We start from the raw sequence: 72089 nt of genomic DNA on the forward strand, positions 1-72089 counted from the left end.
AGGGCTGCTCTGTCTGCCCTGTATGTCTGTGGGCCTGTCCGGCAAGATTTACTGAAGGATGGGCTCGCTGCCAATTGCTTTCAACTTCCAATATGCCGTTCCTATGAATTAAAATTCATAAAAATACCTCATGCTTTTAGTTCCCTACCAGGTTTTATCAACATCTCTTCAGGCTGTTAACCTTCAAGAGTCTCGCTCAAGGTGCATTAGGTTGTAACAAAATCCTGTATACGAAAAGCAAGTGACAGTGCAACTTGTCCTCTCTCAATAGGAACGAAGAAGGAAAGAGACTCCTGTAATTCTGCGAGAGAAGTGGTATTAGTGATAGGTAATTCCTGTTTCAGAATGAAGAGAGTCACAAAATAATATGGTACAACAGGAATCTAATGCAGAAAACGTTGGTAGATTAAATGTTTAGATTAAATGCACTGTGACTGTGAAACAAAGGGGAATTTAACACACATAAAAGTGCTCCAATCTTAGGCTCCAGAGATGAGGATGAAAATCAAGGAGGAACGGAAGAAGGCAGAGAACCAGGAAAGGGAGATTAGAATATGGAGACAGAAGGATAAGTAATTCAGGGAAGAATACCAGGAAATTTTAAGGGAAAAACTGTCAAAGGACGAATGAAAAACGGGAGAAGAGTAATTTGGACGATAGGAAAGTGCTATGGTAGAAGCTACAGTAGCAGTATGGAGAAGATCAAGTGGCAGAAAACGGTGGTAGGAGACACCATGGTGGAATGAAAGAGTCAAGGAGATAGTGGGAGAGAAGAATGAAGCCTTCAGACAGTAGTTCTGAGAAAGTATCGATTTAGCAAGAGAGGAGTACAAGAAATAGAGGAAAGAGTCAAATAAGGTAGCGGCTCAAGGGAGAAGGAAGTGGATTGAATAATGGACAAAGGTGAAGAGGGAAGACAGCATAGGAAGCAAGAAAGTGCTACATTATTGGTAAAAAGTAAGAAGGGAGATTGAGAGGGGATGCAACTAGGTTGGATGAAATGGAAAAGAGTTTAGTAAAAAGGAAACACTGAAGGTAGAGTAGGAGAAGTACTTCGAGTACTAGTTAAATCCTGAAGAATTTGGGGAGGAGAATAATAAAGGAGGTATAAGTTAACTTAAGCGGAGAAAAGACCTAACATGGAAACAGATGCCATTGGCACTGGATAAGATGAAAGGCACAAAGTATGGACTAAGTAAGTATAGAAAAGGTGAAGGCAGCAGGGGAGGCTGGGAAACAATGGCTGTATCGTGTAAGGAGGGTAGCGTGGAATAATAAGATACAAGAATTTGTGAGCCGCCAGTAGTTGTCTCTGTATTCACGAAAGGTAGTAGGAAGGATTGTAGGAACTACAGGGGAGTCACACTGGTGATACGTTGTCTCACGATATACGAAAAGATCCTGAAGAACGTAGTTTGAATAAGGGTGGTCGACAAACTGAGAGATAAATTGCATAGCTGTAGACCTGGGAGGTCAACTGCAGACCTCATATTTGCAGTGAGGCAGCTCCAGGGGCACCATTATGAATTTGGGGAAGACTTTGCCATGGGCTTTTTATATATAGAAAAGACATTTCATAGCGCCTGTAGAAGAAAGGTCTGGGAAGCACTAGATATGAAGGAGTGGTAAAAGAGACAACAAGCAGGATGAAAGGAAAAGCTGTTTCCAGCAAACAAGTGGTGTGAAACATGGAAATGCATTGTCACCTCTCCTCTTCATTGTTGTGTTGGATGAGATCATAACCAAGGTAGCATCAACAACTGGAGAAGACGACATGAAAACAATTGAAGATCAGTGGAAACAGGGAGAAGGAGGTCAGGAAGAGCTGGATGTTTAGAAAGAAACTATGAGACAGTATGGAATGAAATTTAATGCAAGCAGATGTGAAATCGTCGTTACAATTAGAAAGAAAAGTAGACCAACCAGTGGTATAAGGATTGGAGGAGAACGACTGAAAAATCTGCAAAGTGTCAAGTGCTAGAGAAGTGTAATAGAGGATAGTACTCGTAGTAGAAACGAGAAAGACATCAGTGAAAGTAGCAGACAAACAGAAGCATTCTTGCGATGGTTAGAAATCTGATATGGGACAAAGACCTTCCACAAAAAAGCAAAGAAGTAATATGAAGACATTACTACATCGCATTATAGACCTGTGCATCTGATACATGTATAATAATGAAAAGAGATGTAAGCAAATTACAGACACATAAAATGAAGTTCCTCAGAAGTAGGATAGGAGTAACAAGGAAAGATAGGATGAGGAATAGAAGAGTAAGAGAAATAGTGGAAGAGGACCCCTTGCAGAGCGGGATAGAAACATCAAGACTAAGATGGCATGGAAACTTAACGAGAACAGTAAACGAGAGGATACCCAAGGAGATGCAGGAAATGCATGAAATACGAAGGAAACGACCAAGAGGAAGACCAAGCAATGGATGGCTGGACAGCATGGAGGAGTATGTTAAAAAAAAAGAGACTACAACTGGACCAGAGTGAATACAGATAGATGGTGGATAAATAGAACTAAATGGCGAAGCTGATGTTCCAAACAATCCCCGCCTGAGGCTGGAAACTATTGAAGGTGACTATGATGAAGATTATGAAGATGATGGTCTCTTTACGCGTCTTAACCTTTCTGTTTCCATATCAGCGATAAATTATGAATCATCCATATCAGTTATTAATAATAATGATGACTACCGCACAATCCTTCCTGAAAGAGGCAGCCATGCTTCTTCGTGTTCTTCATTTATTTTTCCTTCAGTATTTCACCAAATTTTCTAATCTGATTACACAATATTGTCGAAGGGAGCTGTATTGACACGGTGATCCAGCGAAATTGGGATCATTCGGCGAAAATAATGGATCTTCAAATGACTGTGAAGAAGAGATAAAATTCCGTTCACAGCTTCATCAGTTTACCGTAGACATATTACGATTCATTATTGGAAATTAACTGAGATATTATTTTACTTTATTCGGGCTGAGTCCGAAACAGTTATGCTCCTCTACTTGTAACGTCGCAGAAGTTGCGTGTTGACGTTATTAGATGGAGTTTGGTCTCTTCTTCGATCTAAGTTTGTACTGTTTATCGTACCAGCTTTGCACCCCAGGCGAAGTCTGCGTAACCGCAAATATTTACTACCATGTAGGCTTTCCGAGATTACCAAAGTTCGAACTACTTTCATTAATGCGGTACTTGAGGTAATAAGTCATGACGTGCATCGCAGTAACTAAATTCCGGTGCTGCGTGAAGGAAGCTAAGAGACCGGTGACGAATTAACAGTTGTGAAACGCAAATTTCTCTGTACAAAAAAAGTCCAGATTCCAAACTATGTTATAAGAGTCAACATTTAACTCTAGAGAAATCAATGACATGATGACATTCAAGAAAAGTATTTAGCAGACATAAAGTAGTTTGTTGAGCACGTAAACATAAGACTAGAAGTTTGGAAAAGGAATTCCTGTCTCAGAATGTTGCAAATTCAGTAAAAGTTCTCTTTTTCGAGCTTAAAAACCTCACAGTTCACGATAGAGTGTTACATCTGATTTATAGCAAGAAAAAGAAAACGGTGTATGGATACTCATTATTGTTGGAACCAAATGTAATTCTGAACTCTATGCACAGAAGAATGAACACAGAACTTTGATGCACGGATGGTGTCAATACATTGTAATGAATTAATCGAAACATTAACTGTAACATAAGAATATTTTCCTCTCTCAAAGACTTCAGTTACCCTACGTCATTCTTTTTGTGCTAGGAAAAACATGTATATCTGCTTTTCGTAACAATTTTGGTAAGAATTTGTTGTTCTCAATAAGGGGAGAATGTGAAGGATATCTTAGAGAAAATTGCCGTTTTAAGCAAACAAATAGTATTTCGAGTCAGTGTAACGAAATTACTTCCAAGAAATGGATGTATTAGCAATGAGTGAAACTGTATCATTGATCTATACATTGAATTAAGCGGGGCCTGTAAATCGTTACTGCGGGCTCAAAATGAGCAAAGGACAGGCAGTCTCTCGGATGGATTGCAACTACTCTCTAACGGAGCCCTGGCATCTCAACAGATTACAGCGTGTGACACTACCATTCACACTTTTCACTAATTCGAGCACTTCGTCCTTGGTCTTACTGTTCCCTCTTGAAGTCGATCCCTATTATTCCCAAAATTCCAAAGCTCTTGCACGATATTACAGTGTCGAACTCTTTTTACAGGTCGACAAATTCTATGAGAGTGTCTGCTAGACCTCTGTTAGCACTTACTAATTGTTCACATGAAGGCTGGGGTGCAGCAACGAGGTTAGGGTCCACAGGAATCATATTACACAGAGCAATGTTCATATGTTCTTGTTGTAGACATGTAGCTTTGTGTGAGTGAGTATAGCCTGTGATTAATGAGGTCAAGACAGAGTGCGTTCTTGGTTGGCAATTTCGCCACTATCACTTATATTATTATTACAAAATTTCATTATTATCTGATTATTCCCTCTACCCATACGGAAATTAACTGTAGGTGTGGTAGGGGCAGGTGTGAGGGGGGGGGGGGGGCAGGGGGAGAACAAGTCACTCTCTCACCTACATTCGTATTCAAGGCTTTCTTTAATTTTGTTATTCCACTCCAGGCATCATTGTGTGTGAGACGCTAGGTTATCAACATTAGCAGACGTTGACGGGAACATGTAAATTGTTAATGTGTGCTCTTTATGGTAGCTCTCCTTTAGTATTTTATGGAGTTGAGAACTAGCAGGTGGTTTGGTTATTTAACAAATGTCTTGCGTTGGACATTCGGGACTTGGAAGCCACATGCAGCTGCCAGGGAGAGAAACATGTCAAATCATTTATCAGAGAAAGAATGCAGGTATGAAAATTTCTCGAACCCGTTTTCAGACAATGCTTTCAGCCAAAGAAGTGAAAAACAGCCTTCCTGGATGTACCTGTTCGGAATATCTGTCCGCATCAGGGACAAGGGAATAGGGAAGAAAGTAGGTCACCTGGTCAAGGCATATTGACAGTGTCATAAATGTCCATGGTGAGTACAGCCGACTTTCATAAAGAATCCACGAGTTTCCTTGTTTTCCTTTGACCAGATGCTACGGACAGACCCATCAGGTCGAATCGATCCTGTACCAGCCGAGTTTTTGGGAAGCCTTAAGACCTCAGAAGAATTTCAGGATGAAGTGCAATATTTATGGGAGCTCTGAAATGTATGTTGCATATTGGGATACAAAAGCACTTCTGTAGTTTAGTCAGGGCCCAGGACCCAATTTTGGTTGGGATTCGTCAGGAGGTTGAGCAGATAAACAAGAGTCTTGTGACTGACACAAAAACTGTATGCGTTTAGTTGTGTCAAGTTTATCGAATTTTGATGGAAGGGTGATGAGGGGAGAAACGCTCTTCTGATTCAGACATCGGTGTGGACAGCAGATTCCGATCATGACTCCTGTTATGAGTGGGCTGCACCTGGGACACTCATCCTGAGTGTGACCTCGCTCTGGCACTGGTCCTGACTGGTGAGTCTGCATCCAGTGGTCTAGTGGCTACTGTTGCTGCCCCGGGAACATGGGGCCCCAATTCGGTTCCCGACCAGACCGATGATTGTCCCTGCCTGGGGACCAGGCAGGTTAACTGCGAGATTGGAAAGTGAAAAAATTGGGAATTTGTACAGGCCCTGATAACCGCGTCATTGAGCGCCCAACAAACTAAAGTCATCATCATCATCATCATCTTGATTTGGGAATATGTGTTAAAGTCTTAGCTGATCTGACAGTTTAAACCCTCAATAATTCTGACAACTCGCTGTAGTGAGGGAATCTTATTCGTGTCAAGTCTGTCGCCTTTATGTTTTATTTACTAATGCGAATTGTAGTAGAAATGAGTCAAACTGATAATCTCCTCACGTCAATTGTTGTAGAAGTGAGTCAAATAGGTCTACGGTATTACCAGTGAATGGAAGTGTAATACCCTGGTATGATCCAGTATTACATGGATGCGTTAGAGAGTAACTGTGATCCATCTGACAGATCTATGCGGCGACTCTGTATAATTCGTGCCCACGATAACGAATTACAGGCGGCACACATCGATACTCTGTTGACGTTTGTGGGACAATCGATACCTGCGAAAGCGCTACGCACTGAGAAAAGGATACAATGTTGCTGTTCGAGCTTCTTACGGCAAACAGGATCACATTGTTGCCACTCTATCTTTGTTGCACCAACATCGTGTAACTTTGTGTGGAATAAATAGATCAAAGTCAACTCGCCGTTATGTGAATCGAGATTGTGTTGTATATGTTTTGAGCCACCTGAAATATATTACACAGACAAACCTTAGTCTTTGGCAAACAAACGCCGCCCAGTGGTGTGCTAATTATTTGTTTCTTTTATTTATGTTGCCAACAGTTCATGATTCATTTGTCACCTCGCTTAACTTGTGTTGTTTATCCTATTTTATGATTAATAAACTCTTTCCATTTTTATCACAGATTAAAACCACGTTGGTATATTAATCACCCATCACAAACTCAGTAAAATAGTGACAGGGTCACAATTTTATTAATTTTTCGTAGCATTGAGTTTTTATTTAAGATCCTGAAAAAAGTGATGACCTACAATGCAGGCGAGCAACAGTGACCACTGTCAGATGGCCAGGCAGACAAGTGAAAGGCTTACGAGTTCAAGTGATTATTGCCAGGGAGTAAACTTGCAGTCACCTGTAGTCTTTCAAATCAAATTGTAAGACCAGTGCAGTTTTGCAACGCTGCTTGGGATAACCAAGAGAGCGTTCCTGTTGTCATACGATATCGCACCCTACACCATATCTCCAAGTATAAGTCCAGTATGTCTACCACGCAGACAGATGGGATGCAGCCCCAACTGGCCGCGTTCTAACCAACACTCGGCCATCACTGGCACCGACGCAGAAACAAATCAGGAAACATCTCCACGCTCCCTTCCAATGAGATCTCGCTTTACACCTCAGAAGTCGCCAAAGGCAATAGTTCGGGGTCAATCGAAGCACGTAACAGAGCGTCTGTGTTGGAGCTCTCCTTGAAGTACCCGAATTTTAACTGTTACTTCTCTCACTTTGGCGGCAGCTACTGCTCATATGGCTGCTGTAAATGTAGTACCATCCGCCAGAGCCATACGCGGAACACGATGGTATTCCTTGTCCGTATGGTATTCTTGACTAACCTTGACTGACAACGTTCAATCGCAAAGGTAACTAACGCTCACGACCGTTACAGAGTATATTTAATGCAAAAGTGATCTGCATCCTCCTGCTGGCGCTACTAGCATGAAATTTAAACAGACAGCATCTTTGAGGTATGAAAGACAACTTCGCACTTTCGTGTAAGTCGCACAATTCCACCTTGGTGTTGCTGTCTTTCTCCGACAGTTTATTATTTGTTTATTATATACTCTTCTTCTTCTCTGGAGGCTTGTGCTGGATGAATTGGTAAATAACCATACTTTCTATTAATACCAAGCTGTATTTTTCACCCAGGAAATAGTATTCCTGCAAACATGCTTTTTCGGTAAGGAAAGTAGACAGGACTACTCTGATCTGAGAGGAAAACCTGTAGGTACTTTTCCATATATTTTCTCCAAAGAGAGAATATATCGAGGAACGCATTCTCGTATACCTTTATTTATGTCTCTGTTTTTTCACTGAAGCAATCAAACTGTGACAAAGGAACATTCAATTAAAATATTCATGAAAAGTGTACAAAAAAACTTATCTTTACTTGTTCCCTATTTACACTACCAACGTCAAAGCTTTTATTGTTACAGACGCTGGATCACTTCATGTAACGGATTAATAGCGTGAACAATAAGAATACACTAAATTTAAGGCCACTTCGCGTCGTGTGCAGCCAGGTCAAGATCATTTTATGAAAAATGCGATGAGTTTTCATGTATGAACGGCCCAACACTCGCAAATCTCTTGCAGAAATGGCATATCCAAATGTCCCCTACGATTTCAAAATGGCGTGCTATCAATTCCCCTAAAATTTATGACTACTGCTTAGCGATCACAGCTGAAATCAAACTCCGCGCCTGCGAAAACTATTTTGCACGCCTGGCTCATTTCTCTTTTCCGAAAGGCGATGTAAATGTCAAACGATCTTCCGAGTTTTTCGAATAAAAGCTGATGACCTGAATACTACCTCAAAGGTAGTTATCAGTTATTACCAACTTGTAGTGCTACCTAATTTCTATTTTAATTTGGAGACGTATTAGTTTAGTTGACCTCCTTTCACATTTAACCTTTTTACAGTACTTTCTTGCATTTCACAGTTATCAGTCCATTAACTTCTTGCTATTGGCAGCGAGATAGTAATATTAATCATTTGTAACAGTCCTTCTGGAACATAAACCGCTCATGTTTCTTCTCATGCCATTTCACCTTACGACAACACCTCATGTGTAAGTAATTATGAGAAAGAATATCATCCTGCTCTTGCTACGTGTTCCACGTAAACGTTCTGTACAGCATCAGTTCTTTCCATTCTATGATTCTGTTGATCTTTCTTACAAGAAGGTTATAAAGATTCATCAAGTAATTGTTTTGATGTAAATGTAAACGTAGATTTCCGCAGCCGTTGTCACTGTCAATAAAATTCTTCTGGGTTTTTATAGATGACAATGCTGCCTCAAAACCAGAAGAATTTTATTGACTCAGTTGTCTTAAGATCGCTACGGGATGTAAATTTTGAGATGATGATTGCTACAAATCGGCAGAAAGAACTTTCTTCTGTTAAAACATGACGAATTAATAGTCACTTTACTTATATTAGTATGTTGACTCATTACATTATAACTTCTTTACAGTAAGTATAAAAATCCAAGGACGAATAGGAATAAATGAAACTGTATTGTTTAAATGAATAAGACCATACAATGTAGGCTTTCACGGCGAGTATTGTCTTCACTCAAAGCTTCCGGGCTGATAGGCTGTGGCCGATATACAAAATTTACCACAACCTGTTTCCAGTACAATAATGACTTTTATGAAGAGGTGGAAGGAGTGGCTATGGGCAGTCCTCTTAGTCCTGTGGTGCCAACTTGTTTATGGAGACTTTTGAACAAAGGGCATTGAAGACTGCCAGTAAGAGACCAGCCAGATGGTATAGCTATGTCGATGACACGTTCGTAGTATGGACACCCGTAGCAGAGCAAATGGATGCCTTCCTGGTACATCATAACAGCATTAACCAGAAAAACCAATTTAGTTAGGAGATGCAGAGTAATGGGCAACTGAATTTTCTGAATGTATCTATGATTAAACGATGGGACGGAACGTTGGGCCATGACGTGTATAGCAAGGCCACACATACTGATCGTTATCTGCATAGTGATTCAAACCACGACCATAGACAAAAAAGAAGTGTAATAAAAACCTCGGTACACAGAAATTTGTGAACATTTTTATCTAAAAGATGAGATTGAACATCTAGAGTCGCCTTTCGTGGAGAGTGGCTATTCTATCAAGGAGATATATCGAGAACTTTGCTCTAGGCAGTAAATCAGAAGCAACGACAACAACAGCAGCTCAGCGGCAAGATTTTTCTTCTGTTCACCAGTAAGGTCACAGATCGCATTGCGAAAATGTTAAGCAGATATGGGGTGGAAACTATTTTCAGACCCACCACGAAAATAAAAGAATATTTAAGATCGGAAAAAGATGAACGACATTCTTCTGCAACACCTGGGATTAAAAAAATGCCTTATAGTTGTAGACAGGTTTATATCGGTACCACAAAGAGAAGTGTTGATACCCATCTTGTTGAACGTAAGAGGAATTGCCGCCTGGGTCACACGGATAAATCGGTCGTAGCAGAGCATATTGACTAGGAAGGTAAACGAGAAACAAAATGCAGCGAGACGAGAGTCATAGCTAAAACCTCTCATTATTATTAGTGCATGTATAGGGAGACTATCGAGATTGATAAACACCGTAATAATTTTCACAGGTGGGAAGAAGGTGTTAACCTGGATAAAATTTGGATGTCAGCGTTGCACCGGAAGAGTGACCGTCCATTACTTTCAATCGAAAATTTGGGGTTTACCAAAGCCAGTCTTACAGCCGACGCCACGTGATGGACAGAGGCACCCTCTCTACTGCCTATATAATCAGCGCTCCCTCGAATTCTCTTTGCAGTTCGGCTGCTTTACCTCGGAGGATGTCTCTCGCAGTCGGAGACGAAACGTCAAGGTAGAGTATTATACATCGACCACGGCCTATGAGCCAGGAAGTTTTAAGTAAATAAGTAAGGTTCAACCACCTGTGTCTAATTAGTTGGTTCTCGAATAATCTAGATTTTCGTATTTTACATGACTTGGTGTTGCTAGGTAGCAAAGAGATCACAGTATTTGTCACTAAATTTCCTGGACAAGAAATGTGATTGTTGTATTTACAAGAAAAGTAGTAGTTGTTGGTGCACAATGGAAGTTGAGCAAAGTAAGTAATAAGTAAAAAGGACCACGATTTTTTCCAACAGCGGAAAACTAGCAGATGTACTGTGACGTGCATAAATTTATAAAGATCTTGGTATTACTTAAGCAATGCTCGTTCCTATACGACCTTTGCTATCGCTACTGTATGGTGTACAGTGTACTTGGAATCCCCATTACGGCCGGCCTCAGTGGCCGAGCTGCGCTAGGCGCTTCAGTCTGGAACCGCGCGACTGCTACGGTCGCAGGTCCGAATCCTGCCTCGGGCATGATCGTGTGTGATGTCCTTAGTTTAGTCAGGTTTAAGTAGTTCTAAGTTCTAGGGGACTGATGAGCTCATATGTTAAGTCCCATAGTGCTCAGAGTCATTTTATGAATCCCCACTACATCTCAATATTACGGCGTTCCAGATTGTATCCATACGTCGAACATTTACTAAATTGGAACACATGCAGTGTACTTGGTGATATACTCACATAAATCTCATTTCAGTGTGGAAAGTGGTTTGAACACAACCTACAAGGGGCATACGACGAACACCTTTTGTGTCCCGTAGGTAATGTATCGTAACATGTACATTGGATGTTCAGTCCGGTTAGGACGGTTATCGTGACAACACATATGCATATCTTCATCGAAAGCAAGATCACAACTGTAATTCACCGAGATAAGGAACATGCTACAACGATGGAAATGGAAAGTGTAATATCATGAACACCTTTCCATGCCTGTGGAATACATTCATTAATATTTGGCCACCGTGCGAGCTTATTTTCAGCTCTGGAAAGTGTTTCTGATATACAGATATATCAGATATTCCAAATGCTTGTATAAGACTGCCTGTACGAATGTTCTCTTGTATAGCTCACTAACATCGAATTTTATTCCCAAAGTAAGAGAATCAGTCATCCACTGCGTACAGCTATATAATATGAGACTGCACATTTTAGGAAGTCGTTGCACACAATGGCTACCCACAATGCCTTTTAAATATATATTCTCTAGTATACAGCCTGAGACGTTTAGCTACGATGACAAATTATCCCTTTATAACGGGTACAATTTCCTGTTCCAGTAAGTAATTATGCATTATAACGTCAGTAAGCTTACGAAGCTTATTCGTAAGCGACATGATAGACTTCTGTCTCCATTTATAATTAGTTTCAATATCTCTCAACGTTAAATACTTATTATGAACTTACCATCAAAAGGGGTTCATATAGTACACTAAAATCGGATATCGTAACTTATATAATTACTTATTTACCCTTTTGCATGAACTGAACTATCGTCACTATCGATCTTTTGTGTAACAATTATCTGCCCGTTCATAAAATATAAGATATATTATCTGTACTTATTTAAAATTACCACAGACGATAATTACTTTTCCTTGCTATTTTCTTCCCATTACTGCTCAACATTATTTTTGTACTTATTTTCTTTCTATAGAAAAAATTACAATCTGCTCAATATTTTTCTTTCATACTAATCTGAATATGGACTATATAAGAAATATTGTCGTTGAGGGTAACACAGAACTTATACCTGTGAAATATTCTTTATTGAATTTGTTCTCTGTAGAAATTTCTAATATCTTACCTTTCATAAACTTTTTACGTAGTAACTTCGAAGAAAAAGTAAAAGAATTTCACTTCCTCTGTATATATATATATATATATATATATATATATATATATATATATATATATATATATATATATATATATATATATATTGACACTCTTATGGACTTATACCTATTACAAATACGGGCTTGGAATTCATTCAGTCTTGGTGAAATAATTATTTTTCTTTTAACGAAGGAAGTTTTTCACCAACATTCTAATGAATCTATTCTAATCCGACCTACAAATAACTCTGAAAAAAACTGCCACAGACACTTTTATCCCATGATCTAAATATGGAAACAAAAATCTTCAAGTTCAGACGTTGACACCTAACTATAGCATTATTTCAGCATGGCATTACAGTATACATTGTACACTCGAAACAATTTTCCCCATGGCGAGTAATAGTACAGAATATAATTTACACAAATGATTCGTTTTGGCAAATAAACAATTTGGAATTGGAATAAAAAGTCTTGTCACTTTACGTCAAACAACACCATGAAAAAAACATCAAATTTCAGAGTTTACTACTAGTGCCTTATGCGTGATGTTCACAATTGAGTTGTACCCACGAACCAAATCCACACAAAGACAGAAGCTACTCCCACTCATGACACACTTCTGTACTGGCCCGTTAGTGAAATAAGCAGGTTTCAAACCGAAACTTATACCACTTCCATAAAACCAAAAGATCATTTAACAGAAATTGATTTGTTAACATCCAGCCATCAGCTGATTATTCTTCAAGGATTCAGCTCCAAAGTTGGTCTCGTATTACTCAAGGCTTCAAATTCCAACCAACTTCGAAGTGTAGTTGAATAATATCTCAACCTGAATGAAAAATGCTCCTGTCGTTGCACAAAGAAGCTAATATCTCCCGGCCAGAGTTAGAGATGTAAAAGAAGGGAACTAGCTTTTCGACTTATTTGGCAGCTTCAAAGACATTTAAATCAAAACATCTCGATATATATATGAGCTTCTTAGTTCTTAGTATTAGTACTCATGCTACGCACTATAATACGTCTTATTAAACGAAGAAACATGATACATGTTGTTATGTCGTATAACAGGAAACATGTCATCATGTCACCCACTATGACGTTTGTCATTTCGTGCAGTAGAGAACAACGTGTTCTTAAAATTTTAGAACCCAGGTATCCTCAGACTCTGACACTTCCTATTATTGGTAGACCCCACTCTCGAGTACTGTCTACCTTAGAAGCATCCCACTCTCTAGAAGCACATAAATTTGTGCCTGTTTGTTTTCAAACCCCTCGTCATAGATGTAACACTGGATGGGTTCGTGGAGGAAATGTTGCCTCGAGGAAAAAATCCCCATCTTCCCACGCAGACATCTAAAAACAGAAATGTTTTTGCGTTCTCCCAGGAACAAATCCAACCCGCAGAAATCTTATCCACCCAGAAAACCCTTTTTAACTATTACATGTATGCTCTTCAGCCATATGATACATTGGTTACTATGTCAGGAGAATCTTCTGGTTTTTGGGCGCAGGATCAGGTACTTTAGCCCATAAACTGCAAGACACAGGTGTGGCAGTACCTTGTAGCTAAGAGAGCTCACTGCGTGGGGGAAGTAAAGTTAGGATGTAAGAAAGATGCATATGTCAAGACCTTCGTTTTAAACATCATTGTAGCTGTCAGATAAGTCGAAATGCTAGTTACCTTCTTTTACCCTCCTAGCTCTGCCCAGGACATATTCGCCTTGTTTTACGTTAGAAGCATTTTTCATTCTGGTTCCCAACTTTTAGTCTACCAGAAAAGTGACACTAGACGCCCATTGCTTGGCAAGCGATGATGATATTTGTTACTCTGGCAACGACTGATCATTGTCTCTCTAACCACGTTGCTTACATCGTAGCAAGGGATAAAGCTTTCGAAGAACAACAGGACTACCTTTTTGAACTGATGTGCAATAGTCTGAAACTTAGGAGCATCAAACGCAAAACACACAAAAGATGTGTCATTTGGCATGTATGATCACAATGATCACATTTTTGAAAGCGAATTTTCACTTTTATTGTAAGAACGCCTTCTTTATTCATCTGATTCACTTTAATCCGTTTCAGCGCATTCATTTCACGCAAGAACTAAATTTACATACTACGTCCATCACGATTTTAAATCATCGTACTTCGACAATGGAGAAAGATGAGTGGATAAAAAAAAATCTTTTTCACTTTATCACTTTATCTACATCAGAGCAAAGCTGGGACCGATTCGTACAAGCTTAAATTATAGAAGTGGTGCGCTTCGGAAACCATCCAGAAAAAACGCATTTTTTGCATATTTTGCACGTACAATCCGAACAGTGTGCATGAAAATGTCATTATCTGAGCATTAATTTTAGCCCAATTACAATCTTTTGAAATAGGAATTAATCGATTCTCCATGTCTGCTTGTGCGCCAGCTCCGGTTTGTCGTTCTAACATTAGTTACCATACTTTGACATAGCTACATCAAGACAAATTGTTCAAGGGGCTACACAAACTGCCGCTGGTCCGGCCTGAAAGAAAAACTTTTCATCCTAAGTTCCTAGCCCAAATATGAACCGAGCACTAGCACCCCAAAACTGCAATTCTCCCAATGGCCTTTTCAGATATGTTTCTTACAATGCTTCAAAATTTTAGCCCAATCAGTCTTTTGAACCACGGTATTCACATGCAGTCAATCACTCGATCTGATTTACCCAATCTTGTAATGTCAAACTGACTGTGTGCAGAAATGAGAGAAGCCCGCGAACAGACAACTTCCCTTTATTCTGGGCAAAACGAGACTGTCATTACAGCCACGTTAAAATTTTTGTTAATCATTAATATTACCAAACCACTGTTTAACAGTGCACATAATGTGCTCCTTGACAGTCTCGAAAGCGAATGATTTTTGGTGTTTCACTAGCCTTCTAGGTGCTCCCAATATTCTGTAACATTCAGTCGCTCTAAGTTTGTATACCCTCCAACTCTTTTTTGAAATAGGCTTAGAAATCGTAAACGTAGCAGGCACATCTGTTGACGTCCTCCTATATCTAGTGGTACTTTCATTCCACCAAACTATACCAGACATGACTTGTATCGTGTGAATTCACTTGTGCCCAGAGTTAAAGCAAAACACCAATATTTCCACGCCCCGTTATTCAGTCAGGAATTAATCATGCAAACTGTCAACAGATGTCCGTACGATCGTGTTCTGCACGGAAGACGGCATTCCGGTCTGCTGACAACCATACCAGCGATAAGGTCAGGGCACCCATCAAGCTGGGTAGTGTTTGCCGGGTAGCTCCACATCCACAATCGGTGTGTACACACACACGGTGCAGTACAGCACAGAGAAGATGCTTGCCGAACTCTGTGCAGTGGAGGGGCGTGGAAAGAATGGAAACAGGATAGTCGCAAACCGACGTGGCCCGATAGCTTAATGTGAATTGTTCTGTTGTTTCTCGGATGTGGACACTTTGTGGAGACGTGAACTGTATCTCAAAGGCTGGCGCAAGGGTGACCGCGTGTGACATCAGAAAGGGGAGCGCGACGGTATCGGCTTAGTACTACATGGGAACTGGCATTTGACCTCGCAACGTCCACTGCACGTGTTGTATCGAGGTAAACGGTGTACAGAAGGCTTCGGCGGTGTATCTGAGTGCCTCTGACGCGTCCTCACATGCCACCTGGATGATCCAACATTGGGCCTTTCTTCTTTTCACAGATGAATCCCAATTTGGTCTGGAGAGTAATTCTCGTCGGATTCGCATCTGGAGGGAACGTGGAACACAATTTCTGGATTCAAAATTTCAGAAAAGTGACCGATATCGAAGAGAGTCGCTAACGGTGTGGGCTCGAATTATGTTGAGCACACGCACAGCTCTTCATGAAATTGTACAAGTGTTTCAGCAAGGTTTAACTGCTCTCAGGTATCGTGAGGAGATTTTGAGACCACGTGTGCGGTCGTTAGGAGGTGCAGTTGGCCCAGAATTCGTATTGATGGACAATAATTCTCGACCTTGGAAACAGAAGATACTGCACGCATGATGTGGCCTGCCCGCTCTCCCGATTTGAATTGCATAGACAATTTCTGGGATGCACTAGGGAGACGGCTTGAAACACGTCCGCATCCACCAACCACTCCTGAAGACTTGTGAGTAGTTCTGTAGGGGAAGAATGGGCCTTATCGCCTCAACTTGGGATGATATTATTCACAGAATGTCCCGTAGTTGCCATCCCTACATTGCTGCCAGTGGTGGGCAAACCCCATACTGAGCACAGCAACCAGTGACGGAATGTATGTGCAGATCTTTTGTGTTACTAAAAACGAAGAGAAATTTTATCTGCCGTTATGCACGTTGCAGTTGTTTACGTTCTGTATTCCTTACATTGCTTTTACGTGCTCTCATCGCTTTTTACAGTTGAGTGTCAAAATAAAAGCAACCTTGTAAAGTTTCCGTTTGTTGCTTTAATTTTGGACACCAGTGTAGCTCGAGCCGGAACGAAGTAATAGAACGGAGCAGTCAGCTCCGTTTCTCAGCATAATACAGTATGGTATGATTGGTATGGGATCTTGGATCAAGGTCCAGCTAAAATGCCAAGTTCAAAGTATGACGATATTATTTTCGAAAACGCTGAGGTTGCCATTGAACAAGTAATTTTAGTGTAGAAAAGGGTAGGACATACAATAGTAAAAAATCTTTCCTTAATACTGATGTTGACTTTAGCACCGCACTGCTTAACTAGTCATGGCCATGTTAAGTGAAACATTCCCATCTCTCGATCTTTGCTCTCAGTCACCGAGCTTGTGGGAGGAAGACTGCAAGCTAATGTGCTATTTACCGTTGTTGATATTAACAGTCGGAGATGAAAGAAACGACAAGTGACAGAATAAATCAAGTACCAATTGCGTATTGAACCGGAAAGTTTAGGATTTCTTCATCGACGCCACCAAATGAGCAACATAGCCAAGGCTTGTGAGGTACCTGTAACTCGCACGTCACAATTACGGGCTCCAATAAAAGCGCACTTCTGAACACTTTTGAGTGAACAATGAGTAAAGTTAGTCACTCTCGTTGGAGCTTTTGTAACACTCCAGCCGGCAACAGCAGGTACTCTGATGGTGCATTTCCGGGTATTCTGACAAGTTGCTGCTTCCGTTCTACGCACAATATTTCGACGACCGATCCAGCCGTCTTCTCCTGACGCTGAGATTTTTGCTGTTATGTGCACGCGCTGCCTGGACTACAGAACACCAAAATATCAGGAGCACCAGGCGTGTGCTACGACACGGAAACAGAGAACGACAGTGGCGCTTCAAGTGGCGTGGCAGAGTAGTTGAATGGGAGAAATATGGTGCGCTATTCCGTATTGTTGCTTTCCGAAATACTGGTACTGGATGATAATATTTTTCCATTTATGCTTTATGGGTGGGTCTTGTAGTCCACCAGTACAATGTATTTATTTGTGAAATCCAATACTGCATCTCCGACCATTTTACTTTTATCAAGTGAAAATTTGTTCCTGAATAAGACATTCTTATACCTCTTGCACTTTTTGAGTTCCAAAACACGTATGTTGCTCATAATCTGCTTCTTTTTTGCTGTCATCCTTAACACTGAGTGGTATAAGAGATTCCATATCTGCTTTCCTTTCATGTGGTATAGAAACATGTTTCTTCACATGGTTTTATCTGGACTCATGTCTGTTACTGCTTAAGAACCCGTGTGTGAACTGCTATATTTAAGTACGTAGTGCTTGTATTCCAAGATACTTCTGTTATCATCCGCTTTTCATTTTCTCGCATCTAACAGAACCTAGTGAAATTTTCGTTGGCTTCTGCTACAATGTGCTTTTTGCAGTACCTGTTAAAATTGTGAAAAGATTTGCCTAACTGCTATCGCATTTTCAGCATTTGCAAGAAAGAACGCTTTAGTGAAATGGTTCGGAGCACTTTGGGACTTAACTTCTGAGGTCATCAGTCCCCTAGAGCGTAGAACTACTTGAACCTAACTAACCTAAGGACATCACACATATCCATGCCCGTGGCAGGATTCGAACCTGAGACCGTAGCGGTCGCGCGGTTGCAGACTGAAGCGCCTAGAACAGCTCGGTCACACCGGCCGGCAGCGCTTTAGTCGCCAATACTATAAACCATAGCGCTTACTCATCTACATACATACTCTGCAAGACACTGTGAAATGCACTCAGTGGCACCAGACAACACCACTCAAGGGAGAATAGATGCTCATTCGGTGGCAAGATAAAAAAAAAAAAAAAAAAAAAAAAAAAAAAAACGTAGAATACGAACACTATACGTACTATGCATTGATATCGATCAGTTCGCACTCACATTCGTAAGGAATATTAGATACACATACGCAGATCAGCACGCAACGGAAGCAGTTTCTGTTTTATTTGGAATCAGTTACCTCACCCAAGACTGCAGATGCGAGAGGAACGCAATCATAATACGTGTAATATATTTACGAAGCGATTCGAAGATTACAATATGCACAACAAGTCATGATCACAAGCACACTCTGATGAAACTAGCTTATTTAACTATGCAACGAAAACGAACATGTAAGACTAAATATAATCAAATAAGAAAGCGAGACTCTGGAATGAGAAACTTGCAGCGCTCCAAGTGGAGTGGTAGCGAAAGAAGGACGTGTTACCAGAAGTCCCTTTATGAGTTTCACCCTCGTGGCCTGCACTCCAACCAGATGGAGAACCATCGTTGGTTTCGCACCGCTATTTATATTTGACTATCATTACGACTCCCAACGCTCACTACGCCATAAAACACTCTTGTAGCTTCTAGATCCGGCGCTGGTATTGCGCAAACAGCCGATTCTCTCAGTGTTTCCCGGATTTGCCGGATGTCCTGTTAAAAATCTGAGTGCGTGACACCAAGTCTTATTCAAATTGAAACCTGCTGCTTTAATTATTTCCAAAGAACACCTGTGTTGTTATTGAAAAACATGTCTTTCTGCGTTAAGGTAATAACCATGATCAATAGTGAACGACAATGTTTCTGTTAACTATGCTGCATTTCCTTGGGCAGATCTGTAATTATGCGTAACTGGATATGATGAATAACAGTCACTGCCACATCAGCAAATTAACATTAAAAAATATGACTGATCGATATGGAGCGCAAATCCTTCCTTACGATATCGGACGAGTCCATTTTTTTTAAGGTTACAATAACAGCATTATGGTCATATTTTCTTTGTATGCACCGTAGACTTCTTGTTCGTGTGTTAAAACATAATTCCGAAGTGACAGGTACTTTATGATCCGTCACAAATGTATTAAAATTACATATTAACGAATATTTTTTTAGCTATGTTGAACTCGACCTGCGACATTTCAGGACTTATTACAGACAGATGACATCTCGCTTTGGCAACCAGAAACAGCTTCGTTCAGGAAAGCTACACAAATCTTAAACTCCACAGTCATGTGAATATCACGATTCTGTTTTTATTTGTTCATTTGTTAACTGTTTATGCTTTATTTGCAAATTATCTGTCAATCAAATACTAACAATAAAACTGCAATTGCTCGCTTTTAGTCGTACAAGCAGGCCACACGGCACTCGAATTTTGGTAATTTTGTTTATTTATTGTATGTAAAGTTCAAAACTCAAATATCATTTTCCCAAACAGTTTGATGCAGCTCTCAGAAATGCTCTAGGCGATATTTTTTCTATTTGTTTGAGAGTATTATGTCCTAAAATATAGTCGTTGTTTCGATAATCAAGATGGAAGTGACGGGGATCAGGGGCGCAGGGTTTCGATTCCGAGAAAATGCAAATTTTTATATGAAGGTTCATGTTGTAGGTGGACTTCCATAGATCATAAAATACATAAAGTTTTGAAAGAACCGGTAGCGCTAGAGACGCGAAATCGCTGGCTCGAACTTTGTTTCCATCACATTTTTTTTACGTCAAATACACACTAATGAACATATTTATAATTGCTATTTCTATGACAAATACACGTGTTCTTATTAGTAATTGTGTATGGGGCAAAATCTAATTTTCATTGTAAATATAAATTTTTAATTAGAGATTTTTTTTTAAAAAAAACTTCATTATTAATTTTTATGATACATACAACACTTCACCGTATACAATTAGTGGTTCATTTAATGGTTGAAGTTATTTTTGCAGCTAGTTTACAAAGCTTAGAAATGAGCTGCAAGTTGAGCCGTGCTGCGGCTCGCGTTGGTGCTGTTTGTAGGTTTTCGTCCTCTGTTGGAGGCCAAACGGTTGGCATGATAGCGGTTCTTTGCCTTCTTCTCAAGTTGACTGGCGCCACTGGGTTTCGCGAATGTTGCCTCTCCGCTAGTGGCAGCAGCGGCGGATATCGATATGCAGTAACTGTAGCCCTATCTTTGGGGCGACGTAGTTTTTTTCCGGGTGTGACTGGGTCAGTTTGGTTGGGGACTCAGGAGGAGCCAGGTCCACACAGAGCGGAAACACGCCGGGACAGCTGGCGGCACGCATGGAGTGCTGGATGAAAGGTCTGTGGTCGCGAGGGTGCACGATCTCGTCGTAAACCGGGTTCTTCAGGCTTTAAGATGAGTGCATTTCAGTCCAAGTAGAGAAACTTCCACTATTGTGATATCTCGCGATTCTCCAGTGTCTTATGTTCGTGTTGCTGCTCGTAGTGTAGCTGAGGCGATGAGGAGCGTGTGGAGTGCTTTCTTCGCTGGTGGCAGTGGTTCTTTTCTCATTCCGGGCACTCTAAACACAGTTTTCTGGGGACATAGTGCAGACCGCCAGTTCTGGCTTTGGCGTATTGTTCCATCGTTGCATTTGGTTTATCAGACGACAGATAGCTTCAGCAAGATTATCATTAGTCATTCGTTGGACTGCCATTAGTATCAGTTACCATCTTGTAAAGTGAATGCAACTCTTGGCTGCGTATCTCATTTCTCGCTGAAGTGTTGGTTGCTAGACCTTCTCAGAAGTCGATTCCTGGAGCACCATCTGAGGCCCCTTGTGTTACAATGTTTACCATCATCTTATTTCACCCATTTGTAATCAGCTGCTTCTTTTTAAATTAACCCTCGCTATAGTATTTGCTGTTTTACAGCTGCTTTCTAAATTTTTTATATTATTGCCGTCCTCACGTGTAAGGCCTTCACCCGTGATTGTGGTCATTTGCTATTTATTGCTATTTATATTTTAGCATTAAGCATTAAAACCTTATTTGCTGCCATTCCTGGCGTCTGATGCATTCTGCTGTGTTTGTGGTGACTTACCTTTAATGTTTCAACACCTGTTAGTTGTAGGTTGCACCGAGTTCTTAAACAATTCTTAATTTATAGTCATTCTTGGCGTTTAAGACCTTCAGCCCTGATTGTGGTCACTTGCCTTAAAATTCTAATTTGGTATTTGTATTTACTTAGTAAGCCTTTAGCACCTTATTAACAGCCATTCCTGGCGTGTAAGGCCTTCTGCCTAGAGCTCAGAGGCTTACTTTCAAAACATTATTTGTTGCATCTGTGTTTAATAGTGATTTGCTAAATAGTAACTCACTTAAAACACTATTATTTACACTGATGTTTATTCATTCATTTATAATGTGTGGTATTTTTAATCTATTGTAGAGTCTGGAATAACCAGTATAAAATTAATTTTGTCTAATTGTAAAAGGCAATCAATAGGAACTGATTATGGCCCGGTCCACAATCGCAACCGAATCCTGCCTTCCCTTGACTACGACCAGGTTTCACAACTAGTGTTGGTTACAATGGACAAGATATTTTACGATTAATGTTATTCTACCTACTCTAGTGGTACACTTAAGAACTAAGCCACTACACTACATGCAGTGTCACAGGTGTGCCAGTCCTATAGAACCCTACTTTTCACTGCTTTGCCCACCGAGCTAATCCCCATGAGGGTACCGCTGACACTGGTAAAGCCCAAGATGCTTTAACTATTTAGCTCGAGGTTCCTATTATTTATATCTTGGTCCTGCTTACAAGAAAAATCTAACCTACGTCAATTTCTGTGCTTTGGCTCATTCGGTGTTGTACTCCACTGCCCCTAGACCACAAATGGTGGATTTCAACTGTAACGGCAGGCGAACTATCCACGCAAAGGCGGTAAGGGATTGGGGTACTGGGATACATTTGATATTTATCGTAACTCAAGATTGTCCCTCGGATATTCCAAAAGAACTTTTCGTGACACCTCGTTAGCCAGATTGGTTAGAACTCGAAATGTATCCTCTTGTCGTAGTAGTGTGAAAGTGTCGTGGTTCGGTAGCTGCTAGATCATTGTAAAGGGAGTACTCGTAAACCACGTGGTCGGGTGTACCATCTCCTTCACCACAGTCGCATGAAGGCATAACCCTTCTCCCCAACCGACACAGGTATGTCGGAAAGTGCCCATGACCGGTGATAAAATGGAACAGTCTCTGTGTTGGATTAAAGTGCTCCTGAGATAATCGTTCTTTGACGTCGGGTAGGAACTGGAACGTTCTTCGGCCAGTGTCGTCGGCTTCCCGTGTTTCTTGACACACCTCTTCACCTCTTCTCATGATTGCCCCCTTATCTCCCGCCTGAATGCTCAGAATTTCCCCCCCCCCTCTTCCCCCAGAGACATGCCGAGTGTTTTCGTATTTTGGTGTCAAGGGCGCAGAGCCCCATTATTACCAAAAGGGCCCTACCCTGACATGTCCTCTAGGCCCCAAATGACATTAATAACATGATTCGTGTTGCACCCTTCTCACTGTCATGGCGGGCACCACCCTCGTGAGCCTGTGCGCCTAGACTCCCGAGCCGTAACCCGTTATTGATGTTAGTATGCTGCTATGATATAGCTTTATCATTCAAGGGAAGGTGGAATCTTTTATGTCCAGTGCATATAAGGTTATTAAACACTTCTTGGGCTCTTTGGGTTACGGTTTCGATGTGCCTTGAGAAGTTCCACCTTTAATCAATGATGGTAACGCACCTCTCGTCACAAGAGAACTTAAGAGCCCTCGATTCTCACCGTTGGCTTCCTAAGTAGTTGTCCTTTCAACAAGAGATAGGGCGACTTGTTTGCTTGATATTGTCATTTTACTCTTTTGCCACCATTGTTGCAATATTTCCATAGCCCTTCAAATCTTTGGCTCGATATCTTCACGACTACGACCGTTCACCAACAGGAGGAGGTCATCCGTGTAGACTATAACCTTTAGCACATCTTCATTCTGTTGTAAGCTGTCCAATAATGGTAGCATGTGGATTTTCCAAAACAAAGGTCTTAACACAGAACTCTTGGGGCATCCCTTTGTTATTGCTTTTCTAACTCTCCCTCTTAGGGGTGAAGCCAGACCTTCCGATCCTCGCACGGGATTGAACAGTCGTCCACCCGAATGCGAGTCCAGTATGCTAACCACTGAGCCACCTCGCTTGGTGAACTTTGAAGACATGGAGGACGAGGAGTTTAAAAAGAGCTTTAAGCTGAGATTCGAAACGGGACCTCGGGAACATGATGTTGTCCAACACGTTGCTGAGGTCACTGGAGCTTTGTGGAGGAAAGTAGTAACAATGGACGATCAAAGTAAGGAACTATTTTGTGGTACCTCGTTATCACAGCTGTGGGGACCTTAATCACATTCTCAAGCACTGCACCAGGGGGTCAGGTTGCTCCAAGTGTGGTGAGGAACACCATGCAGATCATCTATAACGTTCATCTACATCCATACCCCGCAAGCCACCTGACGGTGTGTGGTGGAGGGTACCTTGAGCACCTCTATTGGTTCTCCCTTCTATTCCAGTCTCGTATTGTTGGTGGAAAGAAGGATTCTCGGTATGCTTCTAAGTGCGCTCTAATCTCTCTGATTTCATCCTCATGGTCTCTTCACGAGATATACGTAGGAGGGTGCAATATTCTGCTTGACTCTTCGGTGAAGGTATGTTCTCGAAACTTCAACAAAAACCGGTACCGAGCTACTGAGAGTCTCTCCTGCAGAGTCTTCCACTGGAGTTTATCTGTCATCTCCGTACCGCTTTCGCAATTACTAAATGATCCTGTAACGAAGCGCGCTGCTCTTCGGTGGATCTTTTCTATCACTTCTATCAACCCTATCTGGTACACTGCTGAGCAGTATTCAAGTAGTGGGCGAACAAGCGAATAAGCGTACTGTAACCTACTTCGTTTATTTTCGGATTACATTTCCTTAGGATTCTTCCAATGAATCTCAGTGTGGCATGTGCTTTACCGACGACCAACTTTATATGATCATTCCATTTTAAATGACTCCTAATGCGTACTCCCATATAATTTATGGAATTAACTGCTTCCAGTTGCTGACCTACTTTGTACCTAAATGATATGGGATCTTTGTTTCTATGTATTCGCAGCACATTACACTTGTCTACATTGAGATTCAATTACCATTCCCTGTACCATGAGTCAATTCGCTGCAGATCCTCCTGCAATGCAGTACAATTTTCCATTGTTAAAACCTCTCGATATACCACCGCATCATCCGCAAAAAGCCTTAGTGAACTTCCGATGTCATCCACAAGGTCATTTATGTACATTGTGAATAGCAACGGTCCTACGACACTCCCCTGCGGCACACCTGAAATTACTCTTACTTCGGAAGACTTCTCTCCACTGAGAATGACATGCTGCGTTCTGTTATCTAGGAACTCTTCATTTCAATCACACAATTGCTCTGACAGTCCATATGCTCTTACTTTGTTTTTAAACGACTGTGGCGAACTGTATCGAACGCCTTGCAGTAGCCAAGAAACACGGCATCTATCTGCGAACCCGTGTCTATGGCCCTCTGTCTCGTGGACGTATAGCGCGAGCTGGGTTTCACACGACCGTCTTTTTCAAAATGCATGCTGATTCCTACAGAGTATATTTCTAGTTTCCAGTAAAGTCATTATACTCTAACATAATACGTGTTCCAAAATTCTACAACTGATCGACGTAAGAGATGTAGGTCTATAGTTCTGCACATCTGTTTGACGTCCCTTCTTGAAAACGGGGATGACCTGTGCCATTTTCCAGTCCTTTAGAACGCTAGGCTCTTCTCGAGACCTACGGTACAGCACTGCAAGAAGGGGGGCAAGTTCCTTCGCGTACTCTGTGTAAAATCGAATTGGTATCCCATCAGGTCCAGCAGCCTTTCCTCTTTTGAGCGATTTTAATTGTTTCTCTATCCCTCTGTCGTCTATTTCGATATCTACCATTTTGTCACCTGTGCGACAATCTAGAGAAGGAACTGCAGTGCAGTCTTCCTCTCTCAAACAGCTTTGGAAATGCCATTTAGTATTTCGGCCTTTAGTCTGTCATCCTCTGTTAATAAAGGTTGTTTAAATTAAGAAACATTACAAAATAAGCTCTTTTTTTCAGCCTCATGTCGGACGGTTGGAAACGACCGAAATCCGAAATTATAAGAAAATCGCATAAATATAGGTGTTACTACTGGTGACTTAATACTTACCAGCTTCAGTGCGTAGGCTGTTACTTCACTACCTGTATGAGAAATTCTCTAGACGGTGGTAAGGGCACTGTAAATTGGACAACGCCTGTCACCGAAGAGTGTACTTTTCCCTCCTCGGGTCCGCAATTAAATACCTGACCTGTTGCCCAGGGAAAAATAATCTTTTATGGCCGGTGCCCCACGTAATTGCAAGTACTAACCAACTGAAAAACATAGAGCTCGTAACAGCTGCATTTATTAGCCTGAGAATGAAGTAAATACTGATGCAATATCAATCAGTACAGCGTTCACAGTCGTCACTAAAAATGTCTGCACTTATGTCCCTAACACCCTGCATAACTCCGAACAGCAAATTGTAATTAAGTTCAGTGTACTTTAGCTGCGGTAAAAATGTGCTGAAGTTTTAATTTACCCGCAGTAGTGTCCACGATTTAACGTTCGAATCAAACAGGTCTCAGGTGTTCCGGTCAGAGCGTTATGGCGTGTTAGAATTTCGAAATTAAAATTTGGTGGTGAATTTAATGAGTTCACCTGACAACAAAAAAAGTCAGCGAGAACATTGCAAAATATCAGAACGTGCTCGTTATCTTTAATTGCAGCAGTCGTTACAAGGTAATTGATATGGGATCCCGAACTGTTCTGCAGCCCGGACCCATATGCATACAACGCCATTTTTTTCCCCTTAAGGGGACGTAAAATATCGAAATCCAGTGTTAACTAAAACGAATCTCCTGGGTGGAAGAAGACCCTCCAGCTGTGTTTTCACGGCTCTTGCAGGTTCTATTTCGTTCTGTTTTTCCTTCAGATTTCAATGGTTTCTAAAAATCTTCACGTCGTGCTTCCAACATTGACTGATGTGACTTACAGTATTAGTTGGTTTGGCTTACGGAGCAACGATTTAATACGCAAGCCTGTTACCTATGTGAGGTTTCATCTCCTCAACCAGAGTTTACATGTATATAGCATCACAAGTGTCAACGAGACCAAGTAATCTTAAGTATAGATGTGCTTATGTGGATCCAGCTTAGGATTACAGGAGGCAGTCAGTGATGTATCCCTCAGACAGTATAAATCAGTGCTATAACTCGGGTTTTAAAGACCAAACTAATTCTTGTTCTTTATTACTTATTTGGTTATCATGCTCCCTTAAATTGTGATGCAAAGCTTTGGAAGTATCAACTCATCCGGTTACATCGTCTGTTTTACTTTCTAAATAGAAGTAAAATACTTTGATACCTGACAATTTATTTACTATTGCATTTAAATCTGTCTACAGAAAAAACTGTGTCATGAAACTTTAACTCGGGATAGCTGATGCCAAGAGGATCCAAAATTACTAACGTGGTGTAGGTTGACAACGCACCATTTTTAAACTACGGGAAGTAGTCGCCGCGCGCTTCGATTGGCCTTGGAACTGCCCTGTTGCCGTTCGTCGGTTGATGGACAGCGCTGTGGTTGTCGGTTCACATACACTAACGTCCCTCGCCCCGTCACTGCCACAACGTATTACGCACACGTGACGAATAGGTCTTGCTGTTTGTCTCCACTCACGTCAAAAGCACACACACGTTACCTTCGCTTCGGATCACACACACGTCACTTGTGGTACAATTACACAGTAAGCATGGCGGCACAGTATTCGTTTGAAGAGCAACGAGGTATGGTTTTTGTTTATGAACTAGCCAATGGTAACGCGCATGAAGCTCGACGGTTGTATGAGGAGCGGAACCAGCAAGACGCCACTCACACCCCTAAACGTTTACAGCAATTCACTGGGGATTTGGCACAACAAACTCGTTAGCGGGACATCATGGTGATGCTGGAAGGCCTGGAACACGACGGCATGCTGCATCGGAAGACACTGATCTCAAGCGCTTCGGGGAAGCACATACGACAAGTACTCAAGCGGTTGGACACATGAGGGCCACTCTTCAGTTATTTTGGGAGGTTTTGAGGGATGACGAACAGCATCCATTTACTTTCCACTCTGTCCAAGACCTAAATCCTGTGGCGGACTTTGAGAAACAATTTAATAGAAGTGTCAATGACTGCATGAATGTAAAGACAGATCTGTTAACCTTCTAGCATATATCGGTAGTTACTGCGACGTGTTGCACGAGATCCCGTCTCCCCCGTCATTGTGGTGTTTACTGATGAGTGCACCTTCCATCGGGATGGCCTCTACAACACTCGGTAATATCATTACTGGGAAAGGGGAAACCTCACACCACGTACGTCCACGGACACCAGGAACGATTTTCACTCAACATTTGGGCAGGCATTTTGGGTGACCATTCAATTTTGCCCGTTCGTCTACCTCCCCCACGTAGCTGTGAATTAGCTTCACTCCTTGCAAGACACTCTACCCAGCCTGCTGGAAGATCGTCCCCTGGACATACACTTATGCATGTGGTTGCAGCATGATGGGGAGCCCGCACGTGTCAGTTGTGCTGTGCACCGATATTTAAATGAACTCTTCGACTGCGGGTAATTGATGGAGGTGCTCGTAGGACATGGCCCCTGTGATCACCAGACCGCATGACACCGGACATTTGCCAGTGGGGATTCTTAACGGTTCTAGTTCACCCAACTGGACGAGAACCACCTAGAAACGAAGAGGAATTAAAGGATAGCATGAAACATGCCACCTATCACATCAGAGCACTGCCCGGAATCTTTGAAAGAGTTTGGCAAAACACCGTTCGACGTTACCAAGCTCGTGCCGCGTCAGAGGGTCGCCAGTTCCAGTGCCTGCTTCAAGTAAACAATGTCCTAGCTACAAACAAGTCCCTTTTCAGGGCCGACACAATTTGTAAGAGACTTTCAGTATGCGAACTAATACCTGTTGACTGGTTTGTTCCCGGTACGTCTTATCATGAAACTACAATAGATGTGTCGGCCCCCTTGGATACATCGCGAACTCCGGTAGGCAAAACATTCGCAGTCATGCGCTGTCCAGAGCATCCGGCAACAGGGCAGTCCCGAGGCCAATCAGAGCACCTGGCGCCAAGTTTCCATAGTAAAAAAATTGTGCGTTGTCGACTTGCACAAAAACAGTACTTTTTGTTCCTACTTTAATCAGCTATCCAGGGTTAAAATTTCGTGACACAATTTTCCTCGAACCTGTATAGACAGTGAGCTTTATTCCCAAAATATTTAAAATTGAAATGAACAAAGGAATATATTTCTTTTGTGAAGGAATTTAACAAAAGTTTCAATGACTGTATGAATGTAATGACAGATCGTTAACTTTCTAGCATATATCGAGATGTTTTGATCTATGTATGAAGTTATACATAACACCAGAGGACTCTCCAAGAAACAGAAATCATGTTCAATTATGAAAGTTGTGTAAATTCGTTGCGAAGTCCGATATACTAAGTGATTGAAATTCTTATTAAAGCTTTGTAGAGGTTGTAGAAGGGACGTAGTAGATGACACCTTGGTAAGAAACCCATGTCCGGGAATGTATGTTGAGATGTAAAATTTGAGGCTCCGATCACTTTCAAACCCCTTACTTCGTGGTACACTTACAGATGAGACAATGACCTCTGACCTTTGTGCTGTAGCAGCAGTGTTCCAAGCACTCGTCCTCAGGTTCTGTTCTACATGACGAACGACATCCTCTCCAAAGTTGGGAGTGCAGCGCGTGCGTGCACCACCAGAGCCAGCCCTCCTAAAGTGCGCGTCATTTATGTTGGCGGCCGAGTTTACGTACGTTCTGCGCATCTGACGTCACAAAACACAGTCAGCCAATGAACAGAGAACGACGTTGCCAGATCTCGACTGCAGTGCAGAGCATGGACGAGTGTCTTCAGTTTTAGAAATGTTCAGTCATAAATAAAGTAATAGAACACAAGCAATATCTTGATAGCAGACTTTCTTTTATAGAAATTTTAGAAAAAGCATTCTTTATACCAATTGCTTCATATTCTATTAATTAATTAAATCAAACAAGCATAAGACTCCTAGTTCAGGCGATAGCAAGGAAAGGTGTTCGTATCAATCGCACGAACCGCATTTTCGCAATAAAGAACAGCGGTAATTGTTTATTTCCTATTGTACTTCGACGAAGAGTGAGTAATTCATTGACAAACCAACAGTGTTTATCAGTATTTTGCGCGCCGTGCTAGAGTGCTCGTAGCGTTCTGTAGTCAGACGAGCTGCGTTAGCGAAACGGTTAAGGTGTTGGGCTATCACGCGAAAGGTTATGTGTTCATACCTTCTGCGATTCTGAATATTTTCATTATTTAAAAACAATACTGAAGTGCCTTACTTCACGAATTATATTCGTTTGAATGCAATTTTTTGAAATTTCTAGTGCTTTGTCTCTTCATTAACCCTTTCGCTGATGCAGACACGTGCTCCCCGCATTCCGCGCTGTGCGCAATTTTTTCAGCACTGCACTGCTCGCCTGTGCATACACATGGTGTTCCCACTGCTTTGACACAGTTATCATTCGATTTCACAAAAACTATTAGGCCCAAAAATTAGATTTTAAAATGTCTTCTTGACTGATAACTTCCCCCCACAAATGACTTAATTTTGTTTCGATGTTCAAAGCAGTTACTATGCAGCATTAAATGTAGTAAACTATTGCACGAAATTTAGAAGAGGTTGCAGAGGTAAAAGTCCATAGCGTATACTTTACGTACGGTCGATTTTAGTTGCCACAGTGTTGAGAATGAAATGTGGACAAGATACCTATATTTCATATAAAATTTACTATATAACAATATCTCATTTAATTTAAGTCCCGCACATGTATCCTATGTAATATTGCGAAATATTCCGTCTTTCGCGACTGTAATAAAAGTTTTATTTACAATGGACGCGTTTGGCTTTATTTTAAAGCACTTCAATCAATGAAAGGTATGGCACATAGACAATGGTACTCATGTTCCCTTTCTTGTTTTTGTTCCACAGTCGCAGTTTTACCAATGGTATTGAAATATATTCCTCTTCTGCAACTGTAATAAGCGACTTATTTAGACCAGACGTGTTTCTCTCTTTTGAAGCATCTTCAGTGGACAGTATTTTGTCTCCTCCATTGCCAAGTCACTTTTCGTAGTTTTGTGTTGCAGTAACACAATATTCAACGTTTGTGTTGGCTGATCAGTGCTTTAGCAAATAAATGTTGCTTGTGTGTGGCAGACACAAAAATTATACGTAACATAGCTCAGAGCACTTCCATGATAGACGGTATATTCAAGTCCTAATGTTTTTGTAAGTCCACAGTTCTGTTTAATGTATTTTTTTCTACTACCTTTCGATTGACTGAAGTGCTTTCAAATAAAGCCAAACGTGCCCAGTGTAAATAAAACTTTTGTTACAGTCGCGAAAGGCATCATGGTGTGGGGAGCGATCTTCTACACTGGCCATACACCTCTGGTGATCGTCGAGGGGACACTGAATAGAGAACGGTACATCCAAACCGTCATCGAACCCATCGTTCTACCATTCCTAGACCGGCAAGGGAACTTGCTGTTCCAACAGGACAATGTACGTCCGCATGTATCCCGTGCCACCCAACGTGCTCTAGAAGGTGTAAGTCAACTACCCTGGCCACAAAGATCTCCGCATCTGTCCCCCATTGAACATGTTTGGGACTGGATGAAGCGTCGTCTCACGCGGTCTGCACGTCCAGCACGAACGCTGGTCCAACTGAGGCGCCAGGTGGAAATGGCATGGCAAGCCGTTCCACAGGACTACATCCAGCATCTCTACGATCGTCTCCATGAAAGAATAGCAGCCTGAATTGCTGCGAAAGGTGGATATACACTGTACTAGTGCCGACATTGTGCATGCTCTGTTGCCTGTGTCTATGTGCCTGTGGTTCTGTCAGTGTGATCATGTGATGTATCTGACCCCAGGAATGTGTCAATAAAGTTTCCCCTTCCTGGGACAATGAATTCACGGTGTTCTTATTTCAATTTCCAGGAGTGTATTTTGCAATGGCTCAGTGGGCGGTTTAGTGGGTAGGTTGGTGGGTCCCACCAGTAATCATTGAAGCACTATGTTCTTTCATGGTTGTCGAGCTAATTTCTCATCTGATGTCGCAACTGGAGCAGTTGGCAGTGGGTGGTTTGCACTCGCTATTGTCCGCTGTGAAAATGCCGCCCTTCCTGGACTTGAATCTTTCGCCGACCGAGATATCATCGCCTACAAGATCTGTCATTGTGGAATCAATTTATTTTCGAGGCTAATAATGTGTTTTTAGACTGACATGCGGTGACGGCGTGGACGATATACACGTCGACGAGGCATAGTTCTTCAATGCTGTTGCAGTTAGAGCTCACAGCTGGCGTGCACTACCCGCTTATATATACAACGGGTGACCTTCGTTACGTAAGACGCTGATAACGGACTTAGACTCTGCGGGCACCAGCGGGAGAGCGTAATAGCGTACGTGCGCTGTGTTCTCACTGACAGCGCGAGTCTGCTGTTGCGCCGGCCTGACGCCGAACCAACTGCGCGTGTAGCGGACGGGCTAGGCGCTCAGCGGGCAGTGCCGCACTGTGTTTGCGAATTTCTTCAGGTTGTGGCATCCTTGAGCCCCCGATTACCAGATGTACATCTAGCGGTTCTCGCCTGACGCCCCCGGTTACAGGAGTCGACGTTCACACTTTATTAATAATTGTAGTACAAAGTAATATTTCCAATTACAGTTACATTTTCAGCAAGTACACCAAGTCCTTTAATCCATACATGTATTTTCTCATCATTACTAGCTTTTGTACAGGAGCGGGTATACAATGTAAAAGGCATATTACTAGACACAAAACTAGGTCTACTTTAGTTAACGCCGAATACGACAAACATGACAGAGGCAGCTATTAACGTACGGCAGATCGACATACAGAGACAGACAGACGCTAACTGCCTAACAAATGCGAACGAGAGAAAAACGAGCAAGCTCGGGACGAGAGACTGACCAAGAACACAAGTAGAATTTAACAAGTAAATGAAACAACATATTACGAATCACTTAACTTTTAATAAACTGCGATGCCTGGCGAAGACCTGGCGCAGCACGCCCAAAACGCGCTCCCGAACCGCCCGCTGCCAGCCGCTTCAATGGACGCACGAAGGCGCGCCGATTTACCGTCTCGCGGCGTCGCAGCTCGAGCCGGCCAGACCTATATCGTGGGTTGACTCCTGTTGCTCTCGTGTCCGCCGCGAAGCCACTACCTCTCGCTATACCGCACGGCCCACTGGACTGACGTGACGACCTCACATGCACCGACGTTCACGACGGACAAGTCATCTTATGTGCCAGTGCGCGACCGACCAACAGATCGATCCAACCACCAGTGCCCATTGTCTGATGAAACTCGAGCAGACTGGCGGCTTAACACATACTAGCACTCCGGACGACGGACAGTCACTCACTACCACCCAAATGCGAACGAGAGACAGACCAGCAACTGGCGACGCGAGACTGACCAACTGACTAACTGACTAACTGACCAACTGACCAACTGACCAACTGACCAACTGACCGGACTCGCCGAGACTGACATTCTGACCGACTTCCGAGCTCACAGCGCGCCTTAAATGCAGGTGAACAGGCAACTTTTCCCCTTTCCCACCAGAGGGGGACACCAAACCTGCGATTGCCACAGCGGCGCCACCGCCAGAAACGGAAGGCGACCGCTTTACACTACGCGCTGCGGCGCGCTCTTCAAAACATCAAATTTTACCGCGGCTCAGTACTTTTCGATCAATATACGACCAAGAAGGCTTTTCGGAGCTCTCTGTATGAGTTAAAATTATGCATTTGTATGCACTCTGTGTCGATAGTTTACTTCTCAGATGCAAAACACACACACACACACACACACACACACACACACACACACACACACACAGACGAAGTTAATCCTTAAGAACAGACTCCATCGTTAGGGAAACAAGCTCTCAAACTGATCAACAAACATACGAAGGTGTGAGCTGTTCGTCAGGGCAGGGATCTGATTCCTTCCTTTATCTACCCGGAAACATCTCCTATTTTCTTCATCTTCAAATATCAGTTGATCTAGTTGTGTCCCTGTCATGTACTGTCGGACTCAGAAATTCTCCTGCAAGTACTATGAGATAATAAGGATCGCTTGTTCTCTCCTAGGTACAAACTTTATCAGACCGCACTATTCCCTGAAGTTACTGCAGTTCCTCACCATGTACTCCTAATTTATGAAATTGGTCCAGAGCTCCCCGGTATCTCCCATCAAAAGCAATCTGATTTGCCTCAAAACGAAGCAAAGACTGTACATCTTGCATTTATATTGCATTTATCGGACAAGTTCTGACAGAATTATTCTCCTCTTCAGCAGATAAATATTCAACTGCTGCTGCAAGAGCTTCACTTTAGCTAATGCCTTTCCATACTTATCCACCACGTCTGTTTAAGATATGTTCATTTGTCGATGGTTTTTCACAGGCGTTGCATAACGTTTCATTTCGTTCCTTGTTGACTTCTCCCAGTATTTACCATTCAATGGCAGGATTAACCACAACGTCAATCGCACAGGTTCCTTCATTAACTTCGATAGCTTAAATTCGGTTTTCTAGAGTTTCATCTACCTTACCAATGTCTTTCGTCATTTCATCTCGCCGTTGATTTATCGCACCTAACAGAGTTTTCACGCTTTGCAACACCTGCTGAGGGTTTTCAGTTATGCTTTTCCTATCAGCTATGAATGCATGCAGCTTGTGTTTAATTCTAGTTCCTTGTACTCCTGTTATATAGGAATTTCCATCTATTTTTTGAAGTATCCTCTATTTTTTAGGAACTATCCTCCGCTGGTAATTTTGTATCCCACTATGAAGCTGGCAAACTATTCAGATCACATACGGGCACAGGAATCTGTACCATGTCTGACCTCACCTGTTCCACTGCTGATTCTAAGAACTGTACAGTAACCTGTTCCCGAGCTTCAGGTGGTAAACAACTCCCTGGATCTTCCTCTATTGTACCTGTCTTTTGTGCTTCGTCTCTCTCACTAAGGGACACTCCCTCGCTACCTGCCCACGAGAAAGCTGTTGGGCCGGCTTTCACACTGTCTGCATTCCTGGGACTCGCAGCCAACATCCCTTCAGGCGCAGGCTTTGTCTCCACAGGGACAGAGCAAGTAGAGATTCTTGCTTATGATCTAGTGGCAGTGCTCATGACTAGACTTTACAGTTTAACAACAAGAAGTGATTTAACTCCCTAAATCCCACAGTGTAGTGAATTTAAACTTTTGGCTGCTGTCAGTATCCATATCACCCACAAATTTATTCATACATATTGAAATGATTGACAAAAAGAAACAAAAATCACAAGCAACGTTGCATTATCATCAACGTTGTATTACGACGTTGAAAAATTGAAAGACTAAGTAAAACAGAATTGCCCGATGCCCACTGGAAAAAAAAAAACCGTCAGTTACAAGAATAAGTTAAAACTGAATTATCGTACTTTCCTTGTTTGGTTACAGAAATCGCGAAATGCTATGAAATTCCGGCCTAAGGTAGGAACGTAATAAATACTCGTTAAACTAATCAGCCTAATGGGAATACATATCTTTGCCAATTTCTGTAGCCTACCACTGATACAGACTTGCAACTTAGTAACAGTTGATTGTTCCTGTAACAGCTAATTGTTCCTGTACTACAAGAACACAGTAGGATCTTCCCACACCAGATATCCCACCTTTTCCATTTCTCAGTAGTCATCAGTGATAAGTCCAGTGGCCATATGGATTCTATCCAAAAGTGAATCACCTAAGTCCTGAATTTAAAAGAGAGAATTCTCAATCTGATGCTGTGCACACTACCGCTAACTGGGTACAACCTTAAGGAGACCACTAATTGATCACTGAATGTAATTTGTACAGTTCTGATTCAAACTACCGACTGTGATGATTTAGGGGCTAGGAATCTCGTAATGTAAAGTGGAGCAATTCAAACTATGGCATTTATCCAGATTGTGTAGCACGATTGATACTGGACTGGACTCCTGAATTAGGTGAAATTACTACACAGTTTAGTCTCGTACGAATTCGTATCACAGCCAAAGCTGAGGGGAAAATAAATCAACGTGGGGCGGAGTCTCTGTCATAAGGAAGTGAAACATTAGCATGCAAGCTCGAGGCATGCCCAAGTTAAATTAATTGTGGAAACTTACCGAGAGCATCGATTCCTTAGCAGAAAGTAATACAGGGCACGTACGATAAAATCGTGGAATGCGTAGTTAGAATACGACTAACTAAAGCTTTGGTAGATAATAGCAGGATGGAGCATTCCGGGACCTCGCTTTTCTGAAAGAGCAAATTGAACGCTTATACGAGCCGAGTGAAGTTTACTCATCATTTACATGATTTTCTGGACACCGAATGAGATATTAATTACACTGAGACCTAAATCTCTTCGTTAACTGCACTTACAATTTCACATTTCATACCATCTTACCACACAGACAGGAACAGTTCAACACGGCAGCAACATTTATTGTTTTCCGTCATCCATCTGCTACATCCGACAAAGATCTGATTTATTTATTGCCCAATATCTGTCTGACACTCTCAGCCAAAGCAGAAATCCGTCCCAACGCCCAGCTAAATTTGTATTCCTACGCAATGAAATGAACAGGCGCAGAGTAAAAATTGATAAACAAAAAGGGCACTTAAAAATATAATAAAACAAGGGTTCCACAGACACTTCCTCTGGGCGTCGGTATTACCCTCTTGAGTCAAAACAGGCAGAAATTAATATGATTCCCAGATAACTTAATGGGTCCTATAATTAATGAAAAAGGAACAAAAAAACATGTCTTCCAGTACTATGACTGCCATTCCCACGAGTCTTTTTGGGATTCAAATGTTCTGAATGATAGAGGCAGTTCTCTCACAGTGACTGACAATGTAAACAAGACTTAAGAAAAAAGTAAGACATCTTCACAGGATTTGTCTATCTGGTAGATGTTTTCGACAATGTGAAATGGTGCAAGGTATTCGAAATGCTGGAAAGATTGGTGTAAGCTTTACGGAAACATACTGTTCGTTATGTACAAGAGCCAGGACGGAACTAAAAATGGAAGACCAATAACAAAGTAATCAGTGGCAACAATGACGGAAATAAAAGTAGGGCACGAGTATCAGATTAAAGTTCAGGATGACAGGACATTAGTGATAAGATTAGCTTGTCATATTGGTATATTCAGTGAAAATGAAAAAGAATTAAAGGAATTGTTGAACGAAATTATCAGTCTACTGAGTACAGATTATGGATTGAGCATAAACCGAAGATAGACGAAGGTAATGAGAAGAAGCAGAAGTGAGATTAGCTAGAAACTTTAAAGAAAAATTCGTAAGCATGAAGTTGACGTAGCTAAAGATTCTGCTGTCTTGGAAGACAAATAACACATGACGGACCAACAGGGGAGAACATAAAATCCCAATTAGCACAGGTAAAGACGACACTCCTGGCCAAGATAAGTCTACTTGTATCAATCATCGTCTTTAATCAGTTGAAGGAGTTTCTGAGACTATACGTATGGAGTACAGCATTATGTCTTACCGAAACATGGAGTGTGGAAAAACGGCAATGTAAAATAGAATCGAAGTGTCTGAGGTATGACGTTGAACAAGGATGCTGAAAATTAAATGGGCTGTTTGTATAAGGAGTATGGAGGTTTTCTGCAGAATCAGCGAAGAAAAGAACACATATAAACCACTGAAAGAAGATAGGACAGGATAAAGATTGGCACGAGAGAGGAATTCGTGGCGGGTTGCACCGAACCAGTCATAAGACTCATGGGAGAAAATGAAAATTGAAATAATTCGCGAAATACCTCTTATATGAAGCGATTATAATCTTGTTCTTCCAACTGATTAAGTAAAGGACCTAACTTCCTTATGGTATTCATTATCTTTGCCTTCTTTATCTACTGGTAAGAAGCTGTCTGGCACGTAGTTCAACGTCTCCTCTAAGTTTAACGCGGTAGTATCAGCTTGTTACTGTAGTATTAACATGATGATGTCTTCCTTATACTGTCTAACGTTAAACAGTAGACTGAATTCCACTGACTTATTATAGACCAGAAACTACTATATTCCTTGCATGACTGTCGTTTCTCTTAACACACTCTCTCTGTACACCGTTCCTTCGGTTTAACATACGCAACTACAAGTAGCGTCATGAACATTTCAGTTTCTTCGCTGTTTCATATAATCTTCTTACATTTTTGCTTTTTTGCCCTGTGTTATTAATTCGGCTGCTTATTATCGGAATAACCGCCTTTCTGGTTCAGTTGGTAATGGTTCTTTTGTTTTAAAGGCCTTCTTGGATGCAGTGTCTTTAATTGTATAGTAGTCCATGACAAATCTGTTCATGTCCGTCGCCTTTCCACCAAATCAGTGTGTTCTGTATCCATGTATTTAATTCTGTTCATGCTGTTCTCCTTTAATATACGCTAATGCACCTATTAAATCTTAAAACGTCGTGTAGTTTCTCGATGTCAGTACTTACATTTTGTGTAATATCCGTACACATAATGGTTGTATGAAATCTGGTCAGCTCTGACACCATCGTGTGCTCATCTGGAAGTTGGTGTTACATTATAGTAACTTAGAATTTATTGGCTGCGATCACTGCAGCCCTTTTCCTCGTATTTTCTGCATTAAAAGTTGTATAAATACTCCATATTCCGATTAAAGTGTTGCTTAAACGGTAAGGGTGTTGATGAAATTGTTCACTAACAGTGCGTTATGAAGTATTGCATAAGGTAGTTTCAAGCCACTCGAACATCCTGCAGATACACCTACATGCATTTAGCCCATTAAACGGCAATTGTAGATATTTACACACTTCATTTACTACAAAACAATCAATTTCATCAGTCTACGTGCACGGCATTCCAAAAAGGACGAACTGACTTTGGGTGGCAATAATACGGAACGTTGGACGTACCGGCAAGGAAATGTGCGTTACTTGAATGGGCGTAGCCAAGAGTTTCAGAAAGTCACCGATAGATGTCAGTAAATGCGTCTTCTCAGTTTGCAGTCAGTCAGAAGGCGTCCGCTTAACAGAGGTGTTTATCTGTGCTGCAGTTTGCAAAGAGTGGGTCAGTGATTTCGGTGTGGCGTACTTCTTTTAGGCGAAACACTCGAACTCGGGACCTCTGCCTTTCGCCGGCAAGTGCTGTAGCATCTGAGCTACCCAAGCACGACTCGTTCTCTCAGCTATACTTCCACAGTATCTCATCTCCTGTCTTCCAAACGTCACAGAAGCTGTCCTGCGGAACTTGCACATTCCTGGAAGAAAGGATATTGGGGAGACTTGGCTCTGACAAAGACTGGGAGATATTTCCAAAATGAGATTTTCACTTTGCATCAGATGATAGATCACATGCCCGCGAAAGATAAAGGTCCAGAGTCCGGGTCTCGGTCCAGCATACAGTTTTAATCTGCCAGAAAGTTTCATATCATCGAACACTCCACTGTCGAGTGAAAACTTAATTCTAGAATTTTGAAAACCTTTGAGCGGAGCCCACGGAAGGCTATTCGCTGCGTAAGCCAACTTCACGATAGCTCTAATGACTTAATTTTCCATGAGGATGGACCTCTACCACAATGGCATGACAACGGACGTCACTTTCTCAATGGCGCTCCTCCTCAAGAATGGACATGGCGCACATCACCCCGAGACACTTCCTTACATTCTTGGCCTCCAAGATCGCGACATGACCCCAAGAAATTTTTCTTATGCGGATATGTAAAGGGAAGTGTGTTCATCGTCCCTTTACCTCGTGACTTAGAAGAAGTGAAGAACAGAATAACAGCCACCATAACGCCTGTACAAACAGATACATGGTGTAAAGTTTATGACGAGTTTAGCTGTTGTCTACGCGTTGGTCATCCTCCTGCTGTTGGGCACATACTGCATTTGTAATAGAATAGCTAAAAGTTTAAAATTTTGTATTTCGCAATGTATCTCATGTTTGCAGTGTGTCTTTATCAATATGGAGTTTTGAAACCAAGTCATTCTTTTTGAGATACCCTGCATATTCACATTCGTTACTGTTACAGGTATGAATCCCATTCTTATGTTTCTATGCTTGAGACATCAGTGGTCAAGTTAGTAAAGATGCAAATACTTAGGTTCGGTCTTTGAGCCTGTCGTTTTCACAGCTGGTCTTATGTTCAGCTAGCATTTATCACATGCGAACATACTCTTCTCATATGTTCTGATTTAAACAATGGGAAGGTTCAATTCCCAGTAACATTTCTTGCATTACAAAGTATAACATCATATAGGTTAGTCGTTTGTAAGCTTAATCATGGCTACTTTCTGAACAAGGAAATTGTCCTGAGTGAATTCACTTGCTGGTCGCATTCAATTTCTCTAATCATATACTGTGAAGTGCTAATTACAACGAATAATGATGCTTCATAAATTAATTCGAAAATGTTAGATGCTGAGGTAATGCAAAATATTAAAGCTGATGCCGCAGTCGTTGGATAATTGCTGAAAATATGGTACACGATGAAAACAGTTTGTTCACACACTAGAATATAATAGGCATATATTATTTTCATTTTTGGTTGGTTCTCATAGTTACAGTGATTGTTCGTTTTTTGATGTATAATAATTATTTCATAGTTCTCTGGCAGATGACGTGCTGCCGTATTGTGTGGCGAACTGCTGGGATACGTTGCAGCACACAGAATATTCAGAATACGGAGGAGACTACGATGCAGATAATGCACCTACTATTTCTGCAGTTTCAAAGGTCACTGAGGTAGCTGATGTTTGTCTGGTTAAAATAGCATCAAATAGACACGAGGAGAAAACGTCTAGTACAGATGCAGGAGATATGATACAATATTTGCCTGTACTTGAAGAAACATTTCCTGAAAGTCCCGAGACTGACTATGACGTTGCAGTGACTGCAAATTTATATATTGATATATTTGCACATTATATATGGATTTACATGCATTCTGTTCAAGCATGGCACCGTAGCATTGCACAACCCATAGGCAGCCAGAGGGTGCTGGATTGGTATGCTGGCTGCAACACCAGGGCTCTTCATACACAACGTGACGGACCAGGCCTGAATCCTGAGCATGCCAGTGCAGTGGTAAGCTAGGTCTTACAAAATGGGCTAAGCGGTTTCCACTATAGTGGGTTATGGATATGCGGCCATTAATGTGACCACGAGCAGCGCGTCAGCACGACAAGACATCACATATCTAGCATAAATGTGACTTTTCACAGTCTGCTACCGCGTGCTGCGGAATTTGAATCCGTGCTGGATGTCATGGACGTCGAAGAACCCTAGAGGTCTCTGCACCATTGCGCCGTTAGCCGTGGCTTCGCGCGCCTCTTGGCCCACATTTAGTGCGGGGGAGCCACAGTGGAACACGAGGTTCCAGCTGCCAATAGCGGCGCCCTCGATGATGTATTTAAGCGCCTGCCTCTCGCTCAGCCAGCGAGTGTAATGGTTGCGTGAGTCTTGACGTATCGCCTCGACAATAGACAGCGTGCTAACCGTTCTTTGTTTTCATTACTAGTGGAAGTCTTGGATTCGTTTGGTTGTCTCTGTCACTTCGTTGCTTCTTGCGTGTTGTCATCGTAAGGTCTCTCTCGATCGTCCGTCGTTGTTTCGTGTCCGTCCTTTCCATTCGTTTGTTTGTTTGTGCCCAGGCCGCTCTCCGTTTGGTCCCGCCGCACTTTCTCGGCCATCCCGCGTCCGTTCCGGTCATGGTTACAACAGGTTACGACACATAGTGTGGCAGGCTGTCTATGACAACAGAGATATGTCAGACTCTTATATACCTTCAAAAAAGCAATCAGCCATCACACCACCTACCACCACAGCGCCATCTACTTGTGCCAGGTACCCCCTCTGGGGTTTAATGTCTCCACAGAGAGAGGCGAACCCCCTACTGACACTCTCTGCAACTTGTTAGGCCGTCGGCTCTGGTGCAAATGACGGATATTGAGTCCACACGAGATATCACGTAAAGTAAATGCACAGCATTCAGGGCACACGTCGGGAAAGCAGCAGTGACGGGGGATACAGGCAGATGCTGTAGGAAAAATGACGAGCGCTGGATGGGAATTGGCGTTCTAAATTGAACCTCACTTTTTTTGTAATTATTAAGCGGAGCTCCTCTACCCCCACAGTCACATGGTGACCATTCAAAAACATTTTTCACCTATGCTTTGATTGGTACCCAAAAATAATTCCACTGAAAATGCAGCGATTTACTTTCGTTAGAATTGTTAACCATTTGTAACTTGCACAGAAGCGTCGTGAGTGACGAATTTTGAGTAAGACCTACACATTTCTAATTTCGCCTTGCTAAAATTGGCTTCTTTAGCCAAAAACACGGCGGAGATTGCAAAATGTCACCTCATTACTTGTTGTGCAAATATAATTGTACCGAGCGGGGTGGCGCAGTGGTTAGACACTGGACTCGCATTCGGGAGGACGACGGTACAATCTCGCATCCGGCCATCCTGATTTAGGTTTTCCGTGATTTCCCTAAAGCACTCCAGGCAAATGCTGGGATGGTTCCTCTGAAAGGGCACGGCCGACTTCCTTCCTTCCTTCCTTCCTTCCTTCCCCATCCTTCCCTAATCCCATGAGACCGATGACCACGCTGTCAGTCTCCTTCCCCAAACAACCAACCAAATATAATTGTGAGAGAATCCAGGAACAGTGGATTATTACGGATATGAGGAAAAGTAAGGGCAGTAACTAATGAAAAAGCGCATTCTCAATACGAAATAAACGTGTAATGTCATGAGTTATGTTGTTCAAAAACTTGTAGAATTTCTTGTTTCACCAGCTATCGATTACCTCTAAAAATTCTTTCATTAAAAGAGTCTGAAGTCTGCGGATTAACGTAATAAATAATGAAGTATTGCATGATGAACATATGGAAAAATAATCTCTCCTCTTTGTGCCAAATTCTCTTTGCCATATCTCAAATTGTTTTTGAATTATGAATACTGCTGTTGATATTTCACACTAGACTAATCACTGGCGTGGCGTGATCGTAAATGAGTGTACGACATCAGATCAGTTTTTTCGAGAATCGTGACACATTGAGATCTACACCCAAGTTTAAACAAAAAATTCGATCTGTTAGCTCAATTTCATATGCAGCAACGTATTATGTAATACTCACCAAGTGCAAAATCATAGCGACTACTATTTTTCATTGTCAACCTGATCTAATGTCTTTCCGTGCCTTACTATCATCTAAATATCACAATAACTACGACCATAACAGTCACACCATCATCAACCAGACATTCACTACTGGCCATTAGATTTGCTACACCACGAAGATGGCGTGCTACAGACGAAAAATTTCCCGACAGGAAGAAGATGCAGCAAATATGCAAATGATTAGCTTTTCAGAGCATTCACACAATCTGGTCGGCGGTGGCGACACCTGCAGCGTGCTGACATGCGGAAAGTTTCCAGCAGATTTCTCATACACAAACAGCAGTTGACCAGCGTTGCCTGGTGAAACGTTGTTGTGATGCCTGGCGTAAGCAGGTGAATTGCGTACCATCACGCGTACAGGTCGGATTGTAGCCTATCGCGATTTCGGTTTATCGTATCGCGACATTGCTGCTCGTGATGGTCGAGATCCAATGACTGTTAGTACAATATGGAATCGGTGGGTTCAGGAGGGTAATACGGAACGCCGTACTCGATCCCAACGCAGTCGAGATGACAGGCATCTTCTCCGGATTGCTGTAGCGGATCGTGCTGCCACGTCTCGATCCCTGAGTCAACAGATGAGAACGTTTTCGAGAGAACAACCATCTGCACGAACACTTCGACGACGTTTGTAGCAGGATGGACTAACAGCTCGGAGACCATGGCTGCGGTTACCCTAGACGCTGCATCACAGACAGGAGCGCCTGCGATGGTGTACTCAACGACGAACCTGGGTGCACGAATGGCAAAGCATCATTTTTTCACATGAATCCAGGTTCTGTTTACAGCATCACGATTGTCGCATCCAGGCTTGGCGACATCGCGGTGAACGCACATTGGAAGCGTGTATTCGTCATCGCCATACTGGCGTATCACCCAGCGTAATGGTATGGGGTGACATTGGTTACACGTCTCGGACACCTGTTGTTCGCATTGACGGCACTTTGAACAGTGGACGTTACATATCAGATGTGTTACGACGCATGGATCTATCCATCATTCGATCCCTGCGAAACCCTACATTTCTGCAGGATATTGCACTACCGCATGTTGCAGGTGTTGTACTGGCCTTTCTGGATACAGAAATTGTTCAACTGCTGCCTTGGCCAGCCCATCCTCCATATCTCTCACCAATTTTAAACGTCTTGTCTATGGTGGCCGAGCTACTGGATCATCACAATACACCAGTCACTACGCTTGATGAGCCCGCATCTCGTGGTCGTGTGGTAGCGTTTTCGCTTCCCACGCCCGGGTTCCCGGGTTCGATTCCCGGCGGGGTCAGGGATTTTCTCTGCCTCGTGATGGCTGGGTGTTGTGTGATGTCCTTAGGTTAGGTTTAAGTAGTTCTAAGTTCTAGGAGACTGGTGGCCTAAGATGTTAAGTCCCATAGTTCTCAGAGCCACTACTCTTGATGATATGTGGTATCGTGTTGAAGCTGCATGGGCAGCTGTGCCTGTCACGCCATCAAAGCTCTGTTTGACTCAATGCCCAGGCGTATCAAGGCCGTTATTACGGCCAGAGGTGGTTGTTCTGGGTACTGATTTCTCAGGATCTGTGCACCGAAATGGCGTGAAAATATAATCACATGTCAGTTGTAGTATAATATATATGTCCAATGAATACCCGTTTATCACCTGTATTTCTTCATGGTGCAGCAATTTTAATGGCCAGTAGCGTATAAAGCTATAAGAAACGCAAAAATGAAAATTCTTACAGAATCATTTCCGTAAAATCGTTTGAGAAAGTTTGCAGAGCGTGTGTCTCGGTTCTGTTATCGCCAACCAGACGAAAGCTTGTGAACGCTGTCGGCCTCCCCTTCTGAACAAACGTTGTATGAAAACTGGTCACTGTGCATCGCCCACTGTATCCTGCACGCATTCTACAGCAGGGCGTCCGTAAACGTGTTGCTTGCTGCTAGTCGGGCGCAACCGTCAGCATTTCAGACCACATACGTCAAGACCCTGCTTACTGGCTGGATGCCAGTTGATGCTGCTCCGCGCTCGGCTACCTCGCCACGAAAGTGAGGCCAATGGCCAACACACCACGACATCTGAGTGTTCCTTCGTGAGTTGTAATATAGTGATCGCCTTGCTGGTATTGTTTCAATGTGGTGCTACTGGATCGCAACCTCGCCACGACCCTAAACAGATGGACACTGCCACTCACAAGTGGCCTACCATACTCGGGTTGATGTCACTTGTCATAGCATATGTTTACTAACAGGAGTTCGTATTGCTTATTCCCTACAGGTCTGTGCAGATTTTTTCAGCGCGGATTTTGTGTTCCTGGTTAGTTGTTTTGTATATTTACCGCTACATTACTCAATTACATTATAAATCGAGAAATTTTGTCGTTTACTGTTGTCAAGGTTGGCACGCTGGACGAATTTCACTGTTATGCTCAGTAAATCATTTTGTCAGTTAAATGCTTAAGCTGTGGCCTGGATAACGTATAGAGTTTGAGGAAACTGTAGTATACGTCTTAGAGGAAGGTTGATTAATTTTTATTGTTGTGACTTTATTTTATATTAGAGACTCTTTTGATGGATTTTGTATTCTGTTTCCTTTTTTTAATGGTAGTGACAATTTTTTGTAATTTGCTGTGTACCCTTATGTCTTCTGTCTTGAAAAAGTTTTTGTCAATCATTTACCTTAAATCTTCATTCACACAACAAGGAATAAAATTCTCTGTATTTCACTTGAAGAAAATTGTTATGGCTAGTATCTCCTTCTTCTTTTTTCACTCTTAATTTGTTGGTCAGTGAAAAGCGAGGAATATTTTCTAAGATGGAACCACCAGACAGTCTGAACCCCTTCTTCATCACAACAAACTGATTTCGTTCTGTGTGTGATATATGGCGATTATAATAATTTTTTACATTTTAAGATGGCCTTTGAAAACTATGTGAATTTTTTTCACTGATAAAGGTGTTTGTAACGTTTTTCAGCACTGTACAAGACGTCCCTCATGGATGTATCCGAAGTTATTGAAGCACATGCAGGATTCTAGTCGTTATAATCGTCTCCATATTTTACTACTGGAGTCAGATATGGTCTGACCTTATGGGGGAGAAGGCACAGGCTGTCTTGTATAATTTTGTTACAAATGAAAATGGTCACCATATGCTGACACAGAGGAGTTGAGGGAGATGCCGAACCACTGACATTTGCAGACACAAGTACACCTGTTTTGTCGACTATAATGTTGGAACTTTCATTATGTTGTGCCAGATCTTGCTGTTCTACTTTATTTTTAAAGATGGAAGTATTGAATGGTGAAAGTACTAAAAAATTTTATTTTTGGTTTATTCACGTAAATCTCTGAATATGTCATGGCTAATATCTCAAGTTATGGTGAACGCACCAGACGAGCCCCAGTGTACTGAAAAATATCTCATTGCACTGTTCGTGACATGTTGAACGCTGAATCTGCCGGACGCGTTTGACAGCTGTGGTAAGCATGTTTCCCGCTCGATATCCTACAACCACCGTTCAAGATTACACTGTACATCAATTCAGCTATTTCTGACGATAGTCGTTTGTGTCCAGTGCATTTTTATGTATGTTAAGACTATAACAGGAACATAAGAAACAATACAGCTAAGAATTCAAAGAAAATAGTGCAGTGGTGTCGCGTTTGTTTGCGTTTTTAATTTCTGAGTTTACTGATGATCAGAAACTCATCTGATGCTGCCACAACTGTCTGGGACACACCAAAAATCACTTGATGCTGATGCCGTTAAGGTTACTTGTTTATGAATCAATATTTGAGAGTGTTGAATGTGCCGAAAGGAGATTCTTTGTTTCTGGTGACAGCTACATGCCTTCCTATAGCGATTTTTGTGTTATAGATAAACTAGAAACTTTGGTTTGCCAGTACTAGAGTTATTGAATGAAGGTGATTTGCTAGATCTGGCTTTCGTGGCTAATCATATTTTAAAATCTACACACAACCGATAACAAAATCTTTAGCAATAGGTTACAGCTCAGAGCAGAAACGGAGACTCCTGGTTAAAACTTCATTTAATGACGAAGAATTCAGTTTGTTGTGTTGAAGAAGGGGCTCAGAGTATATTACATTCCGTCTTAGGAAATATTCCTGGGCTTCCACTGACCAACAAGCTTAATGATGAAAAAATAAGGACCTATTAGCCATTACTATTTCCCTGAAGTGAAAATAAAGCGACTTCTCTAGCTCTGCCAGTGGTGTCTACATTGTGTTGACTCTGTATTCTTTGAGAACGCTCGGAAATAAGAGGGACGATGCTGTGTACATTCAATAATTCTTTGGAAGTGAAACGTGGCTTTTACAGCCGCAGCTAAATTTTCAGTCTGTATTTTCTTATTCAAAACTTGGCATTTTAAGCTGTTTTGTTACATTCTGAAATTTCTCACTTTCAGTGTATTCTATTTCCAGTCTAAGTCTGACGCCTGAGTATTGTTGGGAGCTACTGAAGCCTCCATTTTATATTCTAGTGGTTCACTATTGGAAGTGCGACGTCGCTTTAAACGTTGAGGGAACAGTTTTAAAACTGTCAGAGGACGGATGTCGACTTTGTGTTCTGTACGGCGTAATGTTGTGGTGGCAGCAAGTACTTCACACTTTGGTTGACGTACAGATATTGTAGCTTCACTTGCAATGGAGGCGCTGACACTAATGTTAGCCGCAGCGGATTAGTCTAGTGGTGTAAGGCGCTGCAGTCATGGACTGGTCCCGGCGGAGGTTCGAGTCCTCCTTCGGGCATGCGTATGTCTGTTCGTCCTTAGGATAATTTAGGTTAAGTAGTGTGTAAGCTTAGGGAGTGATGACCTTAGCAGTTAAGTCCCATTCTTTGAGGTGCTCTAGCACGTGCTGCAATTTCATTATTATATCTGCTGAAGATATTTGCATGCGCCTTTGAAATGTGGGTGGTTTGAATGGGACATCCTGTATTATACCACCCCACTGCCCTCAAATAGTCATCAATGACAGCATCAGGTACATTATTGATGTGGACTGCTTTGTCTGGAGATACGGTGTTGTCAGAGATAACAGATATCAATGGCGTGTCAGCTGTCACTGTACATGTCCTGAGGTGCCGTCTGCACACACATCGGCGACCTTCCATGGTGATTCAGTGTTGCGAGACGGGGACTGTCTCGCGCAGCTGGTTGCAGATGGTCGTGGAACCAATAATAGGCGGCCATCAACCTAGTCAGAACGTTACCTTTATAAACACTTTAAATTCTTAAAAGGTGTACCACGTTCGACTGTACAAACACTCCCATGCGTTCGCTAATAACAAACGAATCGACATAAACGTAGTTAATAAACAAAATGATCGACTATAAGACCACTTTCACGCGTTCTCTAATGCCAAACAAATGAACATACAAAAGTAGTAAACAAACAAACGGAACACAAACCAAAAATCACCGTCGCTTAATTTCGGCACTTCCGCACCGGCACACGATCCAACTAATAATTAACATTAACTGAATTAAATAACTTGGCAGAACATGATAATATTAAAAAAGAAAAACACTTCCTAATGATCAGCAGAATTATATTTATTGGGTCACGAACCGGCTTTCGGCTTCCTTGGCCATCTACGGGTGACAAATGAATGTTGCAATCAGAGGTAAACATGAAGTGCGACTTAACACGGATACTATTTGTACAGAAGATACATAAATGACGAAGTGTTACCACAGGAAAATATTAGAACAACTACACTAACTCAAAGATGTAAACGAAGTTCTTATGTGCAGATACTTATGACAAATGATGAGAATTAACATGAATTTAGAGTCCGAATCCACTATTTCCAACGAAAAGAAAGCTTAATTTAATTAGGCGGATATCTGAAATTGAGTCTGATCATTTAATACTGATTTTTTTTTTTGTATTTTTGATGCATTGTAAAGCTTACATAATTTAATTGCCACAGCACTGCCTGACGACCAGTTTAGACTTTTTCACACTGCTTACAAGTGATGTAATACACACCACTCTAGTCAAGGGTTACATTATGTCTTTACTATTAAATAAAGATTCTGATATGTTATTGGTATTATAAAATGGAGGTTTGTAGTTGCGAGATTTTAACTATTTTGGCACGTGGTATAAATGTATAATGCAAGTCTCCCCAGAGAAGTGATTATCTTCAATATGCAGTTTTCTATTGGATGAACAACGGGTGTGACCATATACAACGCACGTCGATGTGAGTGGCAACATACACTCATATGAACAGTGTCTAGTTTCGATCGATGTTAAAGGTTTCAGCATTCTTACAGCATTGATAATACCGGGAAAAAGAGACTCGTAAATATTACCCGCCTCTCATACTACCACTAGAGGTTCAATCATTCGTAGTCTACCTTTCCTCTTAATTATTATACTGCGGAGTGTGCAGTTCCTGTAGGGCGAAGCTCTACTAATGCAAAACAAGTAGAGGTATACCTCTACGAGCCAGGACGTAAAATTACAGGACGTCTTCGCTCTACGCCTGTAGATCAGATACATGGTGTTCCCTAAGTGATGGTCAGTATTTGGGGATATGAAAGGACTCATAATTCAGAATAAAAAAGTCAAACATGGACTCTGAAACGCATACCTCCAGGGCTATGAGCAATCCTTATCTTCGTTACTGTCAAACGAACCACTTCTAATGCACACCCTTTGCTTTCCATATTTAGGGAAGTGGTAGTATAGACCAAAACAAGAAAAAAAGTGTCCAGTAAACACGTGCTCTAAAATGCAGATCTTAAAAGTTTTGAACGCTTTTTCATCAGAAGAGCTGTGTTTCAAAGTAGCGAAGATGCACAAGTGCTCATAGTTATTAAGGTAAGCGTTTTAAAGTACATGTTTGCTGGACATTTTTTCCTTGCTTTGGACCATACCACTACGTTCCAAAATACGAGATAAAAGAGATTGTAGTAGAATAGATGGGTTTCACAGTACCGAAGATTAAGAATTGCTCATAGTTCTTATGAAATGCATTTCAGAGCCGAAGTTTACTTGACTTTTTACTTCCGAATGATCATTTGTGTTATATCTCTGAATAATGAGTACGACATCTGTTACACACTGTTTATCAGCTTATGGGCATTGGTTCCCTATAAGTAAGGAGAAGAACGGCTATCTTATCGGCATTGGTTCCCTATAAGTAAGGAGAAGAACGGCTATAGGGGCAAAAATAAAAAAAGAAAGAAAAAGACTAATCGTTGTCAACGTATGTTTGGGCACATTCCTCAGTCTCTGTGACTGAAACCAAGAAATCAACCAAAGCAACACCACTATCACCTAAAAACGCACAGCAGAACTTTGCCAGAACCCTTTCTCCAATCGCCCCAATGGAATTACTCGAAGGAGGAACTTTCTGCGTGTTTCGAAGTGCTTATACGACTTCGGAAATCCAGAATCACCTACGGATGGGGTAGTCTTGGTGTCAAAAAGCTTCGAAGGTACTGAGCTGCATTAATAATGTGGTGACCTAGAAATCCATATTATCTTCTAATCTACAGAAAGCTGGATGAACCGTGCACTTAAAAGACTTGGTATGAGCAAATAACAATACTATTCAGCCTGATATTTTCTTGCGGAATTTTGATATTTGAGCAGCTGGAAACCTCGGTGGAAACGATTTTAACCAGGACATGAAATATTATAATGTTATTTAATGTGTTCTTAATTTGTTGAACCGATTATTTTAATTAAGTATGTTTCAGTCCTGTGAATTACAATTATACTCAATAATTTTCTTCTTCCTGGAGTATAGTGTCACCGACAGTAATAAATTAACCAATAAAGTAATCACAGTGAGACCCAATCATTTCATAGTTCATTGTAAACTGGAGTTCGCTGTTGCTTCAACGTTCTGTGCTCCTGCTTCCTGCTGATGACAGTATAAAGCTCCTCTGACCACCATTAAGCGGCAGTATTACTAAACAGGTGTCGTGAGATGCTTGCTCTCGTGATGTAGCAATTAACGCCCCCTCGGGCAAACAGTCAATATTTGCTTATTAGTCCGAAACATCAAGCTATGAGGTACCATCCTATTTACCGGAGGGATTGACGGAAACTGGAGAACGTCCGTCTATTCGCAAATAAACCACAGCACCGGCTTCGGTTGCGAGACGTTATTAGCGCTTCAGTTCCGAAGGCAGGATTGAAGCTCTTTCACGGCGTTCCAGTTTCATACCCATATAATATGCCCCAGTTTCAACTGTATAAAGGCTCCGTAACATTTCGTGACATATCAGTTACATCTGCGACGCTAGAAAGCTATCACAGTTCCCTTCGTACTGCATCTCTATTCGTCCTGCTTACATACCAGTAGTTCAAATTACCACCGAAAATACATTCTTATAAATTTCTTCAGGCACGTACAACTGGATAGGTGACGACGAGACGGACAGTTGAAAATTGTTACCGCGAAAACAACTAGTGGGTCTTATTGCTTCCTGATAGCGTAGATCGAATATATTTTATCTGATTAGACTAGAATTTGATTCATATATTTGACTTTTCACACATACAATTTCTGGGGCGGAAGTGCACAAAATGTTAGTTCAATCACGAAAACTGGAAATGTGTAAAGGTGATAAACTATTGTAAATTGTAGATTGTATTAAAACAAACCCTCATGCTTGATTGAATCGATCGTTGTTCGTTTCCACTGTCCTTCCATTTGCTGACTGTTAGTTCTGTCAAGTGGATAAGCTGTGTTCCTTAAGTACCTCCACTGTGTGCTGGTAACAAGAGAGGCCGAGGCAGTATAGTATTGGGTTTCCAGTGACGTCTTGTTTACGTTAATGGTAAGCGAGAGTGTGGTACGTGTCTGAATTGATTTGATTTTTTTCGAACTTACATTTTAAATGTTTCCATCGATTCCTCTTATCTGAAAACATGTTACTTTGGTTCAATACTTTACCAGTAAATAAAAAAGGCTTCTAACTGTTTGCCTACGCATAAAAAAGGAAATACAGTGATACCACCTGTGCCAACCTGCCCTGTGCTGAGGCCAAGTTGGCCCCGCAGTGGGGGCACGTTGGCTCATATGATCAGATCAATTAGTTTAGCTACAATATTTTTTGTTTAGTTTGAAATGTAGGGGCTATAATAATCACAATGCAAATTTCTACAACTTTACGGAAAACTTGGCGTCATGAACTATATCCTTGTTATATTGACAGTTTGACAAAAGTATCTCCAAAAATTTTACCTCTGAGTGCCGGACCGGATCTTCAAAGTTATGATATTTAGGTAAAACATATGTCACACATAATTGTGAAGATAATTCATCATTATCTCTTGCCAATTTCGTCGTGCAGTTTCGTTTTCACGCTGATGTTTATGCCATCGCCGCACCTTTGCAACTAATGTCTGCAAAATTTTTTGTGAATAGCGTTAGCAGTAACGAAGTAATAAATCAAAACGTCATGTACGATGCGGTAGTTTCCACGCATCTCAGTGTTTAAGAAGTCATATCTCCTGAACCATGTATCATATCATAATATATTTTTGTAGGTACATTTAGGGGCATATGCGGGTATTGTCTCCGACATGTTTCGCGAATACAGTTAGTAGTAAAGTAGTAATAATTTAAAACGCTATGCTTCATGTGGCAATCATAATGCATGAGCAGCGAAAATGTCCTAAGCGATAAAGTTTTCCTTTCGACATATTGCGGGGGTTGTCAGAAAGAAATAGCTTCGTGCATGTTTTAAATGATGTTCAAAAAATCACTAAGTGCTTTCATGATACGATACTGGATGACTAATGTATACCTATACTCACATCGTGGGTTAAACTGCTTTTTTACCCCCACCAGTTTCCAAACAACAAGTGATATGTGTACCAAGTTTGGTTGATATCTCTCAAGTGGTTTAGGAGAAGACCTGGAACAAATGCATACATATATACATACATCATATTTGTAATGTGCATGTGTTTATGAATTTAGCTTGAGCGTGACCACTTTTTTAGGAAATCGGTTATTCCGTACAATACCCATACTTTTCTTGAAAGCGTTATCTTTTCTGTATGTGGAGGCTTGTTTTTGGCACTGTAACGCGTTTTTCGCTGACATGATTACCGATGTTGCTGAAGTTCTTTTCCGTTAGTTTGTTGTCTTTCTTCTTGTTTGCGATTTTTCAAATGGCCTGACTTTTTCTGCCGGTGGGAAGCACAGTTGGACGGAGGTTCTGACGTTTAACTAGACTGGCGTTGTAACTGACAGCATAGGTCTACCACTGCAAACTAGAACAGTTGAAGGACCAGCTTCAACAATTGAATCACAACCAATAGGATGAGGATCAGGCCCGTCTGCTACGTATGAAGGCAGAAACTGACTTTCGGTGAAAAACTTCCTGTTCAGGGAGGGAAATCTCATATTTCGAATGCAGCCAATATATTTCTGTGTGTAATTATGAATGGTAGCGCTGTTTTAATAATGGCTGTAATTTCATGTATTGTCACTGGTCGTTTGTTTGCTGTCACCCGTGCATTCACCTCTGAGATTACTGAAATGTTAAGGAACTTGTAAACACCTTACGGGCTGCGCTCTGTGGCTACAGTGAGGTGGAAAAGACAAATGTGTGACAAAATCTGTGACTTCACGAGTGCCACCACTGGCACCGAACCAGAACCAGCCGTCATGAGAAAGCACAACAAATTTCCACCATACCGTCGAACGAGGTCTTTCTTGACACCATTGAAATCGCAAATGGAGGTGGTCTGGGGCCAGTGGAATCCACGATGCTTGGCCCCTGGCTCTAAGCTGTTCTTGAAGTAACCGATTTGTGAGAGTTCGTTGTGCCACTGTAGCACCAGCTGCCGCTCAAATTTCTGCAGATGCAGTACGAAGCGCCAGAACCGTACCCCAAACACGGTGGTCTTCCCTGTAGGTAGTGCTAAGTGACCTTAGATTCTTGTGACCATTACTGCCAGCAATCATGTTCTTCTGCATTATTGCAGAAGGAACATCCAGCTCCTAGTAGCCCTATTTTACAAATCTCGTTTAAACTCAGTGCGGTGTTGGTAATGGCATCTGTGTCGCCTTAAAGACATTCTTGGCCGACATCAACATACCACGTCCAAGTTCAAAGGTAACTAAGGTTCATGACATTTACAGCGTGTATTTAAATCAAACATGATTTGCGTTCTCACAATGGCGCTACCAGCGACACTCGTATGCGACTAGTGCGAAGTTTGAATTGTCCTCGTTTCTCAAATGTAGAAACACGCCTACAACCTTGCGTTTATGGCGCAGAATGCCTTCCTGGTGTTGCGATTTTTTTCCATTAGTGTCTTTCAAGAAGCTAGTTTCCGTCATTCATTCTGGAAGTTGCGCATTTGCACTGCTGGCAACAAGACCGTGCCCAATAAAATGGGACATGAAGTTAACGGCAGGAGATATAAAAAATTGAGCCACACTATTCCCATCGCCCTAACGGATAAAGCCATAGTCGTAACTGACCGCCTTTCACCAGATGTTACCGTTCCTAATCTCCTTCGAGTAACTATTCTGTGAGGCCTATGAAACTGGAATCACTACAGTCCATTTACAGTCAGGCCATCACCAAGGGTAAGATTCAGTCTTGTCAAAACACTGTTCAAGTTGTGCAGGAACGAGGGTATTTTGTGCCTGTTTAAGCTAGTACACCGTGCCAAAGTTAGATACGTCAGAAGTTCGAACTGAGAGTTCCTGAACACCTCTCAGGTGTTGTCATTCCAACTTCGTTTCAAGACTGGACCATTTTACTTCGAGAGGCAACTGGCTTACTTATTTTAGTGAAAGGCCGAAGAATATACACGATCCATTCACATTAATATGACCACCATTATTGTTCGAAGTCTTGTTGCAGCATTATCAGTGGCGGTTATATAAAGCGTGTCGGAAGGGGTGACGGGGGGAACGGAAAACAGTGCAGTCGTTGTCGTAATGCGTAAACGGAGTGATTTATCTGACGCCCAAAAGGGCTTGATGATGGGCTTTCTGGACAAGAGTGGAAGCACTGTCGAAACGGCTGTATTTGTAAACAGTTCGCGTGCACCGTGATTAGAATATACCGAGCGCTATCCAAAACCACCGCTGAGACACCACGGGCCATAGGTGACAGGACTGAACAACGGCTGCAAAGATGAGTGTGGGTGAATAGACGTGTAAATGTTGAGCAACTGATCGCCCAAATGAACCATGGAGCTACCAACAGTTCCTCCTCAATGGCGCTTCAGTGAAAGTTCTTGCGTATAGCACTCTGCAGCAGGCGCCTGATTAATGCACCTACACTGACAGTTGCTCGTCGGCCATGAAGGCAGGATTTTGCTTGTCAGTACCGCAACTGGCGACAGGTGTCCGTTTGAGATGAACCACGTTTAATGGTGCTGGCGTGTACGGCGTGAAACGTGTGCAATTAATGGTTGAAAACTTCCAGGACAGAGGAGGGAGCGTTATGGCCTGGGGAATGTTTTCGTGGCATACCATGGGTGATATCATTCTGAAAGACAACGGATTAACCAATGAATGCGTCCACTATTGCGCACCATGTCCACCCTAAATGCAGCCCGTCTTTCCTCCGCACGGTGGCATCCACCAGCAGGGCCATGCGTGGTTCGAAGACCACCGGAATGAATTTACCGTAGTTCACTGGCCAACAATCGCCCTGGATTTAAACCCAATCGAGAACCTGTTGGACCACGTCCATCGAGCTGTTCGCCTCACGGACCCTTAACCGATTAACCTATTGCAGCAGGCCCAGGCAATGGACTCGTCACGGCTCCACAATCTTGTCGGAGTCCCTTCCAGACTTCACTGACGCTCTTTCTAGAAGTCTTGCAGTGCACCTTGCTGTGGTTATTAACGTTTTTAACAGGCGTTAGATAAATTTGACTGGGCTGACTGTCACGAATATAGATACAGTATTCTAAAAAAAGGTGTTGTGTACATAGATCCGCTTAGTCAGTCTGCATTTGTCTGTACCAGTCTGTACGAGGTCTACATTTGTCTGTACCAGTCTATAGTCAAGTTTCAGTCTGCTCCTAATAAGATTATCATATTCCTGCACATAGCCAAGAAGATAAATGTATACACACTTTTGTCAAGCATCTGAGATATATGTGAGAATAAGATTAACGTGCCAATACCAAAGGAACTTCAGATTGTCGATTGTAAATAGCAGCCAGGACCAAGTTAAGTAATTTTTATGCTTTTTATTGTTTTAATAAATTATGTGAAAATTAATCAAGTTCTGTTTACAGTTGGTCACCGTCAATCTGCTACTCTAAGCGTGCAAGTGGCATTTCTATCGTCTGACCTAACGTCAGAAGATAAACACGCTACGATAAGACCACGAGACATATTGCTGACACTCGCCTACTTCGTTAGAGCGACAAGTCAAATAATCTGATGGTGTGTGTAAGCACATCACAAAAGGTTTCCCTGCTTTGGATATCATCTAGCTTTTGAGGACTTAGCACCTGTTTAAGTTAACAGGAGTTAAAAAAACGCAACGGAATAGGTTGGCCATGTGGCCCAAGGCTAGGTGTATAAAATATGGAGGTAGGCCGTTCCGACCCCTGGCGAGCAAGACTTGACGTCGCTTTGTGGAATGTCGTGGTTGTATATTCAGCAAAACACAGAAGTCTAAGAAAAATAGCTCTTTTCGTGTCAGTTATGACCAAGGGGTACTTCATTGCGTCGTAGGAGTATGCTGTAATACCTCTAGAAAGACAACAAACGTTATGTACATGGTTTTCCCGAAGATGAGCCATTTCGAGGTGAGTCGATAATTCGACGCCAACACGCAGACTGAGAGAATGTGAAAACAGAACTTGCGTGTACAGTTCATCATTTTGAGCCTGAAGATTATGGACTAGATTTAAGAAATAAACTTCTGCGATTACCTTCACGAAAGGAGCTACTACCAACAGCAGTCTCTAGCGTTAAACGTTTCAAAATGGCATATGGAAGAAATTATGGAAACCAGGGATAGAAGCGAAAATGGAAGACGTCAGTACATAACTAACTCACACGATATTTATAACTCAAAAATTTCCTCAGACTCTTGTTTCAGCCATGGTCGAAGTAGCTGTTGGCAAAGTTTGTAAGATTCGTGCTTTATATGCTGAAGGTTGTGAGATCGAATCCTGCGGACGTTTTGCATCTTTATTTTATCGAAATAATTATTTATGTCACTGAAATTTTATCATTTTGTCTATTATTTATTTGATTAATGATGAGAAATTAGTGCAGTCCTGTGCAGCTTACTAAATAATTCAAGGAACGATAAAAGTCAATTCACTCCTTAGAGAGTCGTGGACAACGCTATGAATTAGAAAGATTGTAAAAACGTGTCTCGACGACTTTAGAAACTGTGTACGAAAGAAAAAGAAAATCGACCAGACCTCAGCTGCAGCGCTGAGCAGAATGACGAAAAAGGATTTGGAAATTAAAGAACAAAGGGTCAAGTCTTAACGTTTAAAAAAACTTAATGCACAGTAGGAAGCAGCACTAAAAAGATATCATCTAAACTTACAAAAAAGGGGTCTTTGCTGTGTTCTTTAGTTAAAGAGGAAAAATGGCCATCTGACGCGAAAAAAAAACCAAAAGTGTAAGCAATATATTGTCAACATATTTTACATCGGCGCAGACACATTATCTGTTGAACTAAAAGGTTAAGAGGAATTCAGAGGACATGCCGATACAGTGGTCTTAAGAAGGCTGTCGCGAAAAGCATATGCTTCTTTGTTAAAGCGAAAAATGCCCTTGCTGTGCAGGATACCGCTTCAGAAATGAATGAAGGAATTTAAATTCAGACTGGATATTGTTGAAGGCTCATTGAAACAGCTATACTACCTAAGAGAACTTATAAATGGCGACAGTTATTGTTAGCCAGTAGTGGAGACAAAGGAATTTGCCGAACGTGCATTAGATTCGGCTCCTCTTCGTACACACTTGTTTTGTTGTTATTTTGACGATACATTTATGATCTGGCCACACGGGGCAGAAGCTCTCGAACAGTTCATAGAACAGCATGCATCCGAATATCCGGTTCACTATCGAGATAGACAAGGAAGGCAGGTTGCCATTCCTAGACGTTTTAGTACAACTACAGGCGGAAAGGCGTCTCGGCTACTCTCTGTACCGTAAGCCGACGTATACCGATGTATTCCTTAATGCACAGAGTTTCCACTACTCTGTTCAGAAGAGAGCCCTTTTGAACACGTTGGTATATAGAGCAAAAACTGTTTCTGATGAAGACCACTTCAAATCAAAAAATAACCATCTGAAATAGGTGTAGAATAGATATGGTGCACGCGACATAAGGGCAGCGTTTCCCAAGAAAAGGAAATGTAAAAATGCTGCGTACTCACTGGATGAAACACCGGTTGCGGTTCTACCTTTTTCTGGCTGTATATCCACCTAAATAGGAATAGTGATAGGTAGACGGAGTATAAGACCAATTTTTCTTCCTCCTATGAAAAATTGAGGAGATTATGCGCCCTATTAAGGACAGTCTGGGCCTCAGGGTCCCTGGAATTTATAAGATCCCTTTGAGTGTGGAAGCAATTATAGAGGTGAGACCATTCGCACCGTTTCCGACCGTTGAGTGGAACACTAATGGCATATTAAAAATAGAGAACTGGAGAAATCGGCAATTGCGGAGCACAGCCTCACGAACAAACATAAAATGCTGTTTGATGAAACAAAAATTTTGTTTCGTGCCTCCACATTATGACTGATATTAAGGAGGCTGTCGAAATAAGAATGAATGAGAAGAACTTAACCGTGATAGCGGATACTGTATGAGTGGTGTATGGAAACGAGCGCTCGATGCAGAGAAGCAGCAGAGACGTACCTTCCAAGGTACCACCAGCGCACACAATGACAACGTCTGCGATAGCAGTACGTAATCGCCGACCAATCAGAAGCCGTCCACGGGCTATATAAGGCCACCAGAGCAGCAGAGAAGACAGTCAGTTACTCCTGACGATGACGATGGAGTCTATCGTCGAATGCTTCAGGTTTTATTCCGAACTGACATGGCAAGAAAACCGAGAATGTTTTACATACAAGTGCCGTTGCAAAAGACTTCGTTCCGATGCTCAAAATTTATTGCTGGAACAAAATGTTCTACTCTGCGTTGGAGCTGTTGATGACAGACGTATTATAAATGTGAAGCCATCATATGTGATGTATTTCAGATACATAGAAATATTCATGTAGAATATGTCGATGTTTGACGTCATGGGAAGGGCTGTGAGGCAAACACATTCATTCCGTGTGGAAATTACTAGTAACTAAAGAACTGGAAATACCTGAAATGAATGTATTCCTGGTACAAAAGACACCAAGATAATTTACTTTTTCATGCGGGAAAGGCTTTTGGACGTCACAAATACCTTCTTCGACCATATTGGAGAGAATATGTTGACAGTTACCGACTGGTCGATGAGAATTTTTGCTTTCTGTCTCTCCGGTGATTGGGGTAAGTAGAATGTGTCTCCTGAATACTGAGCAACAAAGGGAGAACTTTTCAAAGACCTCTGGACTAGAATCATGATTTTCTGTATTTTGATAGCCTCTGTCGTTTATCATAAGATCATGCGTGACACAGACAGCTATGAAAGTGATGATACATTCTCCATAGCTGTACTGGAAGGAGAGCAGAGAACTAAACAAGAACGTGGAGTAATTGTAGCAAATAATACGAGAAACGTAATGATGGATTACTTTCGGACTTCAGCTGCTCTGTAAACTTATAATTTTCCGAAATACAATTTTTGGAAAGATCAGTTTTTACACCATTCAGTGTAAACACATTTTGGAAAATATACAATAAAAATATTTAAGTGATTGCATAACTTACTTGCTGCATTGACTTTTTTGCATTTCTTTCATATTTTGAAAAGATCCGCTCATTTCAGTTCGATCCACGAATTTTTAGTTCGAATCCTGTCCTTGTAATTTTCTGAAGTTTTGTCCGCAATACTGGCCAAAATTTTACTAAAGAAAGTAAAAGTTCTGTAACTATTGCTCTGATCATGTGTAGGCCTACGGGGAAACGTCACGAAACCAAAAAGAAAGGCAAAGTACAGAACAACGAATGCACACGCTGTTGTTGAGTGTAAGAATTCGTTAGTTAACGAATTTTTTTTAAAGTAGCGTATGAACTTTTAAGTTAATTAAAAGAATACGTTATCGGACTCTTCAGCTCCCGTGAACTTGCTTTAGTCCGTTAATCGTTAACTAGGTACCAATTGTCTATGACAAATACAACACTACGCCGCCCGCAGAAACCATGTCCTGACAAATTCGGGTTATGTAGGTGTGTGACTATGCCGGGATGCGCGCGCTTGATATAGACAACGGAGTATTTGTTTATTTGTCCCTTTACTGAATTCACGTTAAGTACTACTTTTCTTTAGTGGACTGACTGTAGAAACTAAGTCAGAGAATCTAAAGAGAAGCCTAGCAGTAACACATCTGCAAAAAGTGAAGCCCACAGTCTAGTTAAAAGAAGGCTGGACATGAAACCAAAAGGCTCATTCATCGATGCGGTACTTCTTGGGGGCAGGTTTTAATAAATTTCTTTATTAAATATACTGCCCCTTTACCCTCTAGTCCTTTACTCGAAACGCTGTCCTCTGTAGGACGAAGACATTTTGCCTCCTGAACGAGCCCTACACTCCGATGAAAACTTTGTTGATGTTAATGAATGGAAATATGCGCGTTATGTCAGATAGTATCTGCTGCACATATTTTTTGATCCTCCAGTGATTTAACATTCACAACTAAGTGATTAAATGATAAACTGTTTCCACTCTTATTTATCTTCGATTCACTACCCAAACTTCCACAACCAAAACGTGTCTTCTTGGTACAAGAGATGCCCTTTCTTTTCTTTTTTAGTTCTCAATCTTTTGACTGGTTTGATGCTGCCCGCCACGAATTCCTCTCCTGTACCAAGCTCTTCATCTCCGAGTAGCACTTGCAACCTACGTCCTCAACTATTTACTGGATGTAATCAAAACTCTGGCTTCCTCTATAGTTTTTGCCCTCTACATCTCCCTCTAGTATCATGGAAGTCATTCCCTGATGTCTTCAACAGACGTCTTATCATCCTGTCCCTTTCCTCTCCGATTCTGTGCACAATCTCTTCACGCCTCGTCTTATCAGAGCACCTAATAGTCAACATTCTTTTGTATCACCACATCTCGAATGCTTCGATTCTCTTCTTCTTTGGTTTCCCACAGTCTACGTCTCACTACCATACAACGCTGAGCTCCAGACGTACATCCTCACAAATTTCTTCCTCAAATTAAACTGTTTGTTACTAGTAGACTTCTCTTCCTAGGACTGATCATTTTCCCATTGCTAGTCTGCTTTTGGTGCGCTTCTTGCTTCGTCCATCATTGGTTATTTTATTGCCTAGGTAGCAGAATTCCTTAACGCCATTTAATTTCTCGCTGTTCTCATTTCTGCTATTTCTCATTACTTTCGTCTTTCATCTGTTTCATATTGTGCACTCATTAGACTGTTCATGCCACTCAGCAATCATATTGCTATCCTGACTGAAAGAGAAGGAGAGTTATGTCATCAGCAAATCGTATCATTGATATCCTCTCACCTTGAATTTTAATTCCACTCCTGGACCTTTCTTTTATTTCCGCCCGCATCTCGTGGTCGTGTGGTAGCGTTCTCGCTTCCCGCGCCCGCGTTCCCGGGTTCATTCCCGGCGGGGTCTCGTGATGGCTGGGTGTTGTTTGATGTCCTTAGGTTAGTTAGGTTTAAGAAGTTCTAAGTTCTAGGGGACTGATGACCACAGCAGTTAAGTCCCATAGTGCTCAGAGCCATTTGAACCATTTAATCTGAGCACCTCGTTCCCTCTTGGCTCTTGTACATATTGTATATTAGCCGTCTCTCCCTATAGCTTATCCCTTTCCTCAGAATTTCAAACATCTTGCGCCATTTCACACCCTCGGACGCTATTTACAGGTCGACAGATCCTACGAATGTTTCTTGATATTTCTTTTTAGTCTTGTTTTATTTACAGGTCGACAAATCCTACGAATGTCTCTTGATATTTCTTTTTAGTCTTGTTTCCATTATCAAAAGCAGTGTCACAATTGCCTCTCTGGTGCCTTTACCTTTCCTAAAACCAAAATGATGGTCATCTAACAGATCATCAACATTCTTTTCTGTACTTTTGTATATTATTCTCGTAAGTAATTTTGATGGATAAGCTGTTAAGTTGATTGTGGGACAATTCCCGCACTTGTCAGCCTTTGCAGTCTTAGGGATTGTGTCGATCATGTCAGATTAGCAAGTGAATCGAACGTATTCGCTTTCCTTAAATAAAAATGCTCCGTGGCTGCCGTAAGCTGTTTGGGCGGCAACCAACTTTGTAACGGAGATGTGAATGGTGCCATATGGCTCTCCGAACCACGGCTGTATACGCCGTGCCTTATAGACGACTGCCGGACTAGTGTGAAATGAGCCCAAAGAGCCTTCGCAGAAGAGTACGTGCGTGAAAAAAAGGGATACCTGAGGTATGCGATGCAAAACGCCAGGCAGTCCACCGCCGCTACACCCAGACAGCTCGCTGTGGCCATCAGCATCAGCAGTTGGTCGCGGATTGCGGCCAAATCCTCTTGCATCTGCACGCAGCATGATTACTCCCTCACCCATTTTATCGGGTAGTATTAAAGTGCAGCTGCAGATGGAGGTGCAGTGTCGGCTGTAATTAACGCAAGTCAGCGAAACTTGGTAGATATTCGAATGGCTTCATATAGAACCTACTTAAGCAGCAAAATAAGTTAATTCCAATTTTGGTCACAAGGTGCAAATGTGACACTGTACAGCAACTCGTCGATATCTATGGTGCTCATATTGAACAAACTGTGTAATCCGCAGTTAATGAAAATATCAACATTATGCGTTTCTCACTTGTTTCACCTTTCCTGCACACGTCCCGTCCTTAATCCATTTCAAATAGAAACCATTTCTGTAGGTCGTTCTTGAATTCACAGCGCCAGGCTCACTCTCAGTGGCGAAAATTGGAAGTACTTTCTTTTCCTGCGTAAAGTGGATCCGCAGCAAGACATTAGATTATAACCCACACTGGACCTCAGTGAATAGCTGTACTTCAATTATAACCACCCAATACAGTCAAGAATATTGACAGCGGCCGGGAGCGCAATCTGTTGACCACATATCCCTCCGTATCTGTATCCGGTAACGCGTAAGGTCTGAGGATGCCATGGCGGCCGGTCGGTACCGTTGGGCCTTCAAGGTCCGATAGATTGATGTTTCTTCTTTTTTTAGTACAACGGAAATTATAATGAAAACAGTATGGAATATATAGAAGAAGGTCCTGTTACCGTTTGGACAAGGATGTGCACAACCGAAGTTGCTAAAACAGAAACGGAAAGTACTAGCAAACAAAGAGCCTGTCATTGACACTATAGTCCTGCTGAAATTACTTAGTAGCTGACGGTTAACTCTTCCTCCAACCAGAGCACTGAATGTCACGTTTGCCATTACCGAACCGCCATAACAAATACGCAGGTCAATTCCAATTCCTTGTGTGGCTTTTTCTTAAGTTTTTGGATCCGAATCATGGGTCTGGCCATTATATTTCGCATTTCATCAGACATGATAGCCGCACCAAAAACAACAACGCACCCAAAACGATGATAACCAAATACCCACGTTTTGTACAAAGCACTAGCGAAACACTATTTGATCCTCTCACACAAGACGCGATTCGGCATCACATATGCAGTTACTATCATCACATTGACGCCATAGTAGATAAGCTTACAGGGGATGAGCTTCATATGACATTGCTCGAGGGGTGAACATATTGAAGACATCATATCACTGTTGCAGCTAGTTCTATAGAGGAATAAACGTTAACAACGTAACGTTCAGAAATGCGGTGGTTAATTTACAGTCCTGGAGTGCAGAATGTTGTGGTTTCTCATCTTGTCAGATGACATAGTTCCTTTTCATTTGTATACCTTTTGAGAAATATTCTTATTCTTATTATTTTCAATGAATTGATACGAACACAAAACTTTTAATCTTCTGTTCGTTATTTTCATCACTGTGTTGACTTTCTTATTGGCCCTTATTTTTTTCTATCATTCTTTTTTTCATTTGGAATCTGATTGTATCAAACAAGACTGCTCATCAGTTTGTGTCACGTCGGATCGTGTATCCACTGATGATAGTTTAAGATAACTGATAAAACAAGTTACAGTTCGCTTTCAGTGCTGAAGCTGAAACTGAGTTGCTCGCACAGTACAGAACATCGCGTTCCTGCCGTACATGACGGCCTCCGAGATTACTATGCGATACCTGTACAGAAAGTCGGGAATATTGAAGTGACACACCACGTTTTCCGGTCGCCTTTAACCGAGCAGCAGCCAATAAGCCAACACTGTAGCAGCAAATGCCAGACATGTAGCTCACTGCACATTGGCAGTCACAAGAAAACGAGCCGATCCCCTCGTGATTCTCGAAAGGATGCAGGTGCACAACTAAGAATTCCACATCAGTTAACGGCAGTTCAAAACAAACGTCAATTTCGCTACAGGAGGGGTAAATATGCACAATACAGTTATTAAAAAGCGGCACTACACCTCTAAAATACACAAACAAGTAAGGAATTTAACAATTAATTAACAAAAGCTCAAGGACAAAGCTAAATATGTAATGCGCCCAGGTCCGGTGTAAATTACACATTGTCGTGTTGGAAGTCAGATCTGGAAGCTGGAGAGATCTGTAGAGATTCTTTCCACCAACGTGTCGTCTACTAAAGTAGTGTCCCTAGCGCAGAACACAGCTCGTCGGTCGTGGGACCATTTTCGGTTGGAGGCTGCTATGCTGTCATCTCGAATTTGAACTTATGTTTGTGCTTTTTTTTGTGGGATGCCACTTGCCCAGGTTAGTTTCTGCATCTACAGAGGACAAGATCTGTAGCACTGTAGCACTGACATTGATGGTAGGCGACACCTTTCATTAATGTATCTTGTTTGCTTATATCATTTTTTACACTGGCTTCTACAACACTCAACATAGTTTTCTTAATAGTACGGTAAATTTTCTGACAGTTTCCAGTATAGAGTACGACATGTTTGTCCGAAACAGAGACACACGTCCGGCTCTGAAGACCACCGGAAACAGAGTGACTAGCGCAGCCGAAGTACTTAGTCTCCCAGGCGCGCCAATGTGACTTCAAGGTGTCCGAAGCACATTGGTTGTAATATAACTACTGTTATGTTTTTCAAACCTAGTGAAATTTAATAAAAAATCGTTAGACTTGTGAGGGAACCACTAGAGATTGTCATACTGAAAACTAGGCTAAATAGAATTAAAATTATGTAAATATATAGTAAGAGAAGTCAGGCATTTTTGCGCCTAACACCCAAATGTGGCGACCAATCAGAAGCAAGCTCAGCACAATTGGCGGATTCTCATGAGGGAATGGTACATACCGTACCATCTGCTGCTTGTACATCACTCCACTTTTGTACCATATGCACACCATGGTGTCGCAAAATTCGTATTCTTGTAGAAAAATATCCTAGTTTCATCAAGTGCCTAGCATCCAGCGCACTTTGGTCTATGATTTTGTAGCGCATCCCTGTTGGTTTCTGAATATTTTTTAACACATTTTAAGTTGATCTGGACGAATCATAAGTTGATTTAATAATGCGCGCATAGCGTATGAGATGTGTCTGCTACGGGAGTCCCCATCGCATGTGGTTGATCGGGTCTACGAACGATAAGCGTTCTTACAATGATTAGCGAAATCCATAAATTGAGACTACCAGAGTGGAAGTAAACGACTAACAGGAATAACAGGTAAGAAAGATTACGTATTATCTTCTCAGTGTATCCAAGAAAATGGAACCGAGCGAGGTGGCGCAGTGGTTAGCACATTGGCATGTATTCAGGAGGACGACGGTTCAAATCCTGATGAAGGTTTCCAGTGATTTCCCCAAATCGCTTCTGGCAAATGCCGGGATGGTCCCTTTGACAGGGTATGGCTGATTCCTTTCCGTCGTTCCCTAGTGAGTGGTACCGATGACCTCACTGTTTGGTCCTCTCCCCCAAATCAACCACCCAAGAAAATGAAATTTTTGTCGAATCAGTACACTAGTTAGGGCCAGTTGTACAGCGCCCGGTTAGCAGCCGCTTAATTCCATTCTCATAATCGGGGAATAAAAGCGGGATAACTACACCGGTGATTCTGGCAGGTTTAGTAAAGGTAATCGAAGAGTAAGCCTTGACAGTGGCAGAAGTGGCTACAGAATTAGTGATGACAAGATTGTTTGTTAGAACGAGGAAGGAGAAGATACGGTGACATTACGTAACTCGTATGCAAGAATTTGACGATTCCAAATGTTCGCAAACTTTCGCACTACTAATACATTCCGATCCCATGCTTGAGAAAATGGAGCGTATGAATGAAATGTGGAACTATTTCCTAACATAAAATGTTTTTGCTTGTAATAGGAATAACATTCATGTGATATTAGTACTTCGCTACAGTGTTGCTTATTTTGCCTGTGTTAAAATTGCTGCAATATTAGAATGGCCTGTTTCGAGCAGACATTGACAAAATAGACGTAATCAAACCATGAATCCACACCAGTCTTAGGTACTATTCGTATTATCAACTTTTCCAGTGTTAGATAATTGACATTTTGATTTCATAAGGTAATACATTCTTTCGCAAAAAGGAAAGCTCGCCCCATAAAACTATAGGAAGATTAGAGACGATAAAAATGCTGCGACCTAAGAATTGAAGAAATTTGTTCTGCCTTGCTGGTCTTTTGTTTTTGCACTTGTTACGTTTCCTGTATTTAATTTTATGTCCCACAAAAGAGAACGTTACTTACTGAGAGGCAATACGAGTACAAATTTTCTGAAGAGTTCTTATTCACCCGATCACAAATGATCCCACGCAGCATCAATTTTGAATTTTTTTAAAGGAGCTAGCATGTCAAACGGGCCGATTGGGAGTAGGAGAGGCACCACCGAACATTTTAATTTCCACTGCCCTGAATATTGGTTTGATGACTGCCATTACAAAATATGCAGGTTCGCAATTTACACGCGACAGAAGAATGCGGTGTGAAGAGGCGTGTCACTGCGCATTGGCGTACTTAAGACCAAATAAAATGTTTCAAATTTCCTAGAACAAGTATGTTATACAAACCAAACTCTTCAGAAAGACTGCACTACAAAATGAACATATTTTGAAAACTGTATACTTTTAAAATTTTTTACATCCTATCTACACGCTCGTGGGCGAGGGGTTTGGGGCGCCACTGTCAACCTCTTGCCGCGTTTCTTAAACATCGTAGATCCATGTCTGAATGTGCTATTCTCCTCGTGGGTCACGAACGCATGCTCTATAGAACACCCTTTATACTCTGCAGATGAATTTTTTTTCTAGTGATTCATTAATGACGAGTTAACTTGCAATGCAACCCTACGACACTAGCCACAACAATGATATAGTACTTTAAATTTGATAATGGTGTTCATTTTATTGTTGTATTATAACACCGAGGTGGTAGAAGTGATGGGATAGAGATCTGCAAATCTACAGATGGCGGTAGTATAGCGTACACAAAGTATAAAAGGGCAGTGCATTGGCGGAGAGGTCATTTGAAGTCAGGTAGTACATATGAAAAGTTTTCCAACGTAATTATAGCCGCATGACGGGAATTAAAAGACTAAAAGGAGGAACGCCGAATGGTGGTTTTAGCTAGACGCACTGGGCATTCTATTTTTAAAATAGTTACCGAATTCAATAATCCGAGATCCACAGTGTCAAGAGCGTGCCGCGAATATCAAATTTCAGGCATTGCCTCTCACGACAGCCTCCACTTCATGTTCCCGAACAACGATGGAATTTTTATGGATGGGAATGAGCAGTTCAGTGGGCCATAACTGATCGCGATTGGTTTGAAGAAGATTCTGGACGATTTGACTGAACCACTTTTCCACCCACATCGCCAGACAGGAATCACATCGAACATAATCGAGAGCTCAGTTCGTGGACAAAATCCTGCACCGGCAGCACTTTCGCAATTATGTACAGCTATAGAGGTATCGTTGCTGCTCTACGTCGGGGGAAAGGAGGTTCGACACGGTACTAGGAGGTATCTCATACCTTTTGTCGCCTCAGTGTATTATACAGCCAAGTAATGCTTACGCAGTACATCCATATCTTACTGGTCAATGAGACAGCATCAACCAGTACAATACTAAACGGTGTGTGATGCAGAGTGCTTGGTAGGGGTAACATACCTGATGGCTTCCGAGGACAACAAAACTTTAATTTTCTATGCTTTATTTAACGAATGACCTAATTTAAAAATTTTAAACGCCGTTATAGTCTACTCATGAACAAGTATAAGATTACGTTAAAGGTTTTACACAAAGCTGATGTATAAATGTGGGAACTGAAGATATGTCTTGAGACAGTACTAATTACACTCCATATACATTACTGGCCATTAAAATTGCTACACCAAGAGGAAATGTAGACGGAAAACGTGTATTCATTGGACAAATATATGATACTAGAACTGACATGTGATTACATTTTCACGCAATTTGGGTGCATAGATCCTGAGAAATCAGCACCCAGAGCAATCATCTCTGGCCGTAATAATGGCCTTGATAAGCCTGGGCATTGACTCGAACAGAGCTTGAATGGCATGTACAGGAACAGCTGCCCATGCAGCTTCAACACGATACCACAGTTCATCAAGAGTAGTGACTGGCGTATTGTGACGAGCCAGTTGCTCGACCACCATTGACCAGACGTTTTCAGTTGACGAGAGATCTGGAGAACGTGCTGACCGGGGCAGCAGTCGAACATTTTCTGTATCCAGAAAGGGCCGTACAGGACCTGCAAGATGCTGTTGTGCATTATCCTGCTGAAATGTAGTGTTTCGCAGGGATCGAAGGAAGGGTAGAGCCACGGGTCGTAACACATCTGAAATGTAACGTCCACTTTTCAAAATGCCGTGAATGCGAACAAGAGGTGACCGAGACGTGTCACCAATGGCACCCCATACAATCACGCCGCGGGACACGCCAGTATGGCGATGATGAATACACGCTTCCAATGTGCGTTCCGCGATGTCGCCAAACACGGATGCGACCGTCATGATGCTGTAAACAGAACATGGATTTATCCGAAAAAATGACATTCTGCCATTCGTGTACCCTGGCGCTCCTGTCTCTGATGCAGCGTCAAGAGTAACCGCAGCCATAGTCTCCGAGCTCATCGTCCATGCTGCTGCAAACGTCGTCGACCTGTTCTTGCAGAAGGTCGTTGTCTTGCAAACATCCCCATCTGTTGACTCAGGGATCGAGACGTGGCTGCACGATCCGCTAGAGCCATGCGGAAAAGATGCCTTTCATATCGACTGCTAGTGAAACGAGGCCGTTGGGATCCAGCACGGTGATCCGTATTACACTCCTGAACCCACCGATTCCATATCCTGTTAGCAGTCATTGGATCTCAACCAACGCGAGTAGCAATGTCGCGATACGTTAAACCGCAATCGCGATAGGCTACAATCCGACCTTTATCAAAGTCGGAAACGTGATGGTACGCATTACTCCTCCTTACACGAGGCATCACAACAACGTTTCACCAGGCAACGCCGGTCAACTGCTGTTTGTATATGAGAAATCGGTTGGAGACTTTCCTCAAGTCGGCACGTTGTAGGTATCGCCACCGGCACCAACATTGTGTGGATGCTCTGTAAAGCTAATCATTTGCATGTTACAGCATCTTCTTCCTGTCGGCTAAATTTCGGGTCTGTAGGACGTGATCTTCATGATGTAGCAATTTTAATGGCCAATAGGTTATAAATCCCGTGCTTGAAAACTAGATTACTTTACGATTTCCAACTATCACCACACGTAACGTCAAATATTTTGGAACATTATCTCTCTGCAACTCTCCTAGAAATAATGAAAGAAATCTGTTTGCCGCTTACCGCAATTTCATGTAACAAAGCTCCAGCATCAGCGATGATGTTTTATTTTTTCATTCTTGACTGTGAACTCTACCTCCTAACTACCAACCCTATTCGCAACAAATTATGCAGGCAGTGGGCACAAATACCATTGAATATACTGGAAAAGTTATGTCACTGTACGACACAAAGCTCAGGAAATGGAGCTGCATGAAACGGGTGCGTTGTAGGCGGGACGTCGATTCTCTAAAGAACCAAAAGCGGTTGAGGTTACTGACTTACACTGTCTTCGCCAATTCCGTCGGATCATTTGTACTATCTACATAATCCCAGCACGATGCTCAAAGCAACTAATGCCACTCTCAGCCAGTAAACACGGCTGAACTGAATGGAACACTAACTGAAGAAGTATTGAGAATGAGATCCGTGAAAGTGTGCCGGGAGCAGTGGCCGAGCGGTTCTAGGCGGTACAGAGTGGAACCGCGCGACCGCTGCGGTTGCAGGTTCGAATCCTGCCTCGGGCATGGATACGTTTGATGTCCTTAGGTTCGTTAGGTTTAAGTAGTTCTAAGTTCTAGGGGACTAATGACCTCAGAAGTTAAGTCCCATAGTCCTCACAGCCATGTGAAGTAGACAGTGAATGTGTAATAACATAAAAACCTCAACAGAGGATGTTCAGAAATCCTGCAGGGTACTGAACACGTTGTCACAATTGAAAATGTATACCAGATCGACGCTCGTATAGAGGTTTATTGCCTTTAGAGAGCATATGTCTTCACCATTAGTTCATCATATGGAATTAAGTTACTGGCCTCCTAGTTGATTTATCTGACAGGTCTTCGTAGTAAGCATGATGGAAAAGTAACATCTAAGGCAAGCAGCTGTGATTAGCAGTTTCTGTTGACTGTTCAGATAAAACTGCTATCTTGAGACTGTTTAACCAGTAACTACTTATTATCTGGGGAAATTAGGCTGAATGCAGAGTTTTTCGCGCACTCCTGGTTGATAAGCTGCCTTTTCATGGACACATAATAGCTCATTTGTGAACTGTTGCTACGCTACAAATTTCCATCTATTCGACGTCCCAAGTTCTACTCTGACCTTGCACTCTTGAAACGGTCAATTAGAACCGCTTCTTACAAAAGTCTCTCACTGTGACAGTGTGTGCTGGTTTGTTCGCCACAGATTAACCGTATGTTGTGATATCATGCGTCACATTCATAACGGTACTATAAGGAATGCAAAGTGACAACAAAACTTAATATATCTGCGAACGGAGAATTAGCTACTGCTGACGTCATGTATGATGAGAAAGTAGCTGTCTCCTGTTTTAGAATGGTCGTACCGCCTAGATAACTTCAGAATGAAATACGGAACAATTTTCTAAGACTTCAAGGATGGATAATGCTTCAGAATACCTGTTGAGTACGGAACAACGAAACAACGAAGCGTCTTCTTCCATTTTATACGGCTGCTTCCAGAGGCTTCTCACAACTGCGCTGCGAGGGTAAACTGTAGGAATTGGTCAGAAACTAAGGTATACAGTTTGGCCTGCTAGAGTTGATCGAATACCAACTTAGAGTACAGCCGAACATGACGCTTGGATTCTTGCAACACGCTGCCCTTGCACACCGAAACCAGACTCCAGTAACCTCTCACTGACAAAGTTGTGCAGTGGCAAAGAATGACGGCGGCAGATCTTCCACATATTCGGAAATATAAAGATGCATATGACAGAATAAAGTGCGCTTGCATTGCGACTGCGAACTGTTTCCAATGGCTGCGCGTATCGACAGCCTGCCATAGCGAGCGTACGACGATATCAGCGTTTAATACCTGGCTCCAGGGTAGTAGCACCAGAGCTCTGGTAGTTCCGGCATTCGCCGCCAGGAAGCGGGCGCCGCTCTATTTACGAGGCATCTACGGAGGTTGGTGCGATCTAGGGAGCTGTGCTACCCTAGACGTCAACGCAGCAGAGAAAACATTCACTGCTTCCCCATATATACGCAATGGAAATGGATTACATTGTTTTGAACACCGGAAATGTGGAACTGAAGTAGTTCGGTCGTCTCATCAAGCGCTGCGTTACGTAATGCTCAACATCCATGATCATCATGCTCTAGTCAGAAGATCGGCAACAATTTAGGTATTCAATTTCCGTTCGAAATGCAGCTGGAGTACGTCGCCCCAGCTATAAAATCAACACATCATTAGTTCTGTTCTCCACCTACACCTACATCCAGACGCAGAGAACCTATGTGAATCTCTTGGCAAAGGGTACTTCA

The sequence above is a fragment of the Schistocerca gregaria genome, chromosome 1, assembly GCF_023897955.1.
Source record: "Schistocerca gregaria isolate iqSchGreg1 chromosome 1, iqSchGreg1.2, whole genome shotgun sequence".
NCBI lineage: Eukaryota > Metazoa > Arthropoda > Insecta > Orthoptera > Acrididae > Schistocerca > Schistocerca gregaria.